This window comes from Nelumbo nucifera, chromosome 3 (genome assembly GCF_055504915.1).
Source record: "Nelumbo nucifera cultivar China Antique chromosome 3, China Antique-T2T, whole genome shotgun sequence".
Lineage (NCBI taxonomy): Eukaryota > Viridiplantae > Streptophyta > Magnoliopsida > Proteales > Nelumbonaceae > Nelumbo > Nelumbo nucifera.
In genome coordinates, this window is record NC_142651.1 from 41,053,513 (window position 1) to 41,119,824 (window position 66,312).

Below are 66,312 nucleotides of genomic sequence, written 5' to 3' on the forward strand. Positions count from 1 at the left end.
ATTAATAATTCGGAAATAAACATTTTATGTTTATATTAACTCATATTAATTATTTTGAAAATAAATATTTAATGTTAATTATTTATGTTATAATTCATACATTTATATGAAATAATTAATTATATTATTATGAGTAATTATAATTAATAATACTATATTATTTAATATAATAATAATAATATCAATAATTATAATTAATTATCACTAATACTAATGATGATAATTACTACTTCAGAATGTTAATTAAATAATGATAATTAATAAGTATTGTAATAATGTTAATTATTAATTGGGATGCAATCATTTTATATTAATATTAATTCATATTAATTATTTTATAAATACATAATTAGTGTTACTTATTTACATAATTATTCTTACAAGTAATTGTAATTAATACTATTATTATAATTAATTCTATTATTATTCTCCAATAAACACTTCATTTAGTGAAAGTTAAATTATAAAACTTTCTATTATTCAATATTGTTAAACTTAAAGAATTATAAAAGCAAATATTATCTTATGAATTAACTAAAAATCATATTTATAACAAATTAATTACATATAAAAATAAAAATAAAATAATAATAATACTTAATATTACTAATTTCAAAATCAATACACACATAATAAGAATATATTATTAGTTAATAATAATATATTTATTATTATTACTAATTTCATAATTATTAATATATTATTAATCTATTAATGATACTGATTATTATTAAAAAATGTTAATAGAAAAATTTAATTACTTAAAGTTATTTTCTGAAATTACCCATTTTAATTCGGATAGATAATTAATTAATAATTTTAATTTCTTAAATTTATTATTTACTGAATAATTTTAAATACTCTTTGATTAATGACCTTATTTTTGAATAATTGGTTTTTTATGCTCAATAGTTTTGTTTTTTGCAAAAATCCAAATAATTTTTCATTTGCAACGCTAACCAATTTATTTTTCTCTTATTCAGTTTTCCAAAAGATAAAAAAATAAATTAATGATATCTACCTATTTTTATCAAATTATGTATGTATCAAGTTGTCATTGATGATGACAATGATGATAAGTCAACTTTTTGAAAGAGAGGGATACTAATAATAATTAATGACTTCTAATTAATTAATTTCAGCTATTAATTATTAATAATAATAACTCACTGATAATATTTCTCATTACTAATTACTGATAATATTTCTCATTATTAATTCATTGATGATGATGAGTCAACTTTTTGAAGGAGAGGGGTACTAATAATAATTAATGACTTCTAATTAATTAATTTTAGCTATTAATTACTACTAATAATAACTCACTGATAATATTTTCTTATAATAATTAATGCTAATACTTAATTACTGATAAAATTTTTCATTATTAATTCAGAGTGATAATTAATTGATGATAATTAGTAAATAATTCAAAAATAATCATTTTATATTTATATTAACTCATTACAATTATTTTGAAAATAAATATTTAATGTTAATTATTTATATTAGAATTATTATCAGAAATTATAATTCATACATTTATATTAAATAATTAATTATATTATTATTATCAGTAATTATAATTAATACTTATATTAATTAATATAATTATATATTTATATTATTAATATCAATAATTATAATTAATTACTACTAATAATAATGATTTCTGATAAAATTTAATTACTGATTATAATTACTTACTGATAATTAATTCCTTAGTTATAATAATGATAATTATTACTTCAGAATGTTAACTAATTAGTGATAATTAATAAGTATTTTAATAATGTTAATTATTAATCAGGATATAATCATTTTATATTTATTACTTCATATTAATTATTTTATAAATATATAATTAGTGTTACTTATTTACATTATTATTATTATTACAAGTAATTATAAATATTACTATTATTATTCTCCAATAAATATTTCATTTGGTTAAAGTCAAATTATAAACTTCCAATTATCCATTATTGTTAAACTAAAAGAATTATAAAAGCAATTATTATTTCAAGAGCTAACTAAAAATCATAATTTTAACAAATTAATTATTTCATAATAATAATAATAATTTAATATTACTGATTTCAAAATCAATACATGCATAACAAGAATATATTATTAGTAAATAATAGTAATAATAATATACCTATTATTATTATTGATTTCATAATTATTAATATATTATTAATCTATACTAAATAAAGACATGGGATAAACAAATATTCAAATTGCTACTAAATGAATGAACTAAAAATCTACAAGTATTCTAATTGACTTGAATTTGACACATCAACATGCCCAAAATTATAATTTCAACCTACATTTCCTATTTCTATCTCACAATTCCCATAATTCAGACATACCATTATATTATGTATAGGTTTCCCCACTTTTTTCCTAAAGATAAATTATAACTGGTCTATGTGCACTGTGAGGAGCTTAGACTTAAATCTGTAACCATGATCGACCAAAAGAAGCGTTGCCACCTAACTTGGAGGTGACTTCCATATTTAGGATGGTCCCATTATTCTCCTTTCTTTCATGTTTCCTCTGTTGGATGGGCTTTAGAGTCTTGATTATATTATTAATTGATTGTAGCCATACATGATGATTTGATTGTAGTCATATATTTTTAATCTCTTACTTCAGAGGATGGATGCATCTGCAAATGTTGTTTGGCATGGATTATTTTTCTTAAAAACTCTTTGAATGAATGTTTTCCTTCTTTGCCTCTTTGAATAGATATCATTTAAATGCTTTTTATCCATTCATATGTCCCTAAATATTAAGCAATATTGGTGATAAAGTTGTAAACATCCATTTAATTTTACTATTTTATAAATAGATTAATGATTTCAAAGTTATTGATACTTTTTTGGGGGTGGGTTATTCAACAGAACATTGATTTTTTATTGTTAAATAGTAAATTCCAAATTAAATGATATTATAGTTGCCCCTTACTTAGTATGGGGTCATTGTCTAGATAAAACACGGTAAGTCTCTTAAATCAGATAAATAGACTATCCTAAATGTCTATTATAAATAATTAAAAAATGAAATAATTCAAATTAAATCAAATAATTATTTGCTGAAAATTACTGAATTAAGTAAATAATAATAACAATCAATTATTTATAGAAATAATTAATGCTAATAACAATCATCAAGTACTTAATTAAGTAAATAATAAAAAATGAAATAACAAGCATCAATTACAATTAGTGTTTATTCAAAGCATGCCCCATAATAATTACCGAATACAGTAATTAAACCTTAAATAAGAATCAATATTTATTAACAGTCATTAAAATTGTTAAGCCAAATCATTAATGTTTATTCTTAAATGCAAAATATGAATTAACAAATCTATTATATAATAATTATAGTCGGTTGGAAAAAAATTATTATAAGTAAATATTTAAATAATTATAAATTTAGTTAATATTATTACTATATAACAAAAAATTTAAATTAAATACTAAAATATATTATTAATAATAATAAGAATGGTTAAATTAATATAATAAACGGTTCAAGTTGAATTTAATGACCCGTATAATTTTACAGGTTTGACATATAAGGGTCAATTTATGTGTAAACTCTATGAATGTCTTAAAAATGGCAGTTTATAAACAATAATAACAAATGATATTAAAAATTATATATATATATATATATATATATATATATATATATATATATATATATAACTTCCCCGTACTTAATACAGGGTCATTCACTAGTTTAAATATAAAATAAACGGAGCCTCAATAAAAGTGCACTATTTGTTATTATTATTTTATTGTCATACAAAGGGAACCTAAGTTTTACATGAAATACCAATACCAATGTTGTCGGACTTGATTCATTATACAAAACTGTTTTTGTGACTGAATTATGATATATGAATCAAATAAATGGTCTGATTGTCTGATTATATTTTAAAGCTATTTTTATATCAAAATAAACATAAAACAGTAAATGTTAATTGTATGTGAGGTTATTTTGACCAAGTCAATATTTATAAGAACCGAATAGCTTAAAACCATTTTTGGCTGCAGAATAACAGCCTAGTCTGTGTGAAACTCCTAAAGGCTAGTTTAGAAGCAGTACAAATGTAAATATGCATAGTATAAGTACATATAAAATAATACAAAATATAAGGTTTTGCACACTACATATTTGCATTTGTACTCCTTCCGAATTCAGCCTAAAGCAACTTTTGAGATTTATCCAATTGACCTGAACCTGCCTAGTGCTCATTCAAACTGGACCAAGCTATGTGCATAGGGTGATCATTTCTAGCTCAGCCCTGCTTGGTCCGTATAGAGGCCCAAATCCCGGCCTAGTCTGACCGAGTCCAGCCCATGAATCCATGATCACTCCTGGTGCACACCCAGAAAGGCAGCAACAAAGTATTTGTTTATACCATGTACCCAAAGCTTAGTCTCTCACAAGTCACAATGTTGTCAATGGGATTAGTCCACTGGGACCGGATCTAGTGGATATAATATAATAAGCACGTTCAATGAGCACTTGATTATTATTCTGACAATTATCAAAAGTGGTTTTTTAATCTTTTCCAAGGGTAGGTTAAAGGTATTTTAAGGCACAGGTGTTAAAAAATTTTCAAAGTGTTCATTGAACATGTTTACAATGTTATGCCTACCTAATCCACACTATTACTGGACCCCTCAATAATCCTAGTTTTGATAGGACCCAATTTGGATATGTGATAATAATGGTTTCGGTTTTATTATTTTTTTAACCAAAAAGAAAGTTTTATTATTTTCCATGATAATGACTAGAAATTATTAGATTTTTATGTATTTAGTATACGAGACATATGGGATTAGTTATAATTTTGGGTTAGGCTTACTAATTACTTAGTTAATCTTTTTTCACACATATGGCGTCATTCTTTTGCTGGGAACAAGGGAGAAATTGGATAATGGGAAAGTTGATAATTTTTCTTCTTTTTTTTTTTGTAGAGAATTGTAGGTTCATGGAAACTGTATTTTTCCTCAGGTAAACTTCAGGCTAATTTTTTGGATAAGTTTTTCTCTTCTACTAGATGGATAAATATTCATTTTTCCATGGAGGGGGGAGTTACCCAAACTGTCTGGGACCAAAATATCCCTATTAACATACAAAATGAAGGGGTAAAAGTGGTAAGAGGAAAACCACATTCTAGTAAAAGAACATGGGTTAATGCATTTATCCGGGGAAGTATTACTTGAATAAATATGTTGTCAGCAAAAGAACAAGGCCATAGTGTATCTAATCTACCTTGGATAAAACCAAGATGGTGGAATCATTCATAATGCAACCTAGGCGGTGTTTGGAACCAATGTCATTGTTCTAGAAAATGGTGACACATTGGCACCACGTTGGAAATATCGGTGCTCTGGGAAACATCAATATGTTTGGAATCGTTTTTCCATAAAAAATGGTGCTCCAAACCACACCTTGGAAATCGAGAAGGTGTGGTTTGGAGCAATGCCGAATTCAACGTTTTTTCATATTGGCGCTTGTTGTTGCCAATGAGGACATGATGTGGCAGTGATGTGGACTTCCTATAATAGGTACCAGTGCTGAAAACAGATATGGAGAACTGATACCAAACAGAAGGTGTTGCTATTGCTCTAAAAAACGTCTTACATGGCAGCAACATTTCCAAATTAAAAAAATAAACATTGTTTTCTCAAAAAACAGTGCTTCCAACTCACACATATACAGCACCATTTACTGTATCTACAGCATCGATACCAAACATATACCTAGTGGATCACTGGTTTTCCTAAACATAGAGTTGGTAAAGATCTTCAAGTTTTGTTCTCCGCAAAACCTTTGACATGAGAAGCAACCTGCTACACAGCCATATTTCCATTTTGTTTTGTATGATTGAACATTACAGAATTAAAAATAGCACAAAGTATCAACAAGACTCAGTCTAGGAAATGTGCAAATACAAATATATATAGTCCAAACTAGGTTTAGAAATATTATATACAAGGTTTTGTAGTAAACATATTTGTATTCAATAAAGCTCAATTTGAAAAGAGTGCAAATACAAATATATTCAGTGCAAAACCTTGTATATGATATTTTTAAGCCACTCACTTTGGAAAGAGTGCAAATACAAGGTTTAGAAGTGCCAAATATAATGTTTTAAATTATACATATTTGTATTTGCACTGTTTCCAAATGGAGCAAATACAAATAAGTTCGATGCAAAACCTTCTATACAGTCCATATTTGTATTCCTAAACCTTGTATTTGCACTGAGCAACATATTTGCATTTACACCCTTCTCAAATATGCAGAGTACATATTTGTATTAATACTCTTCCCAAACTGAGCCTATTTGTATTATATTTCTAAACCTTGTTTTGTAATATTTATACTCTTTCCAAACTGAGAAAGCTCAATTTGAAAAGAGTATAATTATAAATACATAGAGTATAAAACCTTGTATTCTGTATTATTTTATATGTATCAATATTATACATATTTATAGAGTGCAAAACCTTTTTATATTATATTTTTAAACCTTGTATATGTTTATAGAATGCAAAAACTTGTAATTTGTATTATTTTGTATTTATTTATTCTATACTCTATATATGTACCTGTACTCTTTGCAAATTGAACGTTAAAGCATCACGGAATGCTTGCTGGTAAGTCCCTCGAACACCTGAAGGCTATCAGTAGCAGCACAACTCTGATTATTGATTATGTGGGAGACCTTCCAAAACAGCCATTAGCTGTGCTTCCAGCAGCACTCCTTAACCAAAACATTTACCCCTACAGCGGCCACAGATATTGTTAGGTATTATAATATATAAGGGTTCGTTTGGTTTATAATTAGAATCGGAATCAAAATTTTTTAGAATTGGAATTGGAATGGTCTATTCTCATAATCTATTTGGTTCAGACAATAATGAGAATAGAAATTAAAATCAATAGAAATGGGATTTCATTTTCAAGAGAGGGGCAAAGAATGGGGAATGTCATTCCAGCAGGAATGAAAATGGAATTCTGATTTCATCCAACCAAACAGTTAGAATCGGAATAGCTCATTCCGATTCCAATTCCAGACCCCTATTCCTATGAACCAAACGGGGCCTAAAATTTTACTTTTAATCATATTCTTACAAAAAAGAAAATTAAAAAGTAGATATAAAAGATGTGATCTGACTTGCATATCAATATCTATGCATCAGCAGTCTAAAATAACCCAAGCTAAACATGGGTTTTGCTATTAGTTTAAGTTAGGGGTGCTCATGGTTCGGGGTATTTTTTCAAATCAAACCGGAACTGAATCGATGCAACCGGTTAACCGTGGTTTGGTTTTTTAGTTTTTTATGCACTTAAAAAAATACCTAAAAGAGGTGGTGATTTGCCGATGTCGGACTAGTTGCTGCCAGTGGTTGCTGTCGGCTGTTGCCTAAAGTGAGCTTGAGAGGTGACACCTGGTAGAGCTGCAGAGATGAGAGAGAGAGAGAGACAAAGACATGGCGTTGGTGCTTGCTTGCAGGCGAGGCGACGACTGGCGTTGCTGCTTGGTGGTTGGCGCAGGCCACGCAGTGGAGATGATAGGCAAAAAGAGAGAGTCAGTGACAGAGACACTGTGGGAGAGCCGTAGAGGCCATCGGTTGAAGGACGACCGACGCCGGAGGAAAGCAAGGGGAACTGCAGCGCCGGTTGCCGAACTGGCCACTTGGGATTGGGGAATATGAAAACTCGAAGAAAAACTTAAAGAGTGAGAAACAGAGAAAGGCTGAAAGGGTATTAGGTTTAGGTTTCGAAGAGACAAAGAAGGGGAAAGAGGGAACTGTCACGGTTTTTTACTTTTTTATTCGATTTTAAAAATAAAAATAAAAATAAATATTATTATATATATAATATAATATATATTACTCTATATATCATTCGATTTGATTAACAACCGTTTTTTAAATGATTAATCAAAACCGAATCGACCGATTCAATTAACCGGTTTTCTATTCGGTTTCGATCGATTCGATTACTCACCCCTAATTTAAGTCATAAGTATATAATCCTCCCCCCTCTCTCTCTCTCATTTGGAACCATGTGAGTTCTTGGAGAATGGCCAATCATATAACCTGGATATCCATGCCAAGAGTCGAGATAAATTAAATTAAAATCAGTTGCTCGTGTTGGCCCAGTCGAGGACTGACACCACCGCATAGCCCTTAACTTATATAGGCCTAGGGGACAAAACTTGAAACCATGATTGGAAAGTCCTAATTTCTCCAAGTTCCACCAGGTTGGCGTCCCAATTACCCACATTTCCATTACCGAAGACCAACCAGAGATGATCGCTTCAAATGAAATTCGTTTGGGCAACTTGGTCCTGAAAGCATGCTCCTCGCGCTTTGGAGAAATTTGCAATTTGTAGTTTCTTTACATGAATAAATTGTCCAGTCTAGCTCTACTACCAATCATCTGTTTGAATATATTTTTTCCAGAAATTTATACTATTTATGCAAGAAAATTAAGATCCCATACGAAAGAGCCAATGAACAGATTATAAAAAATTTGAATTAATTGGACAAAATGGGAATCCAGTTCCTATCCCTAATGGGATGGCATTTCCATATTTGAGGAAATGGTCATTAAACCATTTCAAGGAGTTCCACAAGCTCATAACAACTAATTCATCACTAAAAATACAAAACTAAGTCTTTTATTTTCATTACTTTAAAGGTTATCAAATGACCCCTTATTTCTGTCATGGCCTTGATGGTTATTGGCACAACATTAGCATGACTCGTTACTAAGATCAAAGATTTAATTAAGGTTCAAAATTAGGTTATATCAATCGATGCGTATTATTTTGGCAAGGTTTCAATATGTAGAATATATCCAAAAAGTGAGTTTCGTTCTTTTTGTTACTATTAAGCATGCACGTGTTTTGCAAATGGCAATTCTAGATAATGATAATGATAATAATAATAATATATTCACAATTTTTTATGAATTTTATGTATTATATATTTTTGTTTTTTATTATTAATCAAGTACAAATTACAAAATCCAAATCTGATTACATAAACACTTCATACAAATATGTGATAATCGGATCGAGTTGTGAAGTTTCATATATCATTGACAGGCCTAACTGCTTGGCTAGACTCTTCTTTTTGTAGTGTTTTTTCTTTTTGGTGTTATCTTTTTTCTTTTGTTCATTTATTAAAAAATTGTAAGATTTAAATAGAGGGAATTGAATGAGGTATAAAGTAGTGGTTCAACTTACAAGTTAAACCTTACAATTAAATAGGACTAAATTCAAAAATTAGTATTTTAGTCAAACGAAAGTTCCACAATTTTGTTCATATTTTTAATGGTAGTGTAAATGTTGAATTATATGTGTTCAATTTTTTCTACAATTCTTTGTATTTTTGTGTGTAAAAAGAATTCTAATATATCACACTTGCTTTAATATATGATATTATACATGTGCCTGAATGCTTTTTTTTGCAAAATTTTTATATTTTTATATTTTATTAATTTTTCATATTTATTTAGGACATTAAAGATTAATACATTTAACCCAAAATGTGAACTATTTATTATTAATTTTTATATTTCACTTTTGGTTAGTCCTAAATTATGTATTTCGTTTTCATTATCAGTAAAAAAAAATTCTTATTTATTACACTTGTTTTTTTCATCTAATTAATAAAAATATCATAAATGTGTCTAATTTTGTGTAATTTTCTATATTTATTTATATTTTAAAAACTTTATTTCTTAACTATGACTTCGTAGGTTGATCAATTTGATTCAGATTGTTGAATTGCTTAGCCACCACTTGAATAAAAAATGGTTTTGTTTTTGAATCAGTTTTAAAATATATGAGTTTATATTGTTAAAAATATTGACATGGATCTAATTAGTAGCATTTATTAGTGAAAAATAGCTTAAAATATAGTATTTAATAAGAGAAAATGGGATTTAATACCTTAAGTATAAGACTTAATGGGAGGGAATTGAATGAGGTATAAAGTAATAAGTGAAATTACATTTTCAACCTTTACAATTAGAAATGGATTGAATACACAAATATAGGAATTTCAGTAGTCATTAAAGCTATAATAAAATAACTTTTATACCCTTTATCAAACAAAGTAGAGGGTAACTTTAATACAAAAAAAGTTTTACATTGCATACACACTTGTATATATCATGCTTATTAGGCATGTATCAATCGTATCAATGTTGTATCGGTCCAAAATGATTTTTAAGATTTAATGAAATAGGGTTCTAACCTCCTTTAGAAGTCTTCTTTCATGCTCAAACTTTCAAAACTCACTCTAACATTTCAAAATCATCAAATCTACAAAAAAGAAATGAACAAAAAAAAGATTTCAATACATACATGCTTTGTGCAATAGTTGCAAAAATAGATATGATCTTTCGATTTCATTCATAATATGTAGATTTTTTTTGTGTTTTTCTTTTTTATTAAATGCATGAAAATGCTTAAATATATGTTGATTTATGGCCCAAGTAGGCCTGCTAAAGCATGAGCGGCCCACAAAGTTGTGCTATGTCAAACCGGTACAACCCAATTTACACCTCTAGTATCCATACACATTTAAAGTATATTTTGATGTTCTTAAAGTTGTCTTTCCAATACACCTTGCGTTTTTTATATTTTAAACCTTGGATTTAACAATATTGAATAAATTAGCTTTATTCGTTCTTTTCATTTTCTCAAGTTATCCACTTATTCATTTCTATACAAGAGATTTGGATTTTAAATTTAAAAGTCGTAAACTATATATTTTTAAATTAAGAAAATAAATAAGATAGAAATAGTTTGTTCACTTATAAATTTCATTTGAGGCCAGTTAAGACCAGCATTTTCACTTCATGATATTTTTTTGTAAAGATAAACTTGTATTATTGCAACTGGAAAATAATAGGAGTTTGAGTTACAAGCAAACAAAATACCAGAAAAGAGACTAGGCAGAATGGGTCTATCTTTACCCCATTACCCTTTAAAATTTCAGAGTTCATTGGCTAAGAAATGAGCTACTACATTAGATGCTTTTAGAATTGAGTGCAAAGAAACTGAAGAATCAATTCTTTATCAATGTTGGCAATCACAATGCTATCAAGGTTTTAAAAGGCTAAAGGTGTAGTTGAGGCGTAGTGGCCCAAAAGGGTGAGGCGTGAGCCTTGAAAATTAAGAAAAAAAAGCAATTGAAATGTACGTGTAAATGATAAAAATAACATGTAATATACCAAATTAGAATGATGAAAGGTTAAGTTTATAAGCAATAAGTTTTAACTTTTAAGCGTGAAATAAAATAATAATTAATCATTTAACAATTATAAGCATTTTACATTTTATGTTTCAAAATGCAATCTTACAAAATTATTCATATGAAGAATCATTTATATAATGGGCATTAGATTTATGGTCATCCAACAATTGTGAAGAAAAGAAACAATGTGGTTGATTTGATCTATATATGCAAAAAAAATAATAATATAAAGAAAAGTAAATCCATTAGGAAAATAAATGAGAAAAACAACAAACTTGAAATGTTAAATTAGAATATTAAGAAAAAAAATCCACTTGATTTGTCTAAGAGAAACTAATAACTTGATTGGTCCTTTTTTTTGCATTGAACTCTCTTAGGCTAAAATACTAAGAGAAACTAATAGAACTTGATTTGCCCTATTGGTTTTTCATTTTTACTCTTTTTATTTGACCCATAATTATTAAGGTGCTTTTTTATATATGCTTTAAAAAATATATAAAAATATGTTTATTTTTTTGCATAAAATCACTAAATAATGTTGATATTTGAGGCTTATGCCCTTTTATGCCTCATGTTACACCTCACACCTGGAGGCTTGAGGCTTATGCCTCGTTTTGACAAAGACTTAAGCCTCAAACCAAAGTTGCAAGGCTTAAGCTTTGAGGCAAAATCTGAATGCCTCGCCACAAGACTTAAGCCTTTTAAAACAATATTAAATGTTATAGCATAAAACTTATCAAGGTACCTCACTTGACAGGTTAAGTTTTTAGGTTGAAGGATTCCTTGAGGCACAAACCTGATATCCAAAATACTTTTGCTGCACCTTCCATCCATTATATCTATAAGGATCAAGCAGAGGGCAAATCCATAATTTGTGAAACATAAAGGGATCAAATTCAGGAAAAAATAAAGGGGGGAATATAGAAAATAGCTAAGCCATAAGGTAGTGTATGGAGTTTTTTTTATTTGTGTAAAAACTTTTTTTCCTTCTAGAGATAATTTGACATGGATACCAAGTTCACGACATGAACCCAATATTTGATATAATTTTAAACTTTACAGCAAGATTACATTGACGAAAGGAATCCTCACTATCCATTGTTGAAAGGAGGCGAACGAAGTTGCATGGAATCTTAATCTGTGCATGCACGAGTGATGGCCTTTTCTATTTTATAAAACAATTAAGGAAGCATTCCCCCCTTAAAAGTAACAAAGGTGAAACTGAAAGGTCAGCTCCTTTTTCCATACAAAGGAAATTTTTTCCAATATGAAATGATGACATGTGAAAATAAAGCCACTTTACAACTTTTTAGGACACACCCAACAATTTGAAAAGAAGTCCCTATCGAGTACCGACCAGCAGGGAGACAGACCGGATCTGCTCCTCACAAATGGGCGCCTCACATGTATATTCACCGTGCATTGGGAATAGATCCGGTCTCCCAGCAGGGTCAGGGGCTATGATTTTTTTATCATTTATCCCCACCCCATCCCATTATTAGACCTGTTCATGGGCTGAGCTTTTGCTATTCATTGACAAGATTTTTTTAGGCCCGAGCCTAAGCTCGGCCAAACCAACGGGCCTACAATTCGGGCCCGAGCTCGGTCCTCATAAAAATCCCAAAGCTCAGGCCCGAGCCTGAAGCCCGACCTAACATAGGCTAAAATGCAGGGTGACTAAGTTCGCTGGTGGTGTGCCTAGCGCCGGTGCTTGAGTTCGCCATTACTGATGCTTGAGTTCACTGGTTCCTGAGAATATGCAACAATGCATGAGAATGAGAAATGCGAGAGAGACAAGAGAGAGAGGAATGGTAGAGAGAGAGAGAGAAGATTCATCGTCGGAGAGAGGGGCGACTGAGTTCACTAGTGGCGCGGCTGGCGTCGGTGCTTAAGTTCGCCAGTTCTTGAATCCTGAGAATATGCGAGTGCGTGTGAGTGAGAATTGTAACAAGAGAGAGAGAGAGAGAGAGAGAGAGAGAGAGAGAGAGAAGACTCACTACCAGAGAGAGAGAGAGAGAGAGGGAGAGAGAGAGAGAGAGAGAAGACTCACTACCAGAGAGAGAGACGACCGATGCCTAAGTCTATTGATGCCAGCGTCTGTCACCTTTGAGACTAAGAATGGTGGCTGCTTGCTTGGATTCGCGCCGGTTATTGAGAGTGAGAATGAGGAGAGAAAGATAAAAGATGAAAAGAGGGAATATGAAAGGTTAATCGGCTAGGGTTTACAATAAAATACAAAATATCGGGCCAGACTAGGCTTTTGTGACAAACCCCAAGCCCGACCCGTAAAATAGTCGAGCTCGGGCTTTTAGGCCCGCAGGCTAAAATTCATGCACAAGCACATCTGGGGGTCAGGTCAGGTCGGGCCGGGCCAGCCTGTCGGGCTACCCGACCCACGAACAGGTCTACCCATTACCAAAAAGAAATTAAAAAAAAAGGGTAAAATTTAGATTAGAATGAAAGGGGGCAGCTTATAGTGAATATTTTTATGAGGAGGCAGTTAATCGCAATAGTTGGGTTTGAAAGGGTCAAATATTATTTTCGTTGCTTAAACATTCAGGAATGGTCTTTGACTAATTCAAAATTGTTGGAGCCACGCCACACTTGAGACACAGTTGGAGATGTTTTGATGGGTGTGGGGTCACATGCTGATTGATTGATATGATCTGTTGAACTTCAAAGAGTAAAAACAGATGGAACAAGAAGACGAGACGGGTAAACTACAACTAACGACGTTGGTTCGAGAGGATAACTGAGCAATTTCTTCGAACCGGGTTTCATCGACTCCGCCGGTACTTTGTCCCAAGGATTTCACATTCCGCCTGTCTTTACTTGGTTCACATTCATTTTTGAATACTTCCAAGCAATTCAGCCTTTGTGGTTTGAAAAAAACAAACTCTGCGGTCTGCATAGAGAGAGATATTGATTTAACACGTGGGTATTTGCTGTATGGAAGTAAGATGGAAAAGGCGGGGTAGGGTCCGGGAAACGCAGGACATTCGCCTTTCCATGGGGCTAAAAAGATAAGGAGACTTTAAATCCGGGGGAATATTTTATAGAGCTTATTTGAGTGTCTTAAGGGTAGGGTGCAAGTCGTGCCAGCTAGGCCGGGTTTATGGTTAACCCAAGTTGGGCTTGGCCTGAGCCAAGGTCAAGTTCCATCTTCTTAATTTTGAGCCCAGCCCGTATTGTAATTTAATGCACTCAGATTGGGTTTGGACCAGGCTGGGTTCAGGTTGGTCAATAAATCCATTCTAAAATGCACTTATGGTCAGGCCTGGCCCGAGCCACGTTGAGCTTGTTCATGGGCTGGCCCAGGCTTGGCTTTTGATAAAATTTAAATGGACCCGACCCAAAGCCCGAGTCCGAAACAATGTAATGTCAGGCCTAATGCCCAGCCCGTAAACAAGTAAAGGACAGGTTCAACCTACCTAAATAGGTTCATGGGTCGGGTATCCCGATGGCCTGGCCTGGCCTGACTCGTTATTTTTCGGGGTTGGACAAAATTTTAGGCCTATGGGCTCGGGCTCAAGCTTTAAATATCAGGCCCGATCATTTTTCGAGCTGGGCTCGGTCTTTCTCAAATAAGTCCGGCCCGATACTTGCATATAATAAAAAGTACTTATGTTATATATAATATATATTTGTTTCTTAAATTATTAATAAATATTAGTTTGCTATTAGGAAATACAAATTAGTTTATTAATTTATTAAATTATTACTAAATTAATATAATATTAGTTTATAAAAGTACACTAAAAATAACGCACTTTGTGTATAGATTGGGCTTCAGGCTTTATATAAGTGTCGGGCTCGGGCTCAGGTCTACACATTTTTTGTTGATAAAGAGGCAAAGCGTGGCCCGGCCTAGCCCATGAACAGGTCTATACCTAAAGACTCGACTCAACCTAATTTGAAAAATAAAAAAAAGCTTGAAATCTTGGGCCCGAGTCCAACTTGAGGACCAAAAATCCAAGCCTAGCCCATAAAAAATTTCGGGCTGGGTTGGTCCAGGCTCAGGTTTGGCCTGAGAAGCAATAGTAGACTAACTTTATCTCAAGGTGGGTTGCAGAAGGCTCAAATGCATAAAATTGGCAAGAGTCACCTAGGGACATTTGAAGAAGAAGAAGAAGATTGTAAAGTTTTCCTTACCTTTCCCTTCTTTTCCCTACCTTTTCCTTCAAACCAAACATAGCCTAAAAGAAAAATGAAAAATCTATGGTGCCTGAAAGATATGACAGAGGAAGGGTGAATCTTGATAAATACCATTCGATTGATTACTACTTTTATGATAAAGGATGGTTGATTAAATCAATGTATGTTTAGGATCAGTTTATCATGTCTTTTGGGTATTATAGTTGAATCCAAATTTAAGGCCCCCTTTGGTTCATGGGAATAGGGGTCTGGAATCAGAATCAGAATGAGCTATTCCAATTCTAACTGTTTGGTTGGATGGAATCGGAATCCCATTCTCATTCTTACTGGAATGGCATTCCCCCATTTGAGGGTATGGCCATCCCTGCCCCTCCTTAGGGAATGAAATCCTATTCTTGATGATTTTAATTCCCATTCCTATAGTCTGTTTGGTTTATAATCAGAATTGGAATCAAAATCCTTTGGAATCCGTGTCGGAATGGTTCATTCCCATAGTCTGTTTGGTTCAGATAAGAATGGGAATGAGAATTAAAATCAGTAGGAATGGGATTTAATTCCCAAGGGAGGGGCAGAGAATGGCCATTCCCTCAAATGGAGGAAGGAATGCCATTCCAGCAGAAATGGAATGGAACTCTGATTCCACCCAACCAAACAGTTGGAATTAGAATAACTCATTCTGATTCCGATTCCAAATCCCTATTCCTGTGAACCAAACAGGGCCTACCCACTTTTTAGGCAAAACCTATGGTGCTTGAAATGCAATAATCATAATAGCATTGCAATGTAAAAATTTTGAACCAATGATAAAGCATTGAATCATACACTTTGTGAAACATGAATCAATGTACACAAACCATGAATATGGTATCTTTAATGTGATAGATTGAAATAAAAGTTCGGTTTTATACAAAAACGTTGCCCTTGTACAGATGAAGATGAATTTTGCATACTACTTCAGCTTGTAGAAATCTTACCTGATGTTTCTGACATTCTTGTTAGTTGTCATTAGTACAAGACACCTTACTTTGATCATCAACTTCACCATTAATTGTTATTGTTATTATTTTTATTAGCATCTCTATGCATATTCCTTAAAGTCCAAAATAAGGTGTAAAAACTGATACGAAGAGTTCCAACCTCTCTACATCAGCTCAAAGCAAATTAATTTGTAAACTTGAATATGGAGAAAAATAATTTAAAATGAAATTAAACATAAAACCCACCTGTTTGTTTTCTCTTAATTTTTATCTTTTAAGAGAAATCTTTAAACTTTAAGAGAAAAATGAATGTTCATTTTCTATTATCTTTTATTTCTTAAAATGCAATCATACAACTTTTTATTTTCCAATGATACTCTTAAAAAGGCAAATAAAAGCTATCATATACGGGATCAAAATGCATATTTGATAATTTTCAAAATTCAGAATTCAAAACAATATTCTCTGCATTCAAATTTCAGAAGAAAAAAAAATTCACCAATAAAAATATACCTCTTAATATAATTATTACATTTCAATATCATAATTCAAAACAAATTGAACAATTTCAAATATTAACACTTATGAGAAGAGTAATCTTTTCTACTTATAATTTATAGGCAACATACATAAAGCCCATCTTTCCCACATTTTTTAATCATGTTCCTTATTATAAGCTCCAAAAAGGAAAGGGTTAATCATTTTCCTAACCCAAAAATTAAAATTTTCAAATGTGGTAGGTAATAAAGCAACATATGATTTATTTGCTGTATTATAGTTGGGCCCAATGGATTATGGATACGTGTCATGTGTGGTAAAAGTAATATCCTTTTTTATTGGTTCTTTAGTTTTGACTCTGAGAAACTTGTATTACCTGGGTAGATGTCGAATACAAGGTGGATGGGGGCTGATGGTAAACCTGGGGCAAGCTTCAGTTGCAATTGTTTGTTTGGTTGTAGGGAAAGGAGACAAGATAATAATAATAATGATTAATAATAAACAAATGGGGTGTGCAAAGGGAAATAAGGTTATTTGTTTTCATTAACTTCACATGGGGTTGAATGGTGGATGACTTCATATCAGGTCCCGACTCTCCCGAACAAAGGGTCCCAACAGCTAATACAGTAGTACGAGTTCAGATCAGCTACCAACAACTAATAACATCTCAACCGGTCATTGCAATCAAGCATCAGGAACATCTCTCATCAAAGATAAGAAGATATTTTCCATGCGAAACTGTGGCCTATTGAGACAGGGTTGGCAGCGTTTTGTAGGTAAAAGATCTCTATTCATTGAGAATATCCCCCTTGTCTTTCATGTTATAGAGTAGGGAAAAGTACTCTTCATCTCACAGTAGAATTTTGAATTACAGCCCCCATAGTCCATTAGTAATCCTCCCTTTGCCCATAGATTTGGCATTAATCCACGGTCAAGATTCATCATTTCTGTACGATGGGACTAAAGAATTTTGAACTGGGCTGATCAGTCATTTTCTCTTAGATGTATAGGTCGAATGGCTGTTGGGACCATGGTTTTGGAAAATTAGACCAATTGACCTGGGAACCGATTAGGCAATTGGTTCTGTTTCACCCTAAGACTAGGGGTGTCCACGGTTCGATTAATTGAACCATGACACTTTTTTGTAAACTGAACCGATGGTACCGATTTTTCCATTTCTCCAAACCGAAACCAAACTGGTACCACTGGTTAACCGGTCCGTCGGTTTCGGTTTTTGATCGGTTTGGTTCTTCGGTTTTTTATATTTATAATATATATTATACAAATATATGTATAATATTATATAATAAATAATAAATTATATAATATATTATAAATATTTGAAAAATATATAATATATATATAATATATTTATAAATAGGTCATTATAAATATGATATAAGTATATGTTTATATATAATGAATATATATTTATATATAATATAGAAAATATGTGACATATATTAAAAATATATATAAAATATACATAGAAATATATATACCGGTCAGTTTGGTTAACTGTCGGTTTTTTTGTAGGTTAACCGAAATTCGAACCGATCCTTCGATTTTTATGGACACCCCTACCTAAAACTTCTCCTAGGCCAACCATTGATCTGGTCAGTAACCCAGTGACCTGGGTGGTTGAACCATTGACCCATCAATCAAAACAACCCAAATCAAATCGGATGATCAGACCATTCAACCCAAGAACCAGTCCCCAAAACTGAATGGTCAGATCAATAGAATTCACATTAGCACCCGATAGAGGAGACTGGATCTGCTCCTTACACAAGGCGCCTCACACTGACCTTACACACATTCTATCATGCATTGGGAACATCTCCCGTACTTATAAGTTGTTTATTTACGGGAGATGTTCCCAATGCACGGTGGATGTGCATGTGAGGCGCCCCTGTGTGAGTGAGGAGAAGACCCGTTCCCCCATAGAATACGTCATATAGCGCCCCACAACACATCCATCCGTGAATTAAAAACATCTTCCAATCACAATTACGAGAGATGTTGTCAATGCACGCTGAGAGATGTGTGTGGGGGGACGCCCTGTGGGGCGCTGATTTGGTTTCAGGTCGATCCATCAACATCAGCGTAAGCAAGGGGTTCGTAATGATGAAACTGGCTTATGTCAACATTCCGCGCTCTATCTCTTTCTCACTTGGCCATTGGCCAGTACTCAGTAGTAGCAACGCGGAAGAAGGTTTGAAGATTCTTGGTCTCCTCCTCGCTCTGACTTTCTTCTTTCTATTTCGCCTCATGTTATACGAGTGAGCTTTGAAGGAGAAGTGATCAGCAATTGGACCTCCTTACTCTATCTCTACTGGCCATGACCAAAGACCGGTCTATCAAACAAAAAATACTCGTTTTCATCGGTCAAACTTTTCTCTTCCCCTTCATTCAAAATGGCTCTCTCCCTCCCTTAAATGTAACCATTCCGCCTCTCTCCTTCTTCGGGTTTTAGCCTCCTCCGTCTTTCTTTCAGTTCTCCTCAGAAGTCAGACCTCAGCTGCTGTTCTTTTCCGTTCTCTGTCCGCTGCAACTAAAAATCCAAAAAGAGATAGGAAGACAAATATCAAGTGTACCCTTTTCAAATTTTGGCTCTTCTAATTAGTCTTTCACTCCCATTTCCGTTCTCTTTAATTTTCTCTGAATTTAGTTTCTTAGGCTACTGAATCTAGCTTCAGCCTTCAGGCTTCAACGCAACAAACCATCGACGACTTTAGCAGACCTGTTGAAGATAGGTTATCTCTCGAATAGCGAAAACTTTAGGAAGGAAAAGCTAGAAAGTTTCTCCCGTTCTGCTAAATCTCGAGTAGCTACTTTCATGTTCCTGAGTTCTCGTTTCCTTGACTTTCCGATTTGTTCTTCCTATTCTGAGATTGTTGGTGGTGCCCCCAATTTGACAGTTTCTGCTTCTTTGACTTCTCTTCTCAGTCTGAAATGTCTTGACTACTCTTGTTCCTAAAATGAACTAAAATTTTCCCATAAATTGAGCATCTTAATTTACCAGCTTATTTGCACCGACTCACCGGTGATACTCCCCGTCACAAATTAGTTGTGGTGGAATATTCTAGTTCACGGTATTACCGATGGAGAACGCCGGGGAATGGGACAAAAATGCTTTGCTCAACGAGCTAATCAAAGGGAGGGAGATTGCGCTGAAGCTGCAGGTCCTAGACCCATCTTCGCCCGCAGAGATGCGCGAAATGTTGGTACAAAAGGCACTAATTACCTTTGACAGGGCTTTGTCGATACTGAAACGGAATGGGCTGGAAACAGAAACTCAATCAACGCAAATTGTCGCCGGTGGCATGGTAGACTCCCCGCGCTCGGATAGTGCAAGCCCGAGAAGTGATGATTCAGATCGGCCTTTCAAGGATCAGGACCGCAGAGACATCTCAAAGAAGAGGTACTAGTTACTTGAAACGTTTTCATGAAGTTTTTGCATCGAGGGGATGATCTTGGATTTACCAAATTTACTGGTTCGAATTCGAATCTACGTTTCGCAGAAAAACATTGCCCCGATGGACAGAACAAGTTCGCGTTGGGCCAGGGATAGGACTCGAAGGGCCTCTGGATGATGGCTATAGCTGGAGGAAGTATGGCCAGAAAGACATCCTTGGAGCTAAATATCCAAGGTGAGCAACAAACTCCATCCTTAACTCTCGTCTGAATATCAGTTGCTTTGAGATTTGATGAGTTGCAGTAGTTGATAGGAATTAGGAGAGGTCATCTGCTTCCATCCCAGCCCAAAAGGCCAAAATTAGTGATCACTGCTCAATCAATCATATAGTTCTTACTTCTTAAGAGATGCCCATTTCATTTCGTTGTGCTTTGCTCTGTGACAGGGTCTCTCAGGAGGAATTGACTCTGATACCTGGAGTCTCCTCCAATGATTGAGATTGCCTTGGCGAAACTATGCATGAAAGTACAGTTTTAGACTGTTTGTAGAAAATACAGACATATACGCATTGATTGGAATCACGGAAGTATATGTGGCATGTGGATGTGGGCTGGCTGTATTTCGATACCTTTTCCATTTAATTTCTTGACTTGGTAAATTGAAATATGAAAAAAGTCAAATCAAAACCCCAAGTCAACACAAACAGTTTAGAGATGAATTGAGTGAGGGCGTGCCGCGTACGTACGGACTTGGATATGAGCTTTTGAGTTGAGTCAAATTCAAGTTCATATTTCTAACTTGAAATGTTTTTCTTTTGAGCTTGAGCCAAGCCGATCTCAAACATATGAGCTTTTGAGTTAGTCAAATTTGAGCTCATATTTCTAACTTGAATCAATAGTCAAATATTCAACTTGTCTAAGCTAAAATCCACCGCTGGCAAGTGCCCACTACCCACTAAAAAATGAGTTGCCAATAATTTCTTTAGAAATCAACTAGAAGATCTAAGCCGAGGCCAGCTTGGCCATAGATCGAGGCACGGCCTCAGCCGAGTTAATATAGGGCTGTTAATAATTACAGGCACTTGCAGCAATGAACATTGTCTAATTATCCTAATTAAAGATTTGTTACAATTGCAGAGGCTATTACAGATGCACCCATCGCAACCTTCAAGGCTGTTTGGCCACTAAGCAAGTGCAAAGATCAGACGAAGACCCGTCTGTCTTCGACATCACATATCGAGGGAAACACACCTGTATACAGGCATCCCATCTAGTTCCAGCCTCGACATCTACTGAAAAACCAGAGAGAAAACGGAACCAAGATCATCTTCAACCAGAACAACTGCCAAGCCAACAAAATCAATCCCAAGAGATTCTCTTGAACTTTAGGACCGGACTCAAGGTCCAAACCAACGATTTAGACTCTAGGGAGATGATATCTTCTTCTTTCTCCTTCCCTTCTACATCCTTTGGATGCATAAAAACTGAAAACCATATCTTCTCGCCTTCCACACTTGATAACAATTTTATGGGTAGTTATTCTCCTTCCTTCATTTCCCCAGCAACATCCGAATCCAACTGCTTCTCTATGTTGCCCTGTCGAATGAACAGCTTACAGGGGGGTCATAATTTGCAGACTTCAGAATCTGATCTCACAGAAATAATCTCAGCTGCTACTTCAGCAACGAATTCTCCTATTATGGATTTGGATTTCTCACTTGATACTGTGGATTTTGACACTAATTTCCCATTTGACACTCCTGGCTTTTTGTTGTGAAGAAAAACCAGAAAAAAAAAATCTGGTTTAACATTAGTGCTGTTGATCCTATATAGAATGTCCAGGAGGGATACCCATCTGTCAGAGCTGGTGCCTGAAAGCCTTCTCCTATGCTGGACAAGAGATATTATTTTTGTGTTTTTTTTTCTTTTCTTTTTTTTTTTTTTGGGGGGGGGGGGGGATTGAGGTAGATGAAGATTAGAGCTGTGTAACAAGTCTTTCCTTTTCTTTTTTCTCTTTTCCTTAAGGCCTAGTCTCAATTGTAATATTTCTATTCCTACCCTTCTGAGCTTGTACAAGTAGATTGATTGTATTTTGTAACCTATATAAAATCAGCTGATATTATAAATTCTTGCTAGTCTTTACTGGATGAAAAGTTGACTGATTGAGTAATCCTTTGTTGGCCCTTACATTGTGAAGGACCCATTCCTGGAACTTTAACACAAGCATTAAGGCCCTAGTGTTAATCCCAAGAATTAATTAGTCGTTCACCCCATCATATAATCTCAATCGTTTGGATCCAATCTCAAAAATTACAATAAGTTGAAGATCTCAGCCACCTGATGAAAGCTAGATTTCTTGGACAGCTATCTGTAATTTTACTTCAACAATTTGACAAGCTAGATTTCTTGGCTCTTCATGGAGCACAAACATGCTTGTTGAACCCTACCCTCCCAATTAAATGGCTGGCCATCCTTGTTGAACCTTACCCTCCCCATTAAATGGTGAGTTCACATGGCCAAGGTTGCGCATACATGCTTTCCATGTTGCTATTCTCTTCACAACTAGATATTTCTCTTTGGCCTTCAACTGTTCAAAATCAATTCAATGATCATTGTCTGATTTGACAAGCTTATGTCAACAATCTCTTACTGTTTTTTGCCTAATTGGTGAAACCTGTAGTTTGACAAGTGAAGTGCAATATGACATTAATTATTTATTGATTGTAAGTGACATTAATACAAAACTGCTAGACTAGAGTGGATAATAATACAAGTAGAATGAAACAATTCCTGTGAAACAGGTGAAACACCCATACAGTGCAAATATGGTAATGATAGTAACTACTGGGGTAAAGATGTCAGTATGTAGGACTTAAGTAAAGGCAAGTTTATGGAAGTAGAAGCTGCAAAACAGGAGAAAGCTTTCTTGAAGCCACAATCATTTTTTCCCCTTGAGTGGTCTCTCGACACCACAATTTTGGTCAAATAATTCATGGAAGCATTAATACCTAAGACAGCATCAGAATGAAACAAAAATCAGTGCTTTGATAAACTCCATCCTAAAATAATATAAGGAAAGCACATAGTTTATTTGCTAATTGAACTGAAAAGGTCATTACTGTAAGGGGAAAAACATCATTTAAGCCAGTCTTTACTAAAGCATAAGTTCATCATCTAAATGGATTCATCTGATGGATATCAAAAAATAGAGAAATAAACTATTTTAATACTTCAAAGAAAACCACAAAATTCAAAATTTTTTAATATTCCCAAGTATATAAATTTTAGGCAATAACTTTATGAGCTGAAACTATAAGTAAGCAGAAAAAAACTGAAAAGGTCATTACCAATCAGAATTCTAATGCTTGTCAGTCTGAGATTTGACTGAATTTAAATCACTTCCAGATACTTAAGTAAATTGACTGAATTTAAACCAGTAGTAAGATGGAAGATGTTTATTGCTTTGAATATAGCCTATTAACAATATTCTTATAAAATATATCATACCTATATGGAGGGTTTCTTCTCTTTGATCCTTGAAGTAACCATGGGCATGTTTTCTTTTGCATCCTTAGTTTTACTTAGAGCTTGTCTCAGTCCCAACACAATGAACAAGTTACTGAGAGTGAGTAGAGACTCAGCTCCACCATGTAGCCAATCCACATTAGACAAAGAAGTTCCATAGTGCACCTTGGCTGCCCCACCACAAGAAACACGATCATAACTAACACAGTTTGTGTTCACAAGCAGTTAATACATGAATGCAAGTTATGTAAATTTTGTTAGTGGGATATGAACTTACCATAAATTCCAGCAGGGACTGGTTTGACAAAGTTGCAGTAAAACCAACACGAAATGGATCAGTAAAGTGCAAAAAATGCTTCTCATCAAAGAAGTCATGGTCTCTTGAGTAAATTACAACCAATATAAAAAATAGCAACAAATTTATCAACGTTTCAAGGGAGACATATAGAATGGAAACTTTATTGAATAACTTTAGAACAGAGCAGATGTTTGGCATTCATCAATCCCTTGCTTGGTTCCCTCCTCCATATGAAGAGCTAGAGCTAACATTCATGAGCAGGCCCACAAGTGCAAAGCAAACAACAGAGCAGATGTTTCATTGGAAGATGTAGCATCTGATGATTGAATTCCTATATCTTATGATCTTATCCAGCTGTATGAAAACACCAGTAGCCCATCGCTTTAAGGTTAGAATGCAACTTTAATAAATATTACCCAATCTATTAACATTTCCAATAGTAGTGAAAAACTTAATCTAACAAATATAACCCATATATACAGAACCAGTGTGACAAACTAAAGGAGAGTAAGGCTTCTCTTAAATAGTTCAAATATCCCTTGTTCCTGAAGTAAACAGCATCTGTAATGTCTCCTTACTTAGATAAAGGTCTGTTTTGAATCCCCTCCCCCTCCCTCTCCCACCCCCACCCCCACCCCCATCCCCACCCCAACCCACCAAAAAAAAGTAGCAGTGGTTTGCGGCTTTGCGCACAATCTTGCAAGGGATAAGATTTTTACCTAGTTTTTCCAATTTGAGAAGCATTCCTTGCCGAATTAGAAACCCACTAGAAATGTTAAGAACGAGGGGATCATGTCTTAGTTTGTCAAACTTCCTTATCTTGTCACGATTTCCATCCTTTAGGAAAATTCTGTGAATACCCATCCATTCTAATTCTCAAGTTCAAAGATCGCTTGTTAGTGATATGAAAAAGAAAATAGTTTGGAGTCTGTTTCTTCACACTATTTAAGAATGACGAAAGAAAAATATAAATATACAAAAGTCCCTCGTTCTGTTCAACCATATCTGCAGGAGGATTATCTATTTTCATTACTTATATTAAATAAACTAAAAGGAACCAGTTCTGAAAAAAAAAAAGTAAATGGTTAAGTTCAATTTTCTTTTGTTCGTATATCAACAATCTGCAACCCCATCTCCACAGAAACCCCTGCATTCTAATTCGAGGAAACCCCCAAAAAGACAAGAAAAAAGAAAACAAAAAAACATGAAACGACTGAGCAGACTTACTTGTAGCCCCAACGAATGCAAGTAAGAAGTAGAATCCGAAGAGAGTAAGCTTTGGAGCAGACTTGGATTTGGTGATGAAATATAAGAAGCCAATGTAAGGAAAAAGGGAAACAGCAAAGAGCTGTGAAGCTATGCTCTGAGAATCAATGGTGGGTGCCCATGGATCAACCGGCAAAAAGCCACGAACTATTGCTCCTCTCCTTCTAACAGATATTCCGCTTCTGCTAAATCTGAAATTACTGTTTTTATCAAATGGGCTTCCACGGAGAGCTTGTGGGGAACCAAGAAAGATGGAAGGAACAAGAAAGTCGGGTTTCATACATAGAGGCTGCAAGCCGTTTATCATCATCGGCGAAGCTTCACCTTTTAATTGCAGAGCCTAAGCGATGTTCTGCACCACTCAATCCGGATGAAAAGTTGAATTAGTTTCTTTGCTCTTTCTTCTTTACCCAACAGAAGAGATAGACGGCTAAACTGTGCATAACCGGATGCTCTACACACCGCGGGCCGGACCGGGGCAGTGCTTACCTGCTGTAGGATACTTCAGAGGTCCGGCCCGGCACGGCCCATGGCACAAGCCCATGAGGGCCCGGGCCGTGCCACGAGGCACAAACCAGGCTGGCCGGCCTGCGTGCTGAACCTTGGGCCAGGTCGGGCCAGGCCATGAGAGACATATTTTTTATTAAATTTAAAAAATTAATAAAATTGAAAAAAAATTTAAAATTTTATTTTATATGAATTTTGATATATATAATTGTTTATATATGAAATAATAAAATAAAATTAAAAAATACAATACAATTGGAATAAAATATCATAATAAATTGAAAATAAAAATTTATACATATTAATATATTATATATTATTATATCATTATTATTACATATGATGATGCACAATCCGGTCGGTCCTAGTTGTTGGTTACCTCGCCTCTGACGGGATTGGAGGTGCCTGAAACAAGGAAGAAATTGGAGACTTCCGGGGAGGAACCCGGTTGGAACACTCTGAAGCTCAAGTTAGTGCTCTTGAGAAGGCAAGGGGAATGAGGGACTTCAAGACCAGAAAGCACAAGAATCACATACCTCATTCTTTGGGGGAAGGAGGCATTTTATAATCACCCTGGTACACTCACTCCCATACCTCTACCAGATCGGGCATCATCACCTCCGCCAGATCGGGTGTCATTATCTCTGCCAGACGCCAGTTTGGGTGTCATAACCTCTACCAGTTGCCAGTTCGGGTGTCATAACCGCCATTGTCTTCCTTGTCAGGGCCGTCTCTGCCACGTCTGAGATGGCGGTGGCAGGTGGTCGTTGGAGGGCGGCTGTCATGTGTCGGACCCTTAATCAGTCAGGCGCGCCGCCTTCGTGTACGGGCTTCCTAGGCGTCAGGTACGGCTGTTTAGTCAGGCGACTTGGAGCCGAAGTGGTGTGCGAGGTGAAGTCTTGAGTTCGGATAGAAGTGTGGCCCGAACTGCCCCGGGGTGGGTCAACTCGAGTTTTTGCCCTTTGTGCTCCTTGTAAGGCTCAGGACCTCCAAGGGAGAGCTCGGGTTGTGGGCCCGCTACCATGCCGAGCTGGCGCTTCTACTAGGTCACTCTTGGTTGCTTTCATGTGTCGCATGGCCAAGGGTTCGGGCCAAATCTCCCTCCATCAACATATACATATATAAATGTATATAATTATTATATAATATATATAGGTCATGCTAAGCTATGTTCGGCCGCGACACAACCCTATTTACAACTCTAACTTTGCGGTATGTGCAAATGGTTGTGGTCCTGGTGGCATCCTTCCTAAGTGGGTTGTGTATGTTGTCACACATGCTTGGGCTAGTCGTGCCTGTTTAACTTCATGATGTGGAACCTCTCAAAGATGGGATGTGCCACGTTCTAGGTATTATTTCTTTATTTTGTTGTTTTTTATTAATTAAAAATGAAAAAAATAAAAATTTAACAAAAAACACTTAACAAAATACAAATAAATAATAAATTGAAAAGAAAAGTTCAGGTATTTTATTTCATTTGAATTTAATGAATAGAAAGTAAAAAATATTATGAAAAAATTACAATAGAATTAGAATAAAATATAAAGATAATATAATAAAATTTAAAATAAAAATTTGTAGTGATATTGAGTGTTGAAAATCACAATTAAATTTAAATAAAATTGAAAAAACAAAATTTACAATAATTTTAAAAATGTTGTACAAATATTGAGTATACAAAAATATATATTGACTTTATTAGTTTAATATTTTCTTCAAATTCAACTTTTTAAATTATACCTCCTCCATCTCCTTCATCTTCATTTAGATTATTTGCTTTTGGTGAAACACTAGTGAAGTGTCATGCCCTCCCTGATCTTGTAGTGTGTCTTTAACATCTAGGCAATCCTTCAAACATATATACACCACCAAGCTTTCATCATTTATCAAATTTCTACCTCCTCCATCTCCTTCATCTTCATTTAGATTATTTGCTTTTGGTGAAACACTAGTGAAGTGTCATGCCCTCCCTGATCTTGTAGTGTGTCTTTAACATCTAGGCAATCCTTCAAACATATATACACCACCAAGCTTTCATCATTTATCAAATTTCTCTTGTCATCCAAAGTATCTGCACTAAAACAAGATTTTGATGGAATTATGGACACGGGAGTATAGAGGAATTAGTAAATCACATGCCATAGCAGCAAGAACTAGATATTTTTTTCCATGTTCATCCCACCAGACTAAAATATCAAAATTATTTAATTCTTTTGAGCTAAGGGAATTTATTAAATTAGTAAAAGTAGCCTATGAATAAAAATTAAGTTTAAAAAATGAACTTGATGTTGAAGTGGTAGCTGATTTTTCCTTTTATTTATTAACAACCAAATCCCATCACTTCCACTATTGGAACTCAACGTTTTAAAAATCGACCTAGAACCGGGCCCGTTCTGGCCACCGGTTTCTGGGTCGACAGTTCAATCATCCATTTCGAATGAAATAATCCATTCTGACAAAAAAATTAAAATAAAAATTTTCCAAAACCGTTGAACCAGTCAAACAGCTCGACGGTTCGACCACCCAAGTCAATAGCCTAACAGTCTGACCATCCAAGTCAAAGGCAATTTGAAAACATTGTTAGAACTAGAGGCTTTAGTAATTGAGGTTGTACAAGTTTTCCTATATCCTAATAATTGAGATCCATATACATTGGACATTTCAAAGAATAAACTATTAACTTCATCTTTTTTTGTTCAAAATTTACTTTTCTTATTTTCATAATAAGATTCAAGTAAAACATTTAAACTCTTATAAAAAAAAGTAAAACATCTAAACCATCTTTTCTAATACTAGGATATTATATTTCAGCTAAACAATATTTTAAAGTTTTAAATTATTACTATATTTTAAAAACTCACTAATTATAAATAATTGATTACCAAAATACAAGAAGTTGAGTAATAAATACTAAAAAATGCATTAGTTGCATCATAGAAAATTGTAAAAAAGTCCTTTGTACGAACAAAATTTTTCCAATTATCATTAATTATAAAATCTTGGGTCAATTTTTTATTATAAAAAGAAGTAAGAATGTATTTGTATGAAATACAACTCTTTAATATAAAATAGATGTAATTCCACCTATGTCAAACATCTAATACAAATTTCTATAATTTAAACCATATTTTTGACATAAATATTTAAATTCTTGTTTTCTTGTACTAAGACTTCTAATATACATAATATAATTTCTAATTTTAGAAATACGAGGATAAATAATATTTGGACAAATTTCTTAAACTGCCCCCTAATATTTAGCTAATTGACAAATTGAATCCTTACTGTTTACATATTGTCTTAAAGTCCCCTACTGTTTCTGATGGTTGACATGGCCATTAAATGCTAAAAGAAAAAACAAAATGTCTTATTTGTTCTTCACTATATCTCAAATTTTCAAAATAAAGCCCAACTAATAAAAATTTGAACGAAGCCGTTGTTGAGGATCTTTTGGATCTATGTGGGATGTCAAGCCCCAGAGCAATTTCACCTCTACGATGCTCACCAAGACTCATGAACATGGTTGTTGCTTGACCTACAGTTACGTGATCGATGATGCCATCGATCTACCTGGGGAGAATGAATAAAGAGCCTTCTTGGATCGAAGTTTGAGTCTCCAAGGAACAAAGAGTAATCTCCTATACACATTTGAGGAAGAAAATCAAAGGGATTCTAACAAGACCTAAATTGGAGTAGTTGCAGGGAGTGGGGACTTGTGAGGAGGGAAGGGAGGACTGTCAACCACCTGCTCGTCGTGCTGGAAACGATAAAGACAGGGAGTGATTATCGTGTCAGAAGCAATGGAGACTGGAGACTGGAGACCGGATCTGCTCATCACACCTCACGCCTCACACATATATCCAATCATGCATTGGGAGCATCTCTGATACTTATTAATTATTATTTACGGGAAATGTTCCCTCTGATACTTATTTACGGGAGATGTGCCTGTGAGGCGCCCATTTGTGAAGAGCAGATCCCGTCACCAGAGACAGGGTTGTGCGGGCTAAGCCCATCAGCACAAACCTTGGTGCCTTCTTTGTCATCGATCGAGACTCACCGTTGATTTTGATGGACTTCACTTCGATGAAAGTGTGACTAGAATAGAGTCTCCGACAGGTCGATGCCTGGAACCGACTCCCCAGATAAAAAAATGATGCGACTTATTGTGTTCGTAAACAATCCTCTGCAACCAATTACCTTCCCTATTCATGCCTGGCGCAGAACAACCTAGGTCTGCACATGAACTCCTTCAACAACATCGACCAAAGTTGTTAGAACAGAGAATAACTACTCTATCCACTCACAGCCAAGGCTTCATTATCTACATTGTCTAGATAATGTCTTCCACATTTTTAGTATTTTATTGACTGAATTTTCTGTTAATTTCATCTTATGCGAAGACTGGTTTGATGGAGCCATTTCCCAGCCTCAATTGGTTTTAGCAGATCTTATTGAAGCCTTCTTCCCTACGGCCAACTACACGACAACATTCTTGAGAAACCTTGCGAAGGCGGCTCGTTGGGTCCACACATGAACTTCAACAGCTTCTAGTCCAATACAACAAACTCGTTGGATCAAGATGCAAAGACCTGGAGATAGCTTCAAAATCTCCAAGTAGAAATGATGGAAGTGAACCCCATTCATAAATCCTCCTCTATTTCTGTAATTGCCATGCCTGGAACCAACTCCTCTTCCTTCACCGCTAGCCTTGCAACAACACTAAACCTTCGTTAAAACCCTCCTCCCTGAATCACCAATTACCAGTTCCCAACTTCCCATTTCTACATATTCCCTTATGAACCAAAAAACAATACACAGGAAATGGCTTCTCAATAACAACTTCGACAGTCTCCTTCAAAGCCTGATGAGCATATTGCAACCCCTAAAGAGGAATCGAAGCTCGCCAAAGAGGAATCAAAACTCGAAAAGGAAATCATCCGCATCATCCTCAACGGCAAGACCGAAACCCTAAAGCCTAATTCCGGCCAATCTGTCACGATTGGCGACCACCACATCTATGTTGATTTTCATGAAGTTGTTTTCTTCGGCAAGACGAGCCATGAGATACAGAGAGATTGCCCAGCTTACAGGAGAGGGATGAAGGGTAATATTGTTTTTTCTTTTAAATTATACGTAGGTGGTGTCACGTTTGTATCAATTTTGACAGGGGGTAGAACTAGCCAATTGTCAAAAACAGTAGGGGTAGTTTAAGATAATATGTAAATAATAAGGGTATAGTTTGTCAATTAGCTAAATAGTAGGGGTAATTTAAAAAAATTGCCCATAATATTTAAAGCTATTGAACACAAATTTAATATATGACATGCATATTTAATATGAAATAGTTTACTATTTAAATATGGTTTTAATTAAGAATTTAAAATATTAATAATTGAATCATTATTACTAGCATTATCAAAACTAATAGGAAAAAATTTATTTTTATTTCCATAATTATGTAAAGTATTTAATATACTTGGAGCAATTGCTAGGTCATCAATATGTGGCCATCAAGTCTTTGTAAAACTTAAAATTCTTTTTTGTAAAAGCCAATGTTCATCAATAAAATTCCACGTAAATAAATACAAACTTATATTATATTTGGAAGCCTAAATATTTGATGCAAGTGCAATTTTAGAATTAAGAGTCGATAAAGTAGAAATTAAATTTTGTTTACATGAATTAAAAAATTTAAAGTGTATGCTCTAATTGTATTTCTAGATATTTTTTTATTTTTAATTTGAATTTACTAATTGTTGTAAAAATCTTTCTAGCATAATGTTTTTAGCCAATAAAAATGGTTGTTCAACATGTATAATATATTTAGCTAATTCTTATTTCATTTTTTCTTGATAATATTAAAACTTAGCAAAACACACACACACACACACACCCACACCCAATTTATGATTGATTTTGATTACCATTAATCTTTAGATGAATGATCATATGTCTAGACAAATGACTAATATGTACCACTCTTGTTATACTTTTTTTCCCTTAGTATTAGTAATAAGAGTGGCTTTAGTAGTGGCATTAGCCGTAGAACCACTAGCACTCATATTGGTGTTGCTGTACTGTAACTCTTTGTCCTCAAAGTTGAACATGTTGGAAAAGGGATTTTGAGAGTAATCAGTCATTTTTTAGAATTTGTATTATTAAAACCCTAAAACAATGAAAATTAATTACAATATATTGACTACGCAGGTCTAGAATCCCAACTTGGTTTCAATTGATGAAATTTCTGAGCCTCCCAAATTAATAACCTAATATACTTGAGCAAGCCTTCAGATTGCGGTATTGAATTTTTTTTATTTCATTTATATGTATTGAATTTGTTTTTTTTTTTTTATTTTTTTCCCTTCCATCAATTATGTCAGCATAATTTAAACCTTAAATTACAACAAGTTAATTATATTAATTAATTTCATTTAACTTTATCATAAGTGGTGGTTAGAAAAACTTTAGCATAAGTCGTAGCAAAAGAAAAAAAATCTTCAACACAAGTCATTTCAGCAAAGAAGATGCGATTCTATTAATTTAACAACTTTATTATTTTTGTTCTTATATTTTTTTTGTTATTTCCTTTATTTTTAATGTTATACTAACATCCTTAAATTTTTTTTTATGATTTTAATTATTGTTTAATGTGAGCAATAGAAGATGTGATTTTTTTTTTTATTTTTCCTATTTTTATCTTTGTTAAAATATTTTTAATTTAATCAAAGTGAACTTAGTTCAATTAATTAATTTATATTTTTAATATTCTTTCTAATATTACTAATAGCTTGACTTTGATATTTTTTCATTATTTTCTATTTTTTATCCTTTTTAAAATACATTTAATTTAATGTAAGTTGACTTGGATCAACTAATTAATTTATATTACACATGGATGAAACTGGAGAGGGGATAGAAAGAGATAGAGAGGATATGTGGAACACGATGAATCGATGGAGCTTGGTGTCAAGAGAGAAAGAGAGGTTGATGTTAAAGAGAGAGGGGCTGTGTGGTACCTGATGGGGCCTGGTGTTAGAGAGAGGGGTTGTGTGGAACTTGATGGGGCTAGTGTTAGAGAGAGAGAGAGAGAGGGTTGGTTGGGGCCTGGTGTCAATGGGAGGGTTTATATGGACCCGATAGGGCCTAGTGTTAGCATATATTTTAATTTTTTATTTTAGTGAAAGTTATTTATTTTCTTTTTAATTAAAAAGACAATTTATTTTTCTTTGACAAATTATTTTTCTTTTTGTAATGACTTTCAATCTTACAACCCTTGAATAATATTATTTATTTGAAAACTATTTATCTTCTCATGGCCTATTGCAGGGCCCTCAGCTAGTATATGTATAAAAAAATGTCCTATGGGCCTATGCTATGTCAGGCTTGGCTTGGCTTTTGGCCTATGATCTTAGAAGTTTGTTATATAGATGTTCATCTATTCTGTCCTATATGAATTTACTCATCTTAACTCGTGAATATATAGAATATATATTTAAATATTTCTATAAAATTAAATAAGTCATATTTATATATATTTTATGTAATATAATACAATTTAGTATAATACTAAATTGTATTATGTAATATAATACAATTTAGTATGCATATTATATAATAAATATAATATTTTAAAATATAAAATGTTGCAAGCTGGGCTAGGCCGGGTTTGAAATATTGGACCCAGGCTCGGGAATTCCCTGGCGAGGCTGGCCAGGTTTTCAAGCCAGGCTAAGAAAGATCAACCCTAATTAGGATTGATGTGTGAGCAGGTTCATTTGAGCCTATGGGTGGCCATTTGTGACAAAAAAGAAAAAAAAAAGAAAAAGAAAAACTAATGGTTAGATCCGAGTTTTATCCCTGTGGATGGATCTTTTTGGTTATTTGGAAAACTATTAACATTGAATATTGTATATTTTTTTTCACATAATATATTGATCAATCGTTATTAAAAATAAATAATAAACATAAAATTATGTTTTTACTTAAATAATATAGGACTAATAATAAGTTTTTATTTTAAATTATATTTGTATTTAATTAAAATAATTTAGAAACATGAAAAACACAACATCGAAGAAGCAAGACATGTTAAATAAGAATAAGGACATGTAAAAGTTATTAACTTTTAGAAATAGTGAAAAATGACAATTAATTAATAAAGTAATTATAACAACAATAACTCAACTAAAAACTATAGAAAAATAGACATTTTAAAACTAATGAAAATATGTAAAATAAAGAAAATTAATGTTAAAATAGCTAAAAACAATAAAATAATTAAATGATTAGGAATAAATGTCCGGAAACTATGCAAGTAATATAAGTTAAACAATTATCAATTATTTACAAGTGAATTTAATTTTTTAACTTACAAAAAATATTAGTTAATTATTTAATTGATATAAAAATAACAACTTAATTAAATACTATTAAATAATTATAAACTAATAAAAACACATTAACATATAAAAAATTATTTAAAATAATAATAATAATAATAAACTCTGCACATTGTGAAAGTAGGACAACCCTGTCTTACATTGGGAACATCTCCCCAAAAATTAACATAAATGTAAAGAAGATATTCCCAAATGTATGATTGGATGGCATGTGAAAATAATTTTTTCTTGCAGGAGATTGGGGTTCAGCACAAATAGATAACCGGCTTTGCTCCTCAGCGCTCCTCGTACCAATCTCACATCACATGGAGGCCGTGCATTGGGAACATCTCCCGTCAAAATGCACGGCTAAAATTGCAGTAAGATCGATTTGTGAGGAGCAAAACCGGATTCCCTCAGCGTAAGCAAGGGGTTTTTAATGATGAAAAAGGTTTACGTCAACACTCCACGTTCTTCACTTCTCTACTAACGCGGAAGAAGGTTTGAAGATTCTTGGTCTCCTCCCTTCTCTGACTTTCTTCTTCTAAGAAGAATAAGAATTGGTCAGCAATCGGCCATTGGACCTTCTCTCTCTCTCTCTCTCTATCCGAACTTGGCATGACCGAAGACCAGTCTATGTAGAAAAAAAAGTACCCATTTCTATCAGTCAAACTTTTCTCTCGCCCCTATAATATATCTCCCTTCCTCTCAATTTGTTCTTCATTCAATTCAAAAACATACTCCACCTCTAGCTTCCCCTCAGCTGTTCTTCCTCGTTCTCCCTCTCTCTGCAACTATATATTCCAAAACAAATATCAAGTGCATCCGTATCCAATTTTAGCTGTTCTAATTAGTCTTATCCTCCGATTTCCGTTTTCTTTTCTCTGAATTTCGTTTCTTGGGCTACTGAATATAGCTTCAGCAACAAACCATTGACAACTTTAGCAGCCCCGCTGAAGATAGATTGTCTTTCATGTTCCTGGGTTCTCGTTTCCTTGACTCTCCAATTTGTTCTTCCTCTTCTGAGACTGTTGCTGGTGCTGCTGCCGCCGCCAATTTGACAGTTTCTGCTTCGTTAACTTCTCTTCTCACTCTGAAATGTCTTGACTACTCTCGTTCCTAAAATGAACTAAAGTTTTCCCACAAATTGAGAATCTTAAATTACCGGCTTATTTGCACCGACCCGCCGGTGATACTCCCCGTCACAAATTAGTTGTGTTGGATATTCTAGTTCACGGTATAACCATGGAGAACGCCGGGAATTGGGAGAAAAATGCTTTGCTGAACGAGCTAATCCAAGGGAGGGAGCTTGCGCTGAAGCTGCAAGTCCTTGACTCATCTTCGTCCGCGGAGATGCGCGAAATGTTGGTGCAGAAGACACTAACTACCTTTGACAGGGCTTTGTCGATACTGAAATGGAATGGGCTGGAAACAGAGACTCAACCCATGGAAATTGTCGCCGGTGGCATGGTTGACTCCCCGCGCTCGGATAGCGCAAGCCCGAGAAGCGATGATTCAGACCGGCCTTTCAAGGATCAGGACCGAAGAGAGATCTCAAAGAAGAGGTACTACTTACTTAAAAAACCTCTGCTTCTGTTAAACGTGTTCATGAAGGTTTTGCATCAAGGTGCTGATCCTGGGTTTTCCCAAATTTGCTGGTTGCAGAAAAGCATTGCCCCGGTGGACGGAACAAGTGCGCATTGGATCGGGGGTAGGACTTGAGGGGCCTCTGGATGGCTATGGCTGGAGGAAGTATGGCCAGAAAGACATCCTTGGAGCTAAATATCCAAGGTGAGCAACACACTCCATCTTAACTCTGAGTCTCTGCTCTGGCTCTGAATATCAGTTGCTTTTGAGACTTGATCAGTTGCAGTAGTTGGTAGGAAAGGGCTCCTGGATCTACCCAAAAATCAGTGCTCACTGCTCAATCTTAGATACCCATTTCGCTTTGTGTTAGGGGGAACTGACTCAGAGTCTCGTCTAATCTTTGTCTGGTCCAAAACAGTTAGATTGTTTGTGGAAATACAGACATACACATTGAACGGAATCACAAAGTACATGTGGAATTGCTGTATTTCGATTCTGTTATTCGTTTAATTTTTTGACCTGGCAAGTTCAAAATTAGTCAAATCAAACCCCCCCAAAACTTAAGTCAACACAAACAGTCTATCTGGGGATGCACACCTGATAAATAAAACAACAAGTTTCTCTTTGCTTTATTTTTATATTTTTAAAGTTTCTCTTTGCTGTGCCTTTAATTTGTTGTCCCTTGGATTAAATTGTTGATTACCCAAATCAAGATGCCACCTTTTTGGCTTTAAGCCTTTAACCAATCAGTCCAAAACTAGAAGCTGCTTTTTGGACCACAGAGGCCATAAAAACAGAGTTTCAGGGCTCAATGCCTTAGGCTTGTGATATAACAAACAATTTGCAAAAGAATATTACTGAGCGTATGGGTTAATGTCATTTTATGGGTTTCACTCAGTGGCCAGGATTGGCTGATATGAGATGAGCTAATTTAGGCGTATTGACTACTGCAAACTTTCTAGCATCAATGATCTGTTTCCAATTGTCCTAATTAAAGATTTGTTACAATTGCAGAGCCTATTACAGGTGCACCCATCGTAACCTTCAAGGCTGTTTGGCCACTAAGCAAGTGCAAAGATCAGATGAAGACCCGTCTGTCTTCGACATCACATACCGAGGAAATCACACATGTAACCGGGCATCCCATCTAGTTCCAGCATCGACATCTGCTGACAAACCAGAGCAAAAACAGAACCAAGATCATCTTCATCCACAAGAACTGCCAAACCAACAAAATCAAATTCAATCACAAGAGATCCTCTTGAACTTAAATACTGGACTCAATGTCCAAACCAATGGCTTAGACTCTGGGGAGATGATGTCTTCTTCTTTCTCCTTCACTTCTACATCCATTGGATGCTTAAAAACTGAGAACCATATCTTCTCTCCTTCTACACTTGATAACAATTTTATGGGCAGTTATTCTCCTTCCTTCATTTCCCCTGCAACATCCGAATCCAACTACTTCTCTATGTCGCCCTGTCGAATGAACAGATTACAGGGGGGGCATAATTTGCAGACTTCGGAATCTGATCTCACAGAAATAATCTCAGCTGCTACTTCAGCAACGAATTCTCCTATTGTGGACTTGGATTTCCCCCTTGGTCCTGGGGATTTTGACACTAATTTCCCATTTGACACTTCTGGGTTTTTATTATGAAGAAAAACCAATGGTATAATAGAAAAGAAAAAGTTAAACACAGATGCTCTTAAGTGGTTGGCACTGGTGCAGTTGATCATAGATAGACTATCCAGGAGGGATACCCGTCTGTCAGAGTTGGTACATGAAAGAACCTCCTTTTCGTGGGTAGATGAAGATCATAGCTGTGTAGCAAGTATTTTCTTTTCCTATCTTTGTCTGATCTTGTACAATTAGGTTATTTGTAACCTATAGAATCGGCTGATATTATCTAATCTTATTTTGTCTTCAACTGGATGAAAAGTTGAGTAATTGTTTGTTGATTTTACATTGTGAAAGACCCATTTATTGAACCTCCCTTACCCAAAAAAAAGACCCATTTACAGAAGTATTTGGGCCTTAATGGCTAGTACTGTTAATCCCAAGAATTAATTGGCCATTCACTCCTTGACATTATATGGGTCTTGCCTTAAAAGTTACATATTGAAGAACCCAACCACCTGATCTAAGGTAGGTTATATATAGCTACAACGGGGATCAAGGTTGAGTTTAATTAAATGAAGTTTCTCGGACATGCAGATAGATAGACAATGAAAGACTGCTACATTAGCAATTATTTAGTTTCAGTTTGAAGAGGGTGTAAATACAAATATGTACATTACAAATACATACACAATACAAGGTTTTGCACCAGTTCGGATCTCCTATCCACACCTACTCAAATGATATTGCAACCACACAAGAACCGGACAATGAATCGTTCAGGGGTCTGGCTCCTGGGTCGAATGGTCTGACCATTTGAGCCAAATGGATGGCTCATTTTGACAAAAGAAATAAAAAATTAAAAATAAAAAACAGTAAAAAGCTGCTAGATGGATCAAATGGTTTAACCACTTAACCACTTGGGTCAGCGGTTTGCAGACCAAATCAACAATTTTTGGCCAAAAAGACGATTCTAGGGTAAAACGGAACCAATCAAATGACGGGTTTCCAGTTTTTCCGGTCCAACCATCCAGTCCAATCCAATTTGAAAACCATGCAACCACACTTGGGGAATATTTCCTATTCTTGTATGTTATCATGCATGATGAGATGTTCCCATTGCATGGTTGCAGAATGTAGTGTCATGTGGGTAGGTATGGGTAGGAGATCCAAATTGCTTTTGTACTCTTAATATTTGTATTTGTACTCCCACTCTGAATCTGCTATCCACAATTGTTCCCACATCTCTACCCACAGAACACTGCAACCCATCTCCCCATAAATGACAAGGGAGATATTCCCATTGCACATGTCTGGTGAATAGGAGTGTGGGAACTTGTGAAGAGCAGATCTGAGCCCTTGTACTCTTTCCAAACTGAACCTTAGGCTAAGTTTGCACTGAATATATATGTATTTGTATTCTTTCCAAATTGAGCCTTTGGGAAAATTTAGGCCCTGTTTGGTTTGCAGTAATAGGGGTCTGGAATCAGAATGGACTATTTTGATTCCAAATCAAATACTTGGTTGGGCGGAATGAAACCCCATTCCCATTACTATTGGAATGGCATTCCCCCATTTGAAGGAATGGTCATTCCCTATCTCTCCTTTGGGAATGAATTCCCATTCTTACTGAATTTAATTTCCACTCCCATTCTTATCTGAATCAAACAGACTATAAGAATGAAAACATTTCAATTCTATTTTGAAAAATTTTGATTCCAATTTTGATTCCGACTGAGAACCAAACGGACATAGTCATTGGATTTGCATTATATCTCCTGATTTGTGCAATAGGTTTTGAGAAGCTTATTGAATCTTCTTTGACCCTAATAAATGGTTAATTAGGTGCTTCCCATGACTAAGTTGAAGGTCCAGCAAGGGTTGTGTCTTCACTGTCGTTTGAAAGAAAATATGTAACTATGAATGAGTCCAATCTCTAGAGGCTAGAACTGTCCATTGGCTTGATTAGTGGAGTTGCCCAAATATTTGACTTGACTCAGTTTGTTAGCCAATTTCTTTGAATTTGCTTCTGGAAAGTGGAAGCACGACATCCTTGCAATGATAAAACAAGTGTCCTCATTGACCACCCACAACCAGAATATGAGATATTTGTCTTGGGCCTCGAACCATTCAAAATCTATCTTTGTGGTAATCATTTGCTTCGACTGTCAAAGCTTTTATCAATAATCACTTTCCAACTTCATTTGGCTAATCGGTCAAGTCTGTAGCTTGACAACTCTAACTACAATCTATGACATGAAATATGTAGAGTTTTCTCATTCATTCGCCTTTTAAAACGGAAGCAATATAAATAGAAATATGTAGAGTGAAAATATATATACAAAATATAAGAGTTTGTATAGTATAATCTGTATTTCTAAATTAACCCAGCAGCTGAGATGATTATTCTTAGCATTCTTCCAAATATGGAGCCCCCGTATAAAACGCATATATACCTAGGAGTTCTCTGTGGCAAGACGAGTGTACTTTAGATTCACCTGTCCTCACCCCTTAGATGGTATTTAGAAGCATCGGTGCTTTTTGGGATCGATTTTCAAGAAAAAATGTTTATGTTTTCAAGACTTGTTTTTTATAAAAAAAAAATGTTTCTGCCACATAGGCAGTGAGTAATACTATGTTATTTGGTAAGATGATTTTTATTACTGTTTTTCATGTATGTATTGATAGGTAAGTACCACATAGGATACACATCAGTCAACCGTTGGGGATAATGATTCACCGATGCATGAAATGCCAAATTTGACGTTTCATGCATCGGTGGGGTCCCGATTTACTAGGCATGCCCGATTTTCAATAAACGCCTGAACCAAACATTCATATATATGGGCGTTTGTTGAAATGCCTATGTGGATCTGACATGGCACTGTTTTTTTGAAAAACGGCCAGCTACAGTTCCAAACATCCCCTTAATCATCTTCTATAATTAGGAATGGCAATATGGTGGGTTCAGGGTATATATCATACTTCTCATTCCCAATCCGGATTTTGAAATAAATTCTTGTCCTCAATCCAATTTCTGCTGGAAATAAAAATGACCCTCCATCCCTAATCCTCAATAAAGAAGAACTCTCCATCAGTGATCCAAGTCCACAAAATTTTTAAATTAACTATATTTTAAAAAAATAGATTTACTTAAATTAAGAGAAATTTTTTAAATTATAAAAATATTTTAAATATAGGTAAGGAATTCACTCTCCATTCCCACCCATCCTTGCCAAAGCAATCTTCATCCCCCGCTAGATTAGGTCAGGGAACCCAAGTACTCGGTGGAGACGGAAAAATTGCCATTTACCATTTTGTAGGCTTCAAAAAAATGTTGGATTTTGTATCATCATTTAATTGGCTATGCCCATGAACTAGGTGATCAATCCACAAAGGTAGGGCATATTTGGTTTCTAGTTCAAGCATTCAAAACCCTTGAAGGGCATTTTTGTTATTTTCCCTTCCTGTTAAAAAAGTTAACAAGAGAATCATTTAATAGGTTTTTTCTTTATTCTATTCCTTTTTTTTAAATTATAGGTTTAAGGAGTACGTGAGGTTTTGGTATTTATAAGAAATATCAGGGAAGGTTGAAAGATTTAAAAAGAAAAATCTAGTTGGTCAAGGCTGTCCTCAGTACTCAGAAAAACTCTTCTGATTCAGGCTTCTACTATGTGGGATGAGAGGATACATTGCTGAGGCAATGGTAGGGTCTTGAACTCATAAAATGAGACAGAAGATTCCTATCCAATGGTTTTTATACAAGGCACACAATCCTTAGCATGAAATCAGAGATCAGAATATTTTATGAATCTGGGAAAAATTAGGGCTTGATGAGAGGCCCATCTTCCGGATACTATCTGAGCGTTGTGTTCAGGATAAAGGGGGATTTATCGGAACAGCATTGGATTATCGAGATGAACCCATCTGGCCCATTTACAACTGCAGTTAAAAAGACGCCCCAAAGAAAAGGACTCCGTATCTCCAGCCCACAAGAATTCTACCTATGGCTATCCACAAAATACTATCTTTTCAGTATTGAAAACATCGTTCTATGTATAGTAACATGTAAGAGGATGAAATATTCCTCATATTATGTGGGTAAGTATAGATAGAATTGCCAAAAAAAAATCGATTTGAAGAAGAAAGCCACTTCACAAGCCAAGTGACTCAACAGGAGCCAAAGCACATGCTTCTGAGGTATCAATTAATTTATTGTTGTTGTGATCTGGCATCCTATGCAGATTTAGATGAAATCCCTACAGAGCATGCCCAACATGCACCCTAAATCCCACCGAGTTCGGATCTCCTACCCACGGGAATCCTGTCCATGTCTACCCACAACACACTATCCCCCATGAATTGGGAACATCTCCCCCTACATAATACTATGCAGAGGATAAGATATTCTCCATATATGGCTGCGATAAATATGAACAGAATTTGTATGAGCAGGAGATCTGGATTCACATCCCATACCCTCCATGAATTAGGAACATTTGTCATACTTTTCTTGATGAGATGTTTTGAATTCACAAGGGAGATAAACTGTGGGGCACGCTCTCTAGAGAGCCCATGCCCATGCCCATCCGAGCTTGGCACCACATATGGGCTGAAGTGAATTTTGAATTCATGGGAAGAGTTCAGATTGGCCCCCACAAAGCGCACCTCACATGGGGAGATGTTCTCATGCTGTCATGCATGGAAACATAGAGCCCATCCAAACTTGGCACTGCATATGAACTGGAGTAAATTCTGAAATCTGAATGATGGGAAGAGTTTGGATGGGCTCCTCAGTCCTCCCAAAGCTGCACCCCTACATGGGCAGACGTTTTCATGCATTGGGAACATATTCCATGCTTGTCATGGGAAAACATTCCCAATTTATGGGGGATATGAATTTCTGGACAGAGCATGCCTCACATCAATCTCACAGCAAGTTTTAGTCGTGCATTGGAAAGTGGAAACATCTCTCCATGAATAAAAATTTACAATCTTGAAGATGTTTCAGATATATGGCTGGAACGTGCTATGAGGTCGATGTGAGGCATTCTCTATGAGGAGCAGATCTGAACTCTATGAGAGCCCATTCCATCTATGTGGTTCTACGTCCTAACAACAGTGGACCAGGTCAGTATCAATGTTTTCGAACCGCTATTGATCCAAACAGTTGAACTATCTGACCCGAAAACTATTCAAACAACCGATTCCATTTTACTCCAAACCCGATCCCTGAATTAAGGGTAACTGAAAAAAATGTAAAGCATTAATTAAGTACCATCCGTTTTGTCTAACTGTCTTATATCTCTATCAAACGCCAATCAACGCTTGGTAACAGAGAAGAGACAGAAACATGGGACATAGAAACAATCATTAATTGAGAATGCCCATCCTCCTTCCGCACTGCAGACTCTCTTCTAATATCTTCCTTGTATCATATTTATACTCAAATCCAATATCAATCAGTTTTGTAGAACCGAACCTGATACCTCCTCTCTCCGGTCCTTCCATAAATCTGAAATGGAATTCCACAGCAATCTAATTAGCTTGAGAAACGAGAAAGCATAGACCTGAGAGAACGATAAAAATTAAAGGATATGGAATAAGGTCTTACTCTCTTTGAACACTTAGTTGGGGATTGATTTCCCGGTAGAGATTGGCCATCTCTGCAATTGTAAGGCAGCCGGTTGCACATAAAAACCTACCTTGGATTGAGGGTTCATTGATGCAGAAGATGTGTGCTTCACAGACATCATCAACGTGTACTATGGGAACCGAACCCAACAATTCATGTAAAAATAAAAGGGTATTGAATTCATCCAAGTTGCCTGTGAGTTGTGAGATGAGTACTCCAACGCTCACAGGTATGTAAGAAAGAAGTGTTTCTCCTCCAACCAGGCCGCAGGGAAGAGTTACAACTTCCAATCCATCGCTGCTCTTGTCAATATAGCTCAATGCCTCCTTTTCTGCTAGTGTTTTGGAATGTGTATATGCCTACAAACATCACCACTAATCATCCATCAATTACCAATTTTAAGACATTGAAGGCTTCCTTCATTTTACGGTATGTTATATATCTAGGTTATCGGGGTAAATGTATATAATGACATTTTTAGCGACAAAAAAATTATTATTAAAGGGGGCAATTTTGTCCTATTCAAGTTTTGACAACTTCACTCTAAGTGAAAAAAGTTGTTTATCCACTGCGAGATGGGTATCATCATTTACCCATAATATCTAGGAAAAATAAATTTCCTGTAGACCTCACATAAATCTGAAAAAAAAACATGAGGCTTTTTGCTAATAAGAATCAAAATCCTATTGACTAATTTTCCCCTCACAAAATCCAAAAAGCTAACAGATTGACCTAAAGTGAACCAGTATCCTTTTTAATGTATGTGAGAGGAGAGTTTGGCTTTCACAGAACAATCCTCATGTGTTAAAAGAAATACAGTCAGGCCAGGAGTGAACTCACCAGTGTAAAGTCGTTGCAATATGCAAATGAGAGATTGGAAGGAGTCCAGCAGGACTCATCGATGCAGCATTTGAAGCCGGTACTATCCTCTTTCAATGGTGATGCAGCCATTACAGAAGCAGTGTAGATGAGACGCCTCACTGTTCCTGATCTTACGCAGGAATCCATGATGGCCTTCACCCCAGCCACGGCTGCTTCTGAGGTATGTTTGTACTGTTTCAACAAGTTTTAAAATATTGTGCAAAAATGTGGTCGTGAATCCATTGGTAATAAGAAACTAAGAAAATTATATAGAAAATAAAACAAAAAAGCACAAGATTTGGTTGGGCAACCTATCCATGTTCATGGGTGTGCAATTCAAGATATGCCCCAAGCATTATATAATTTTAAAAGAAGACAAGTGGGTTTAAATTTGAAATCATAAATGGGCTTCTGATAATCATTTTGATTAGTGGGTTTTTAATAGCTACTTTGTTAGTGGGTTTTAATTAGAGGTGTAAATCGGGTTGGGTCGCCTGCAGCCTGGCACGATTTTGGACCGGCTTGGCCGGACTCGGTATGACGGCTAACAGGCCGTGCCAAGCCCGGTATGGAGGTCCATGCTGTGCTGCACACGGCACGACACGAAGCACGGCCCGCGAGGCCCGTAACGGGCCGCGCTCAGCCCGCTTGGGAATATAGCCGTTGGGCCCCCCTCCCAAAGGGGCCCAATGGCTAGTTTCAGCTTTTGGGGGGGTTTACAGAAATACCCCCCAACAGCTATAAACAACCATATTAGGGAGGTATTTCTATATTTTGCTTATGGGAGGTTGAAAAAATGACATAAATGCCCCCCAACAGCTATAAGTAACTTCATAATGACCAAAATACCCCTCCCAACAACTAAACAACAGATAGTTTTTTGGGTATTTTGGGCAATTGAATTATGTTCAATTCCTATAAATAGCCCTGTCCTCCACCATTCTCATCACACCAATTCAACAATTCTCTTAATTCTCTCTCTCTCTCTCTCTCTCTCTCATACTCATACATTCTCAATTATCTGCAATCTGAGAAATTCTAATTAGTTGATTGTCTGATTCTGCATTTCCAATTCTCAAGTCTCAACTTTATCGAAGTTTCGACTTTCAACAAGAAGAAGGCTTGCTCAACCAGCTCAAGTATCTCAATGCGAGAGGCTTGAACGTTGAAATGCTTCAACCATTGAAATCAAGTTAGGATTTTGAACCGGCAATCCGGGTAAGTCGAATTAGATTAATTTTTATATTTTTAGAATTAAAAAAAAATGACTGACCCTTCTCAAAACCGATTCCCCAACATGTTTACCATGGATGACATTCAATCGCATCACAATAGTATTAGTGTTAGCACTGATGTGTTTGATGATGATGGAAGTGGAACTCTCACCCCTAGTAGTAGTAGTACTATGGGAGAAAATAGGGCTTCTAAGTTGAGTAGCCCAGTTTGGAAAATTTTCAAAGTAGATGATATTGAGGGGAGGGGGAAAAGGGTCGTTTGCCAAAAATGTAGGAAAGACTTTAGTTATTGTAGCAAAGGTGGTACGGGTCATTTGAGCAAACATCTGCTCACACATGAGTGAGAGGAAAATGAAGGGAGAGAAACAATGCAAACACAGATTGGGAGGGGGACTAGTTTTGGTACTTTTAGATATTCACAAGAAAAAATGAGACAAGAACTTGCTAAGTATATTGTACATGCAGAACAACCATTTATGTTAGTTGAAGATCCAAATCTAGAAAACTGGTTGTGTAGTTCTGTAAACTCACAATATAAAAAAGTTTCTAGGAATACTATAAGAACTGATGCTTTAAAAATTTTTTATTCATATAAATAAAATTTAATTTCTTTATTAGCAAATCTTAATTCTAAAGTTGCAATTACTTCGGATTTTTGGACATCCAAATTTAATATTAGTTATATTTGTGTTACCGGCCATTTCATTGATAAAAATTGACTTTTGAATAAAAGAATTTTAAGTTTTACTAGGCTTGAATGACCACATAGTGGCCTAGCTATTTCTGCAAGTATTTTAAATACTTTGCATGCTTATGAAATAGTGGCCTAGATATTACTTCTGTTAGTTTTGATAATGCTAGCAATAATGATATAAACATTTTATATTAGATGTAAAGCATAGGTGGAATTCTACCTATGCTATATTAGAAAGTTGTATATCTTATAAACAAATTCTTTCTGATTTTTATAATTCAAAAATGCATAATGATATGATATTTGAGGAAGACTGGGAAATGACAGTCTGTATAAAAGATTTTTTAAAACATTTTTATAATGTAACAAATGAATTATCTGAAATTTATTATCCAACTAGTTGTAATTTACCATATCAATTAATGGTAATTAGTGATTGTTTTGCCAAATATAGAAATAATCCACAATTTCAAGGTATTGTTGAAATTATGGAAAATAAATTTAAAAAATACTGGGAGAACATTTCTCCCCTTTATAGAAATAATCCACAATTTCAATGTATTGTTGAAATTATGGAAAATAAATTTAAAAAATACTGGGAGAACATTTCTCCCCTTTATTGTTTAGCTACAATATTAGACCCTAGGATTAGGAAAGATGGCTAAGATATTTTACTTAATAATTTATTATTTGAATTGTACAGTTTGTATGAATCTAAAGTTGTAGGATGTTCTTCTTCTTCTTCTTCTCCTTCTGACTTTGAGCCCAGTAGTAGAAGAGAAAAGCTTTTTTATTTAATAAGTAGAAGACAAAAATCTGCTAGTTCTACAACAAGTTCATTTATTGAACTTAATTTTTATTTGCGAGTAAATTTTTCTAATTTAGGTGAAGTATCGAATAATTTTGATATTTCAGCCTGGTGAAGTGAACATTCAAAAAATTATTCGGTTTTCGCCGCAATGGCACGTGATCTAGTAACCCTCTGGTGTCTATAGTTCCATCGGAATCTTGTTTTAGTGCAGGTATCAGGGTGCTGGATGACAAAAGAAGCTGCATGAACGATGAGAGCATAGAGATGTGCATCTGCTTCAAGGATTGGCTAGATGCAGAAGATAGATTACAAGACAAGGGAGGGCATGATACAACATCGGACATTTCACCCGAAGTAGATGATGATACAACATCGGACATTTGACTACTTGTAGAATTTTTCATTTTTTCAAATTATTGTAAAATTTTTAAATTTTATTTAATTTATTTGATATATATATATATATATATTTTTTAATTTTTTAAAAATGTAATTTTGTATTTTCAATTTGTAACTATTTTTTATTTTTTATATTTTATTAATTTATTCCATTTTTATATTTCATTCATCCAAGTATGCAATGATACAATCATTGTATTTGTAATTCACTAATTTGTACCATTCAAATTTAAATGAAATAAAATTCATATTTTTCTTCCAATTTGTTATTCCATCATTCTTATTTCAATTTGGTTATTTTTTGTTTCATTTATGTATTAAATAACTTAGACTTCTCATTTCTTAATTTTTTAAATAGTTCCTAATTTCCAAAGTTCATTGGAAAGTTAAATATTTTAGTTTTACAATTTTACTTAGAAAAGAAATCAAAATTAAAAAAAAAAATAGTGTAGCCCGATTCAGCCTAAGCCCAAGGCCTGCCCTGTGACCTAGCCCGGCATGGTCCAAGCCCACGGCACGGCTTGCAGCTCGACCCGACCCAGGCCTACACACCGGCATGACACAGCACGGGCCCGCTTGGGCCTGGGCCGTGCCGGGCCGACCCCCAAATTTTCCATTGGGGAGGATGGCACGGCCCCTAGCGGCACGGTTGAGGAACTCTTGTGCTAGAAACTTAGGGTCCATTGGTTCACAAATAGGACTGGAACCGAAATTAGAATAAAATATCCCTCGAAATCGGAATTACAATCACTTATTCCTAATGCCTGTTTGATTTAATAAGGAAGCGAAATTGGATTATGATTATTGCTGTTTGGTTCATTAGTAGTTGGAATTGAATCAACTAAAAGTTTTCAATTTTGTATTAGTCTATTTATTTATTTATTAATATTTTTTGAATATATATAATTATTATTTTATTAGTACCATTGTTATTATTATTTTATTAGTATTTAATAATTAATATCTTAGTGTTTATCATTAATTTAGGAATATTTTATTAATACATCATTATATTATTACTATTTTAATAATTTTTTATTATTTTATTTTATTAATAATTTATTAATTTATTATTTCTTATTAGCTTATTACTATTCTATTATTTTAAAATTAATTTATCCTATTTTGTCATATTCAAATATTCTCTTGTCAGATTTCCGGATCAGATCGAATTAGATAATAGGATCTAATTGAAAATCAGATCGAATTTGAATCACCCCTATCCGATCCAATCTAAACATATTTATGTTTATATGTATAAATAAATATGTTTAGGGTTAATTACATATATATATCCTCTATATTTGAGAAACTATTTATATATACCCATAACGTTTAAAAACAAATTATATATACCTTCTTCACCTTTCAAATGTTGCTTCCAATCGGTAAAACTTAAAAGGACCAAATTTGTTATGGGCCCGCGAATAGGATCTCATCACGGGTCGGTCCACGAGGAAAACCTCATATTTTCCCTTGTTCCTCCCTTTCCTTGAAGAACCTATCTTGCCGCCCTAAAGGTGATTTGTTCAAGAGACCACCCGAACTCTCCTCACTCTTTTCTTGACTGAAAAACTTAATGCCTTTATTTCAATTCGTAGCTCCTTAAATAGGAGATTACAGATGGAAATTCCTAATTAAACTCAAACTCCAACTTGAACTCAAACTCCTAATTACCTACTCCTAATGGTAACACAACTCTTACTTAAGATAAAGATAAGGATAAGATAAGATAAGGGATAAGGGATAAGGAATGGTGTAGCTGGCGGCGAGTTGGCAGGCAGAGCTGATGTGGTAAGATAAGTGTGAGCCCACCCTGATTAGCTGTCATGTGGGGCCCGTCCTACTGTTGCTATCTGGCGGTGCGCGCATTTCGCAGTGTTGCTGCCGTGAGGAGCGTTCTGCTGTCGTGCGGTGCATGCTGCGCGCTGCCGAGCGGTGCGTGTTGCGCACTACCGGGCGGTGCGTGTTGCGCGTTGCCGGGCAGTGCGTGCTGCATGCTGTTGGGCGGCCCACTGTGCATGCTGCTGCCTATGCCTGCGCCGCAGTGCGCTACCGGGCAGTGTGTCCATAACAAAATTACCCTTACTATTGATTAAAATTTTAAAATATGCCATTCGCTCTTTTCTTTTTTTCTTTTTTTTTCCCTTCTTTTCCTTCATCCTTAGGGCCATGCATTAACATTCCTAATATGAAGCAAATGCGACTGTGAAAATGATCATTTTCAGATGGATGAGAACAAGATTGAAAACAATATCCAGTACAACTGTGCACAGACTGGAGTCGATTGCGGCATGACTGCATGATCACAGCAAATGGGAGCTGTTTCTACCCTAACAACATGGTTTCACCAGAATTCAAATCAGCCCCCCACAGTACATTTTGGTCGTGTATTGGGAACATATCCCAATGATGACATCATCATTTCTGGTATTATTAATTTATCATCATGAGATATTCCCAATACACAGTAGGGGCAATCTTGTGGGGCTGATTCGGTCTCGGTTTCAGACATTCATTGTTATGAATCTCCACTATTGGGCCACTGAGAAGCACACCTGGGGCTGCTAGCAATTTCAACACCGCTACTCTCATCGCTCAATACACTTATCTGTTGGCTACTTGTCTATCCCCTTTGAGAATGGTACCCAACAGAACTATATAACAATCAATTTAAATGAACAAATTAATTTGTTGCTTCTAATCCTAGACGTGTGAAAATTCATTTTCCGATAAAAAAAAAAAGCTTTTTATGAAGCAACGGAGATTAACAATAGAGTGGAACATTATTCCACACTTTTGATACGAGAGCAAATCAGCCCCCCACAAGATTGTCCCCTACAACGTCCCACAGTACATTCCCACCATGTATTGGAAACATTTTCCGATGATGATGTCATTATCGGGAGATGTTCACAATACATGGTGGGAATGTGCTGTGGGATATTGTGGGGGCTGATTTGAACTCCTTTGATGCACAATCACTACAAAACTGAGAAGCTGGCAAACTGAATTTTGTGTAAATATTTTTGCAATTATTTTAGAAAACATGGAAAAGCTATTTGATTTTAGAGATTATTTATCTAAACAAATATATGGACAACCATTTCAGCGAAATGTCTTGTCTGATGACAATATTAAGGGTCCATTTGATACAGTGGAATTTAGAATCAAAATCAGAATCTTTTGGAATCAGAATCGGAATTATTCACACCTATAGTCTGTTTGGTTCAGACAGGAATGGAAATGAAAATAAAAATCAGTAGAAATAGGATTTCATTTCTAAGGAAAGGGCAGAGAATGACCATTCCCTCACATGGGAGAATGTCATTTCAGCAGGAATGAGAATGAGATTCCGATTTTGCCCAACCAAATAATTGGAATCAGAATAGTCCATTCCGATTCCAATTCCAGACCCCCATTCCGGTGACCCAAATGGGCCCTAATTCCAGTTGGACAATGTTGTTTCTAGTAGACAGTAGGACCCTCTGTTTTAGTTTTTTGTCATAGATTTGGGGGTAATAGTGGTATTATGAAAACGTTTGGAGTAAGATATTAATGGTTATAAACGGTGTATAAATAGTTTCTCAAATGTATGAGATCAAATCAACCCTCACAAGATTGCCCCCCATAACGTCCCACAGCACATCCCCACCGTGTATTGGAAACATCTTCCAACGATGACTTCATCATATCTGGTATTATCATCAGGAGGTGTTCCCGGCCAATACACGGTGGGGATGTGCTATGGGACGTTGTGGGGGGCTGATTTGAACTCCAAATGTATAGGGTACATATAAGTAATTAATCCATATATGTATTTATTTGTAAATAATATATATATTATTTATTTATAAATATGTTTATATTTCATTTTTGTAATTTTTTATAATATTTATTTTTTATAAAAATACATGTATATATATATAATGGAAATAGTTGAATAAAATAGTATTATTTTTTCTTTGTGTAAACTGTTATATTTTTTAAGTTTTTAGATTTTAAATACAATCAGATTGAATTTGCATACTGGCACTATTAAGGGATTAATATTCAAATCAGTGTTTGTGAGATCTGATCGGATCTATTAATTATACTGTTGAGTTGGATTCGGATATACCCTGATTTGAATCCGATCCTATCCATTTGCATCCCTAATAAGGTCTGAAATGGCCCCAAAATAAGAATCGAAATCCCATTCCTACTAAATAAACAGTGGGAATCCTAATACAAAATTCTAACTTAAAATTGTATTAATGAATAACTTGGTATAAAAGCACAAGGGTGTCCTGAATTTGTCATTTTTTTTACACCGAAAAGCCACCTGTAATTTTTTTGGGAGTTTTAAATTCAGGTGGGACTCAAATTTACAATTTCGAAAAAACCATGGTCATTTTACTGGTACTGATTTCTAGACTAAAACCATGGAATGACATACAAACAACCTACATAGTCAAACACCCTCTCAGTGCTTAAGAGTGCCCAAATATTGGTGATTTGTATTTGTAAAGCACAAAAAAATCAGCCACAGTTTTTTTTTTATTGTTTTTAACTTACTATTTTTAATCGAGAGATAAACAGTCTAATACATTGAAAAGAAGGGAAAGGAGGAACAAGTATGGAGAGAGATACCGAAGAGCTGTGGGCGATGTGTTGGAAGGGCGTAGCCACATGAAAAACAAACTTGCATCCTCTGATCGCTGATTCAAACTCGTGGGGGTTATAAATGTCGGCCTTGAACAACTTTAATCTAGTGTCTGCATTTAGTAGGCTCTTCAAAAGGCCTACCTTAATTGGGTCATCTGAATCAAATTTATCAAATACATCAATGAATACACATATACACACATATTAAGTACAAGAGAGTAAGAGAGAGAGACCCAAGTTCCTCAGTGTAGCATGAACAGTATATCCTTTCTCTAAGAGCTTCTTTACAAGACAAGACCCGATATATCCTGCACCACCTGTAACACAAACAACATCGTCATTGTTGCCTTTTTTTTTCCATTGAACTTTTCGAGTTTCAAAGCCCCCTTCTTTTTTCTTTGGTCGGGTAGGTAGAGACCGGAGGGTCGGGTTGGAGAGGAGAGGACTGTTAGGGGCTTATAGCCGAGCTACTGTAAGCTCAATGAAGAGGAGCAGACGAACAAGAACAAGAAGAAAAGAAAGAAAAATAAGCGGTTAGGGTTTTTTTTTGTGGACCACACGTAATAGGATGTGGAGACAACATTATCCGGACTTGATGTATTAGTGGGAGTGGCACTCTGATTCATTTGTGGACCATATTCATCCACACACATATGTAGATTGAACCACATTGTGTGGATGAAAACACACTACCCCCTAATAAGGTAGTTGTTTTGCACTATGGATAAAAATATGTAGATTGAACCACATTAAGGTTCAAAGTATCGTTACGTATCGATCAATATGTATCGTTTTGGATCCCTTCCGATATGCCCCTACAATGGGTGTATCGGGGGTCTGACTGGTTCAGGGGATGGAGGGGTCCTAAACTGGCTCCCTTGAACCAGTTTTGAAAAAAAAAAGTAAAACAACAAGTATAAAAAAGCCCAATATGCCCCTCCATATTTTGAACCTTGAACCACACCACACCTCCGTATGTGTTCTACTAGGTTTGTTACATTTCAGTCCACAACATGTGTTATGATTCAATGTATCTTAGTTATGACATGGGTTAGTACACAATATATGACAGTAATGGGAAATTAGGAATGCTTCTCACAAAATCTAGCTAATTTTACAATAGCAGGTGCATAAATTCTTACCAGTGGTGATGATAGTTGTTACAGCGATAGATAACGAGGGTAGGGGTGCAAATGGATCAGATCATGATCCAATTTGATTCGAGATCTGATCAAATTTGGTCGAATTCGGATCACCCTTGTTTAGATTTTCAAGTCGAATAATAGGATCTTATTATAAATCGGATTGGATTCAGATCACCCCTATTTGATCCAAGAAGATCTAATCCGATATATATGTTATATATTTTTATATAAATATATAATTGGTGTGTCCGGAAGCGCATCGTTAAACACTCTAGAACACCAGTTTAAACATTTATAATTTTTATCATTTCTCAAACAACTACTAACGTAGTAAATGGGTGAGAATGGGTCGTATCCACTGGGAAGCAAGTGAAAAATTAATATATACTTAGATCCATACAAGAGAATGCAATCGTGAATGGCAAAAAATACAAAAATAAAATCTATTATTGTTGAAATTAAATGTTTCGAATTTAAACAAGACAATAAATAAAAATCAAAATTTAATAAAGTATGGGAATCAACAAAGGAAATAAAAATAAAAAAAAACGATCCAGAATCCGGATATGGTGGCGGTATCTGCAAATCAGCCAAACATCTTGCAGGAACCCCTCCTGACAAGAATTGGGCGTCCGTCCTTTCTATAACCCTCGAACCCCTCAAGACACCTTAGCCTTGGACCGAACGAATTCAGATCTACAAAACAGAGAAACGAATAAGAATTAAATCTAAAAGATTGCAGAAATAAAAATAACAGAAAAGAAAAGAATGGTTGATCAGATCCAATGATAGTAGTTGCAGAATTGTTGAACAGTTTGCAGGAACCCCTCCTGACAAGAGCTGGGCGTCCTCCCCTTCTACAACCCTTGAACTCCTAAAGAAGCCTTAGACTTGTGAACTGAGTGAATTGACCAACCCCTTCTACAGGGCCCCTAGGGTTCTTTATATAGAGAATGGTGGACACAATTGGGAATAGAGAGAAAGGGTGGTGGCAAATGGGTTTTAGCAAAAATATGGGTGCCCTAGGGTTTAGAATGAAGGGTTATGATGGTTCTAAGGTGATCCTAAGGCTGAGAAGAAAAGGAGAAGGCACTCAATATTATGTAAGGCTGAGATTTAATGGCTAAGGGCTGAATGGTGAAGATTAGAAGTTAGGTGGCTCGTATGGTTGGAATGCTAAAAAGAGAGTGCCCTAGAATGGATGGTGGAGATTAGAAGGGATGGAAGGTGAGGATTTAGCAATTAGGGGCGGTTAGGGTTTGTTAAAAGTGAAAAGAGTGGGTTAAAAGGCACCCTAGGGTTTGCTAATGCGTGGGGAGCATGCTAATACAGGAGGGGCGCCAAACTGGGCTTAGCAACTAGGAGGCTCCCTCCTGCTTTCTGTTTTTCACAAAAACATCCCCTCTCAGCTGGACTTCACACCAGCTTCCCAAAATTTGCATTTCAGCCATGAAAACTCCATAGTTTTTCCTAGAATTTGCACAAAGACCCTCAGAGGCCACAACATTGCATTACTGGGAAAATGGCATATCTTGATTATTCTAAGGCCGAAAATACCCCTGAATTGATGCCCTTAAGGCATCAAAATGCAGAGTTATCAATAAGACATATGTATATGTTATTTATTTATTTATAAATATAGTATTTATATTGTATTTTTGTAAATTTCTTATATTATTTATTTTTTTATAAAAATGTATATATATTGAAAATAATTAAAGAATACTTATATCTTTTGTTTTCTTTATTTAAATTGGTACAATTATTTATTTTTAGTAATTTATTATTTTTTAAAGAAAACAAATCGGATCGGATCATATCCAAATATTCGACTTCTTGATCGGATTTGAATTCAAATCCTTGCCTATCATATCCGATCGGACCGAATCTACAATGAACAATGTCAGATTGGATTCGGATATACCTTGACTCGAATTCAATTTGATTCATTTACATCCCCAACGGCGGGAAATTGTGAACAATGGCGAGCTTCTACTTAGCAACGGATTAGCAGCGACAAGCCTTGTAATGATCAATGAAACCGAATGGTAAAAGGGAAATATTGCACAAAAAAATAAAAACAAAATGACAGTGGAAAATAGAGATGAATCACTTACATACATGGTTTTTAAAGCCGACCCGAATAACGAACTGGTTAGGGGTTTGGTTCTCAGGTCAAACGATCCAACCATTCTAACAAAAAAATAAAAAAATTTAAAAACTAAAAAATGGTCAAAACCGTTGAACGGTTTGAACGGTTCAACCACCTAGGTTAGTGGTTTGTTAACCAAATCAATGTTTTTCTTAGCAAAAATCCAATTTTGGGGAAAAACAGAATTGGTCACCTAACCGGTTCTCGATTTTCCGTTTCGACCATCTGGTTCGGTCTGGTTTTAAAAAACATGCTTACATATGATGGTCCAATGATGCAATGGTGTTTGGAGTAGCAGTAGTGCCCGATGTGAGATAGAGAGGTAGTAGACACGACTTCATAGTGATGAGCCCTAAATGCAACGGTAATATGTTGAGAATAGTGCGAAGCATCGGAAGACACACTATAGAGTAGTGTGAAAAGTATAGAAATAAATTGGAGATAAATTGCCATGGTAGCAATGGACTGTCCACGAGAAATATTTGTGGATGATATTTTGCCTTGTGGTGTAGACCAATCCACGATATACTATGGTTTGGTCTACACAACCAAACTAATAGTTTTGGGGTGGCATGTTTGAAAACGCAATATCTCATGGTGCTTCCACACCACCTAAATCGTTGAAGTGGGAGAGCACGTATTGAAAATGCATATGTCAACATGATCTTACAATCTCTTGTAATCTTGCATTGGGAATATCTCTCCATGAAATAAAGCACATGGGCTTTATCCTAATGGAAGCCGGACTCCACCATGTATAAGATGGGTATCTGATTATGTTGGTAGAGTATTATTAGAACGTATTATGTTAGCAAAAGATGAACGAGTTACACATTAGCTATGGGCAGGAATCCATGCTTAGTTGTGCGAACTTAAATTTAGGGGATGGAAACGGGGTGGGTTCAGGGAGGGTTTTGTAAATTCTAGACTCTACCCACCTCCCTAATTCTCCCAATCCATACCTGTCTCAAAACCCATAACGGGTTGGATTTTGAGAATCCAAACTCTCCACGCACATGAAAGTGCAAAACCCTCCCCGACCTTATCCTCCTTACATTCAAGGGTAGAAGTGGGTTGGGTTTAAAACTTGCATGTAATTTCCTACTATTTCTTGTCATATATAAACAATAAATAAGTAAAATAACACAAATAAACATCAAGATTTCTAATTATTTGATTAAAACATGTAGAAAACACAAACTAATAATTATCCTTCACATAAATTAATTCAAGATATTATTGAATTCAATACCTAGTACATAAAGTTTCTATGCTTTCCAACAATATATGGGTCTGGGAGGTCGGGTTTAGCCTAAAACTGTACCCTACCTGTATCCATACAAATTGCAGAATTTCAAAACCCATACCCGCCCCAAAAACCCATCATTTAAGAAAAAAAACTTGCCAATTAAGCATGTTTCAACCCCCTACCAATATCCAAGAACCGGCTCTAGGTCATGGATCTAGGATTATGATTTGTGTTTGGATCTAGAATCTAGATCTAGGTTTGGGGTTGGATCTATATTTGTATTTGGTTCATGGATCAAAGATATGGGTGATGGATTCTAAGATCTTGGTCAGGGATCTGAGTCATGGATCTACGACATGGGATTGAGATGTAGGTGGTGAATCTATGACCTGGATCTAGGTTAGGATCTAGGATTTAGATCTACATCTAAGTATGGATCAGTGTTTGTAAATAGGTCATGGTCCCAGGATCTAGGTCTGGATCTAAGTGATGTGTCTGTGATGTGGATTTGGATTTGGATCTAGGATCTAAATTTGATCTAGGTCTGGGTTTGGATTAAGGTTTGCATATGGGTCATGGACTTGGGATTCGAGACTAGGTCCCAGGATCTAGATTTAGGTTGGTCTCTAGGATTTAGATTTGGGTCTAAGTATGGATTAGTGTCTACATTTAAGTCATGGATCTTGGACACGGGTTTCACATTTGGGTTTAGATATAGGATCCAAATCTAGATGTAGGTTGGGGTTTGGATTTATGTTTATATTGGGTCATGAATTTAGGATCTGGGTCTAGCTCTAGGCCATGGATTTGGGATCAAAATCTATGTTTGGATCTATGTTCGGATTTAGGATCTAGATTTCGGTTTGTCTTTAAGATCTATTTCTAGATCTAGGTTTTAAATCTATGTGTATCTGGGCCTTGGACTTGGAATTTAGGTCTAATTTCCATATTTGGGTTAAATCTAGAACTAGGTTCGGATCTGGATACAGATCTATATCTGTATTTAAGATTTGTATCTAGGTCTAGGTTTAGGTTTGGATCTAGTTTGACTTTATGTTTGTATAGGTATCTAAGGATTTAGATCTTGGTCTGGATCTAGTTTTGGGTTTGGGTTTACATCTATACCGAAGTTATAGATCTAGGATTTAGGTTTAGGTTTGTGCCTATACCTAGGTCATGGATCTTGAAGCCAGATTATGGATCTAGGGCTGTGTGTGGGCTTATGTCTATACCTAGGTCATGGGTCTTAGATCTAGGTTATGGATCTAGGGTTGGCTTCGGGTTTGTGTCTATACCTAGTTCATGGATCTCGAATGTGTTTGATTTTGGATTTAGGTTTGGATCTAAGCATGGGTTTGGGTTCAAGGTCGATATGGATTTATATCTAGGTCTGGTTTGGATCTAAGATTTAAAATATAGGTCTAGATGTGGATCTGGATCACTGATTTAGAACATGAGCCTGGGCTTTAGGTGATGAGTCTAGGATCTAGATTTAGAGTGGATTTAATTTGGGTTTGGATCTAGATGTAGATCTAAGGATAGGTTATAGGCCGACCTAGGATGTGGATCTAGATTTGGATCTAAGTCTGGGTTTGGGTTTAAATCTGGATGTAGATCTAAGGATGGGTTATAGGCCAACCTAGGGTGTGGATCTGGGTTTGGATTTGGATCTAAATGTAGATCTAAGGATGGTGATGGTGCGCAATCCGGCTGGTCCTAGCTGTCAACGACCTTGCCTCTGGACAGAGCTACAAGGAGCCTGAAACAGAGAAGATGGGGAAGCTCCGGGGAGAACCCGGTATGAATGCTCCGAAGCTCAAGTTAGAATTCTTAGGCAAGATAAAACCAGATGGCACAAAGTTCACGTACCTTGTTCTTGGGGGTAGGGAGCCTTTTATAGCCACCTCGCACACTCACTCCTAAGCTTCTGTCAGGTTGGGTATGATTACCTCTGGTCTCCTGCCAGTTTGGGTGTCATCCCCTCTACTGGATAGAACCGCCACTGCTCCCTTTTTTCGGAGCCGTCTCTGCGACTGGCGATGACGGTGGCAGGTGGCGGTGGTAGGTGACCGTTAAAGTGCGGCTGTCAAGCGTCAGATCCAAGTCAGTCAGGTGTGCCGCCCTTGGATACGGACCTCCTCAGTGTCAGGTATGGTACGTTTGCTCAGTTCGGCGTCCTGGAGGCGAAGTGCTGGAGTGGCGAACGAGGTGAAGTCTTGAGTTCGGATAGGGGAGTGTCCCGAACTGCCATGAGGCGGGCCAGTTCGGGTCACTGCTTTATGTGGCTCGGGGCCAAAGGGAGAGTTCGGGCTCCTCGTAGGGAGTTCGGGCTCTTAGTAAGGTGGTCGGGCTCCTCGTAGGGAGCTCGAGCTCTTAGTAGGGAGGTCGGGCTCCTCGTAGGGAGTTCGAACTGCTGATTTCTTCCCTCTGGTGCTTGTGCCCTGGGTGCGCTATTGTGCCGATCTATTTGCCTTTGCCACGTGTTGAGTGATTACGAGGTCGGGCCAAATCTTCCTTCATCAATTGCCCCCCACTCCTCGTGCTAAGGGTCTTGCCTTGGCGCGGGGAGTTCGCAAGGTGGCAGGTGGATTTGTCCCGTACTTCGAATCACGGTTGAATGATAGCGCGAGGTGGGTTGTCAGGGTTAGTTTCTTTGAGCGCCCAGAAGATGGAAGACGCGCCAACCTGCCTATAAATGCTGCCAGACGTGACAACGTGCACTTTATTTTAAAATCAAAAAAGCGCACCGCTGGGAGACGTGACAGCAGGCGTCCTTTCAAATTTTGAAAACGTGCCGCTGCCGCTTTCAATGTGAGGAGACGTGCGTTGTTGTTCCGTCAGTTTCAGAAAGACGTGCGTCGGCACTCTGCCAGTTTTAGAAAGACGTGCGCCGGCGCTCTGTCAGTTTTAAAAAGACGTGCGCCAATCACGTCTCGGTCTTAGGGGACGTGCGGTCAGCGCGACTGCGGGCCGTCGGATTGGCTTTGATCTGTGCCGTTGCTTCTTGGTCACTGTGGGCATAAATAGTGGGGGACCCCAGTCGCCTTCACTTCTGTGCCGTCTCTTGAACTTGCGTCCAAGTTTTAGCTCGCGCCCAGGCTTTCAGTTCGCGTTTCCAGGTTTTCGCTCGTTCAAGTTCCCGTAGTCTTGTTGAAGCTTTTTCCGGGTGAGTACCTTCCTGGAATCCACCTTTTCTCCTCGATGTCTAGCTCGGAATGCTCAAACGGTTCTTCAAGTGGGTCAGATGCAGGTTCTACGAACCGAGTCGCATCCCCTGATAGTCCTAGCGAGCCGGAGGTAGAGCTCGAGGAAGAGTTCGAACCCGTAGGTTGAGTCGCCTCGAGTAGTTTGGCATCCACCTCTCGTCGGGGTCGGACGTTAGACAAGTTTGGCCCCTCGACCATGACACCTGAGGGACTCCAATCCCTTATTGCCTATTACAATTTGCCTGGGGAGCACGCTTATTTTATACCTTCGGGTAGCTTTCCTTGGGAACACGGTCCTGATGAGATCGTGATATTCCGTGATCAGCTTGCTGCGGGGCTGCGATTGCCTTTCCATCCCCTCTTTGTCGAGGTTTTGAATCACTTCGGCGTTATGGTCGGCCAACTTCACCCGAACTCCATTCGTAATTTGGTGGGGACAATCTCCCTATTTAGCGAATAGGGCTTTCCTTTAGACTTGGAGATCTTCCCTTCCGTCTTAATGCTTAAGAAGCAAGCGGGTCTCCTCCCCGGGCGTAGGTGGGCGTATTACCTGTCTCCTCGCCCGGGTTTTAAGCTTTTACATGATCTTCCTAACAAGGTCCCGCGTGGAAGTGGAACTACTTTGGGGTGCGAAGTGTGCTGGGGTGGCCGTTTCAGACCGGGTGGGGGGTGGCCGCCCCTGACTCCAGTGTTACGCTTGACAAAGAGACGGTGAAGGGCCTCCGGCAATGGGCGCGGCTTGGGCTAAAGTGTCAACAGTATCTGACAGAGGCCAAGCTCATTGCGGCCGGCTTGAGTTCGGGTAGGTTCCTTACTTGGAGGTTCTATTTTGCTCTGTCTGGCTTTTTTCTGATGTCGAATTCTTTTTTTTTTTTTTTTGCAGGTGTGATGGACTCAAGAGGGACTCGTAGTGGGCGCTTGTTTCAAGGCATGAAGAGGAGGAAGCGAGTTGCCAAGCGAACTCGCGCCGAGCTGCCCCGGGATGCGGAGCTCGAGGTACCGGACTACCCGTTGGGGGATCCGCTCAGGGAGCCCGAGATGGCTCCTCCAATGCAAGAAGCGGCAGAGGGCCCGTATGCTGAGACTACTTACACGGGGGCTCCCACCTACTCTGGTGCTTCTGCTTACTCTGGGTCTGCTCATACGCGAGCTGTGCCCTCGGGCTCGGGGGCCCCAGGGGAATTCAGGAGTGTGCTGTCGCCGACCTACGCTCTTCAGAAGAGTAAGGAGGCCATTTTCCCCGAGGAGATCACGGCGTGGACTGATCTCCCTCTGCACCAGGTGGTCTGTCGTGCTGTTACTCATGCCATGGTGGTAAGTCAGACTTTTTATCGAGCTCTTTTGCTTTTATCCTTCTTGTCGTGCTGTTACTCACTCGTTCTTTTTGGTAGGTGAACTCTTCTATCCACGCCTTGGCGGCCCAGGTGGAAAGGAGCTCGAGGCAGGCGCAAGCTGCTGAAGAGGCTCTTCGTGCTGCTGAGACGACTTCCCGAGCTACTGAGGTGGCTTCCCGAGCTGCTGAGGTGGCTACTCATGCTGAAGAGGCCAGGCAGGCGAGGTCTCAGAGAGATGCCGAGGCCATGGGAGTCGTAGTGAAGCACATGGCGGACCTGAGGCTGGATTTGCAGCATCAGGTCGAATACCTTCAGGAGGACATTAGGGAGAGAACAGATATTTTCTCAAGGTATTGAAGATGCCAAGAAAAAGGTTGTTGATGAGTATATCGCCTCGCCGAGTTTTGACGACCTAATGGTGGATTCGTACCGAAGGGGTTTCAAGCTAAGCCGGTGGATGATCTGGAATACGTACCCCGACCTCGATATTAGTGTCATATCCACTTCGCGCATAACTCAGGAGATGGCCAATGCTGTTGATGGTGAGCTAGACTCCGAGGGCGAGGCAAGGCCTTCGGGTATCGTTGAAGTGCCTTCTGAAAATGAAGAAATAGCTCCGGACCTATAATTTTTTTTTTTTTTTGAAATGTACTACCTTACTTTGAAATGGAATGACTTTTCTTTTGGTTAAGTGTTGGTTGTTCTTTCTCCCATATTTTCCGAACTGACCATACGTCCGATCTGTTTCCTACCCGGGTTACCGCACTCGCACGGCCTGTTTTGGTGCTCTGAGATGTCGATGTCCCAATTAGTTCGTTGTCTCTGTTTTGCCTTTGGCTTTCTTTGCTTGCCTGTGCCGAGGTTCCTTTGTTAGCTCGGCATCCTAGCCCTTAGGCTTTGGTGGCGATTTTATCCACTTCGCTTGGTGGTCTATAGGTAGTATCGCATTAAGTTGACGATGTTCCATGCTCGGGGTACTTGCTTACCCTCTAAGGTTTCGAGCTCGTATTTCCCCCCGAGTGATTTCTTTACTCTGTAGGGTCCTTTCCAATTTGGTCCGAGTTTGCCCACGCCGGCTTCCAGTACCATGATCTTACGGAGAACTAGGTCGCCGATGCGGAAGCTCCTCTTCTTTACTCTGGCGTTGTAGTAGCGAGCTACTTTTTGCTAGAAGGCCGCTGTTCAGATGTGCGCGAGGTCTCTTACCTCATCCAGTAGGTCGAGGTTGGTGCGTAACTCGTCTCCGTTTGTCTGATCGTCATATGCTTCTAGTCGCAGTGTAGGTATTTCGATTTCCGCCGGGATTACCGCTTCGGTGCCGTAGGTGAGGTTAAAGGGGGTCTCTCCCGTGGTGGTTTTTTCCATAGTTCGGTGAGCCCACAGAACACTTGGTAGCTCGTCCGCCCACAACCCTTTAGCTCGGTCTAGTCATGCTTTCAGTCCGCGGAGGATGGCCCTGTTCATTACTTCTGTCTGACTGTTTGCCTGCGGGTGTGCGACCGACGTGAAGTTCTGACGAATTCCCATATTTTGGCACCATTCTTGGAACTTGATATCCTTGAACTGTTTGCCGTTGTCGGAGATCAGTACCCGAGGTAGCTCGAAGCGACATACTATGTTCTTCCAAAAGAAGTTCTATATGTTTCGGGCTGTGACTGTTGCCAGAGGTTCAGCTTCTATCCACTTTGTGAAGTAATCTATTGCCACCACTAGGAACTTTCTCCCACCTGTTGCTGGCGGGAATGGTCCCAGAAGGTCGATGCCCCATTGTGCAAAGGGCCATGGACTGGTGAGGTACTTGAGGTCGGTAGCAGGCTGATGGTGGATATTGGCATGCTTCTGACACTTGTCGCATCTTCTGACGATCTCGATGGCTTCTGCCTTCATCGTTGGCCAGTAGTATCCTTGTCGAAGTGCCTTTTGGGCGAGGGCTCTGCCCCCCAGGTGTCCGCCACACAGACCTTCATGAGTGTCACGGAGTACGAGCTCGGCTTCGGCAGGTCGCAAGCAACGCAGGTAAGGGAGCGTGTATGATCGTTGGTACAACCGTTCGTCTATTATGACGTATTTGGCTGCCTGGCACTGCACCCTCTTGGCTGCATTGCGGTCCGCAGGGAGGCTTCCATCTAGCAGGAAGCTCGCGAGTGGGTCGATCCAGCTCGGCTCTGCTTCAAGGACGAGAGCGACCTCTTCTGCCCCATCGAGAATGCTGGGCCGAGGTAAGTCATCTATGTACACAGTTCTCGTGGCATTGTGACTCGTGCTGGCTAACCGAGACAGGGCGTCGGCCTCAGAGTTCTCTAACCTTGGGATTTGCCTGATGAAGTGTGACTGGAAGTTGAGCAGAGCCTCCTCTACTTTTGCCAAGTATGCAATCATAGTGAGCTCGCGTGCTTCGTACTCGCCTGTAACCTGGTTGACCACGAGCTGGGAATCACTGCAGATAACTATGTGCTTTGCTCCGACCTTGCGCGCTAGGTTCAGCCCGGCTATCAGTGCCTCGTACTCTGCCTCATTGTTGGATGCCGCGAACTCAAAGCATAGTGCGTATTCCAATTTCGTTCCGCTCGGGCCGCGTAGCACTATTCCAACCCCACTGCCCTGCTGGTTCAAGGAGCCATCTACATGAAGGATCCAGGGCTCCTCATTCCAGTTCGCATTTGGCCTAACCAGGAGAGATGCTACACTGACTGCTACTTCACGGGGTTCAGACTCTATTGGCTTGGGAGCTCCGAGCTCGCCTGAACTGGGGATCTCGGGCTCGACCGGCTCAGGGGCTTCGAGGCTAAACGCGTACTCGGCGATAAAATATGCCAAGGCTTGGGCCTTAATAGCAGTTCTTGGCTTGTACTGGAGATCGTACTCGCTGAGTTCGATGGCCCATTTCGTCAGTCAACCGAAAACCTCGGGCTTGAGTAAAACTTGCCTCAGAGGTTTGTAAGTCAAGACGATGACGGTGTGAGCCTGGAAGTACGGGCGAAGTTTTCGAGCTGTTATCACCAGTGCGTATGCTAGCCTTTCTATCTGCGGGTACCTTGTCTTTGCTCCCTACAAAATTTTACTAACATAATAGATGGGTCATTGGACCCGATCTACTTCTTTTATTAGTACCGAATTGACCACCTCGTCGCTTGCCGAGAAGTACATTTCTAAGACCTCACCCTCCTCGGGCCGGGCTAAGGTTGGCACACATGAAGCGGCTATGCGGCCGTTTAGCCTCTGAACCTCTTTTACTTTTCGGGGTGGTTTCATATCTAGGATGGCCTTTATCTTGTCCGGGTTGGCCTCAATACCGCGCCGGTTGACAATGTACCCTAGGAACTTGCCCGAGGTGACACCGAAGACGCATTTGTTAGGGTTCAGTTTCATGCTAAATTGACGCAGAATCTGGAAGATAGAATCTAAGTCTGGTATTAATTCCTGTGAAAACTGTGTCTTGATGACCATGTCGTCTACATAACATTCTATTTTCGTGCCAATTAAGGGCCGAAACAACTTATTCACAAGTCTTTGGAAGGTTGCCCCGACATTTTTTAATCCAAAGGGCATGACCTTGTAGCAGTACAGGCTGAACTCGGTTATGAAGCTAGTTTTTTCCTCATCGAACTGGTCCATCCTGATTTGGTTGTTGCCCGAGTAGGCATCCAGGAAGCTTAGCAACTCATGTCCCGAGGTCACGTCCACTAGGCGGTCAATTCTGGGGAGGGGGAAGCAATCTTTCGGGCAAGCTCGGTTCAAGTCGGTGTAGTCGACGCACATGCGCCACTTGCCGTTTGCCTTTTTCACCAACACTGGGTTAGCTACCCAGCACCTAGCACCCTTTCATCCACTAATAGTCCCTTAATTTCTTAATGGCTCAGAAGAAGGGCAAACAACGGTCAGCCGACTTTGACATAAAGTAGCTAAGGGTAGCCATACGGCCGGTGAGTCACTGGGTTTCCTTGACCGATCGAGGTGGTGCCATATTCAAGATAGTTTGGATCTTTTCTGGGTTAGCCTCTATACCTCGTTGTGTGACGATGAAGCCTTGGAATTTGCTTGATGTGATGCCGAATGCACACTTTCTATGGTTGAGCTTCATGTTGTATCTCTACAAGGTGTCAAAGGTCTCGGCTAGGTCTAAGGTGTGTTGGTCAGCTTTCAGGATTTTTACCACCATGTCATCCATGTAGGATTCATCGTTTCTCCCCATTTAACGCTTGAAAACTTTCTTTATAAGGCGTTGGTAGGTGGCCCAAGCATTCTTGAGGCCGAAGGGCATGACCTTGTAACAACACGTATCATTCTCGGTGATGAACGAGGTATTCTCTTTGTCCTCGGGGTGCATCTTGATTTGGTTATATTTGGAGAAGGCATCCATGAAGCTAAGTAGCTCATACCTTGTGGTGGCATTGACGAGGTGGTCTATCTTTGGAAAAGGAAAACTGTCTTTGGGGCAGGCTCGGTTGAGGTCTATAAAGTCAATACAGATCCGCCATTTCCCATTAGCTTTATTTACCATAACCACATTGAACAACCAGTTAGGGAAATATACCTCTTGGATAAAGCTGACGTTGAGTATCTTGTCAATTTCCTAGCCTTCCATCGCTCTGGTGCAAAGTTCCTATTTTTCTGCCAAACTGGCCTAAAGCTCGTGTCCACGCTCAACATGTGAATAATGACCGAAGGGTCAATTCCGTGCATGTCTACGGCAGACCAAGCAAAGACGTCGGCATTAGTTCTAAGGAAACTTACTAATTCTATAGACTCTCTCGAGAAGGTTGGATCCGATGCGGACTATTTTCTCGGGCTCATCCTTGTCAAGGGGGACCAAGACAAGGTCCTTGGCCGGTTGGCCTCGGCTCACTGGTTCCTTCCTGAGGTCAAGGACCTCAAGTGGTAGGGCTATTTTGTTCTTACCCTTCAGTGCTACATAGCACTGGTGGGCTACTTGTTGATTCCCCAAAATGACTTTAACGCTGTGCTTGGTGGGGAATTTGAGGGTGAGGTAGTAGGAGGAGATGGTTTCCTTGAGTGTGTAGAGGGTCGGCCTCCCGATGTTGGTGCTATAGGGGGAGTCAATCTTTACAACTAGAAACTCGTTCATCCTTGTCACCTACCGAGGCTCTATCCCTACCATGATGGGCGGGGTGATTCTTCCCACTGGTATGACCACATTCCTAGAGAAGCTGACGAGTGGCACGTCAGTGGGATGGAGGTGCTCGGGTGCCAACTTCATTCTCTCGAATGCATCATAGAAGAGGATGTCAACCGAGGAGACATTGTCCACCAATATTTTCTTCACCATAAAATTCGCAACGACGGTAGGTGCCACGAGTGCATCGTCACGGGGGACTGAGATCCACTTCAAGTCCTTGTCTATAAATGCAAGGGCTTCATTCTGCTTCGACTTCT

At 37.3% G+C, this 66,312-nt stretch overlaps 4 protein-coding genes across 4 annotated transcripts; 2 read left to right on the top strand and 2 right to left on the bottom strand.

The window, feature by feature from the left end:
- The first annotated feature begins 19,274 nt into the window (after window positions 1-19,274).
- Window positions 19,275-22,491, top strand: LOC104603971 (putative WRKY transcription factor 53). Its single transcript, XM_010268164.3, has 3 exons — window positions 19,275-20,372; window positions 20,473-20,601; window positions 21,503-22,491. The coding sequence occupies exons 1-3, from the start codon at window positions 20,053-20,055 to the stop codon at window positions 22,140-22,142; spliced, it is 1,089 nt and encodes a 362-aa protein (XP_010266466.1). The 5' UTR covers window positions 19,275-20,052; the 3' UTR covers window positions 22,143-22,491.
- A 557-nt stretch (window positions 22,492-23,048) lies between these two features.
- Window positions 23,049-25,889, bottom strand: LOC104603970 (1-acyl-sn-glycerol-3-phosphate acyltransferase). Its single transcript, XM_088901595.1, has 4 exons — window positions 25,416-25,889; window positions 24,168-24,185; window positions 23,873-24,060; window positions 23,049-23,373 (listed from the first exon to the last, which is right to left on the bottom strand). The coding sequence occupies exons 1-3, from the start codon at window positions 25,762-25,764 to the stop codon at window positions 23,873-23,875; spliced, it is 555 nt and encodes a 184-aa protein (XP_088757721.1). The 5' UTR covers window positions 25,765-25,889; the 3' UTR covers window positions 23,049-23,373.
- A 9,170-nt stretch (window positions 25,890-35,059) lies between these two features.
- Window positions 35,060-37,880, top strand: LOC104603969 (putative WRKY transcription factor 41). The gene is made up of 3 exons (XM_010268162.3): window positions 35,060-35,907; window positions 36,008-36,133; window positions 36,944-37,880. Exons 1-3 carry the CDS (start codon window positions 35,588-35,590, stop codon window positions 37,587-37,589), a joined length of 1,092 nt encoding a protein of 363 aa, XP_010266464.1. The 5' UTR covers window positions 35,060-35,587; the 3' UTR covers window positions 37,590-37,880.
- A 4,907-nt stretch (window positions 37,881-42,787) lies between these two features.
- Window positions 42,788-56,107, bottom strand: LOC104604093 (NADPH HC-toxin reductase 1-like). Its single transcript, XM_010268322.2, has 6 exons — window positions 56,092-56,107; window positions 52,066-52,287; window positions 51,818-51,987; window positions 44,026-44,238; window positions 43,165-43,544; window positions 42,788-43,065 (listed from the first exon to the last, which is right to left on the bottom strand). The coding sequence occupies exons 1-6, from the start codon at window positions 56,105-56,107 to the stop codon at window positions 42,924-42,926; spliced, it is 1,143 nt and encodes a 380-aa protein (XP_010266624.1). The 3' UTR covers window positions 42,788-42,923.
- Between the last annotated feature and the right edge of the window lie 10,205 nt (window positions 56,108-66,312).

Bases quoted from the DNA above. Each gene is read 5' to 3' on its own strand.
- LOC104603971 (XM_010268164.3), top strand. From the start codon at position 20,053: ATGGAGAACGCCGGGGAATGGGACAAAAATGCTTTGCTCAACGAGCTA. The intron at 20,373-20,472 runs GTACTAGTTACT...TACGTTTCGCAG, and splicing joins AGAGACATCTCAAAGAAGAG to AAAAACATTGCCCCGATGGA. The intron at 20,602-21,502 runs GTGAGCAACAAA...TTACAATTGCAG, and splicing joins CTTGGAGCTAAATATCCAAG to AGGCTATTACAGATGCACCC.
- LOC104603970 (XM_088901595.1), bottom strand. From the start codon at position 25,764: ATGATGATAAACGGCTTGCAGCCTCTATGTATGAAACCCGACTTTCTT.
- LOC104603969 (XM_010268162.3), top strand. From the start codon at position 35,588: ATGGAGAACGCCGGGAATTGGGAGAAAAATGCTTTGCTGAACGAGCTA. The intron at 35,908-36,007 runs GTACTACTTACT...TGCTGGTTGCAG, and splicing joins AGAGAGATCTCAAAGAAGAG to AAAAGCATTGCCCCGGTGGA. The intron at 36,134-36,943 runs GTGAGCAACACA...TTACAATTGCAG, and splicing joins CTTGGAGCTAAATATCCAAG to AGCCTATTACAGGTGCACCC.
- LOC104604093 (XM_010268322.2), bottom strand. The intron at 44,239-51,817 runs GTATCTCTCTCC...TTGTTGAAACAG, and splicing joins ACATCGCCCACAGCTCTTCG to TACAAACATACCTCAGAAGC. The intron at 43,066-43,164 runs GTAAGACCTTAT...ATTCCATTTCAG, and splicing joins CAACTAAGTGTTCAAAGAGA to ATTTATGGAAGGACCGGAGA.